Source organism: Nyctibius grandis, chromosome 13 (assembly GCF_013368605.1).
Source record: "Nyctibius grandis isolate bNycGra1 chromosome 13, bNycGra1.pri, whole genome shotgun sequence".
Classification (NCBI taxonomy): domain Eukaryota; kingdom Metazoa; phylum Chordata; class Aves; order Nyctibiiformes; family Nyctibiidae; genus Nyctibius; species Nyctibius grandis.
In genome coordinates, this window is record NC_090670.1 from 1,153,481 (window position 1) to 1,222,519 (window position 69,039).

Sequence of the window (69,039 nt, forward strand, 5' to 3'; positions counted from 1 at the left end):
TCCCTGGGGAGGAGCTGCCCTCACGCTCCCTGGCAGGGCTTTGGGGCAGTGGACCCAGCTCCCACAGCCCTTCACTGTGCTCCAGCCCCACGGAGGTGACGCCTGCCCTGTCCCCGCTGGGGCTGCGGGCATGAGGGAGGCTCTGTCACCACTGCCATCGCCACACAGGGGGACACCCAGCCTTGAGCCCTGGGGATGGGGGTAAGCCCCTGGCCCTTCACTGCTCTGCCTGCCAGCTGAACCGGGTGCTCTGGGTGGTTTTGGGGCCCCCCAGCCCTGCTGCACTCGTGCAGCCCCTGCTGTGCCCCCATGCCATGTCCCTCCCTGCTGCCCCACAGGACAGCCTTGTCTCTCGCCTTGCTCCTGGGACCATTTCCCTGGTGTCACTTGTCTTTTATTAAATGGGAGCTTAAAAAAACACACTGCAGAGCGGGGTGAACGCTCAGGCCCTCTGCGGAGCAGCCAGGGCAGAGGATGGGCAGCGGGGGGGGGGCCTGCCACCTCGGGGGAGCTCGGAGCCCTGGGAGCACGGTGAGGGGCAGTCGGGTGGGAGAGGAGCAGCGGGGACCAGCGCGGAGGTGGGAGTGAGTGCGTGGGGCAGGAGAGGGAGGGAGGGAGGGAGGGAGGGCAGCTCTGCCTGCACACGCGTGTGAGCAGCGTGCGCGGCCCTGGCACACGCGTGCCCGAGGGATGCCCACGCGTGGGCGCAGGGGGGCGCAGCGGCGGCGGCCGCCCGCGAGGGGGCAGCAGAGCGCCGGGGACGGCTCGTGCTGCCGGTACCGGCAGCGCGCGGAGGGGACCCGCTGCCCGGGGGGGGGATGCTGCGGGCAGGGCTTCCCGTGGGCAAACGCAGGACCCGGCCCGGTGGTGACACCCGCTGTCACAGCGAGCCGGTCTGTACCCGGGTCACCCCCCAGCTCGGCTCGTCCTGCTGGCACGGATGGCAACCACGCTGGCACGGACCACAAGCAGCAACACAGGGCTGGGCACTGGGGGGATAAACCCAGTGTGGCCAGAAAGGTGAGGAAAAGCGAAACTGGAGGTTGTGGGGAGGAAGGGAGGGATCTGTGACCAGAGAAGCAGCTGGTCAGAGGCTGTGGCTGCTGGGCAGGATGCTCCGATCAAGCCGGGTGTTCAGATCCTCTCTTCTTCATAAGGAACGGCTGAGGGAGCTGGGGGTGTTCAGCCTGGAGAAGAGGAGGCTCAGAGGTGACCTTAGTGCAGTCTACAACTACCTGAAGGGAGGTTGTAGCGCAGTGGGAGTCGGCCTCTTCTCCCAGGCAACCAGCGATAGGACAAGAGGACACAGCCTCAAGCTTGGCCAGGGGAGGTTCAGGTTGGACATTAGGAAGCATTTCTTCTCAGCAAGGGTCATTAGCCATTGGAAGGGGCTGCCCAGGGAGGTGGTGGAGTCCCCATCTCTGGAGGGGTTTAAGAAAAGCCTAGACATGGCACTTAGTGCCCTGGTCTAGTTGCCATGGTGGTGTCAGGGCAATGGTTGGACTCGATGATCCCTGAGGTCTCTTCCAACCTGGTTGATTCTGTGATAAGGCAGCTCAAGGACCTGCCCTTGCTAACGAGGCCTTCTTAATCTCTAACCATCAAACAAAATAGAAGGGAAATGAGTAGCCACCAGTGCCTGGAGGTACCAGCTCCCCTCCTACACCAGGGCATTAACCGTGGCTGAGGCACAGATGAGGAATCTCCCTCCAGGGCTGCAGCAGGAAGAGCCTCCTGGCCCCAGTGACTACCAGCACAGGGACACGGGTCTGTCAGCCTGGCCACGGGCTGCCTGCCGAGCCCGATACGCCTGCACGGCCTCCCCCTCGCCAGCCCCCTCTCCCACCCCCACTGTCTTCAAAGCCAGCGACCTGGCAGTGGTTCTGAAACCCGGGCAGAGCCTCCATGCCATGGCTTGGCATGCAGCTCAAAGGCTCAATTAGCAACATCTGCTTTTGTAGGCTGTAAAACCCTCTCCCTGCTCCCCTCCCTTGCTCTGAGCGCTCACAGCTGGGAGCAGCATGGGGCTGCAGCCAGCCCGGGCCGGGGGAGCTCTGCCAGGCAGCCACAGGGCCTGCCCCTGCCTGGGCAGCTGCCCTGTCGTGCTGAGCCACCTTTGCCACCGCTCTCCTGACCCCTTGGATCCAGGGCCTGACTGCAGCCGAGGTGGGGGGCAAGGGGCAGAGGGCCATGGCAGGGAGCGTGGGGTGATGGAGCCTGAAACAGAGACGTCTCACACCAGGTAAGTGCAGGAACCCTGGTGCAGTGTCTGCCAGTCTCTTCCAGGAGATGGTAAGAAACATCAGGGAAGGAATGGGGAAAGGTGGAGGTCTGCAGGGAGAGCAGAGGGTGCTGCATCCCACCCAGCCCCGCTCCCCTCTGAGGTGGGGATCCCTGGCCCATACTGGGGCACAGGGCAGCAGGACCTGCTGTGGGATGGACACAGGTTGGGGTTCACACACAGGGAGGACCCACAGGAGGCACCTACTCCAAGGACAGTAGCACCAGGATGGCAACAAGGTCTGTGCTCTCTGTCCTTCCCTACTAGTCCTCCTGGAGACAGTCTGGGGCCAGGCTGGCTGCTTCACCCCATGACACCTGGGCTAGTGGCTGGGACAGGCTGGCCAGAGAGGGCTGCCCAGTGCAGCTGGCAGAGCTGGGTCCTGGGGCTCCAGGCAGAAGGGAGAGGCACCAGGGAGTGTCAGAATGGCCTTTCTCCTGTGAATATAGGATGGAAACCAAAATTAAATCCTCCCTCATCAATAATGCAAGAAAAGGACCCAGCCAAGGGGGCAGGGAATGAGGCAGGTGATGGGGAGTTCAGCCATACCCTCCTCTCCAGCCTGGTGCACCTCTGCTCTGGCATGACACGAGTGTATGAGGTCTCAGGCAGCTGGTGAGTCCCTCTCACCGCTGGCACAGGCTCTCGTTAAGGTGCCACCATTACAGCCTCCCCTTCTGGGAGCACTGGTGGTGCTGGGAGCCCAGTGCTGTGGGCTCCTCCATGATGGGCTGCCGCAGCTGCAACCTGCACCCCGAGCTCCCCTCTTCCCCGGGGGGGAATGGGATGTGAACGTGGGGTGCGAGGCAGCTTCCTCCTGGGCTATGCACCGTGGGTCCCTGGACATGTGGCTGTGATGAGAGGTGACATGGTGACACCAGCAGTGGGACCTGATGGGAAAACCAGCCCTGCAGGCTAGCTGAGAGCCCCTGCCACCACCCATTGTTTGGGAGCTGAAGCAATAGGAGCCCTTCGGGAGCCTGGCAGGTCTGGCCAGCAGCTCGGCTCTGTGCTGAAGGCTTTCCCAGGAGGGCTGTATAGAAGCAGGGCTGGGCACTGCTGGTGACATCCTGGGTATGTCCAGAAACACGGCGCTGCGTGAGGGCCACCGACGTCGGGAGGGCACGGAGCCAGCCCGGGGATGAGGATTTGTGAATGAGAGCGGTACGGGCAGTGCTGGTGGGGTGAGACTGTGGTGTCCCCCCGGAGAGGGGCTCCCTGAGCTCCTCTCCCTGCAGGTGGCCATCTCCTGACAGCCTGGTGCCAGGCACAAGCAAGCAGGTCCCACGGGCAACGTTGGGCAGGGGGCTACGAGGTCTGACACCCAAGTGGCAAACCCTGGGCACCGAGGCAGGGCTTCCCTGCCTTTCTGCCTCATTGCAAGAAGGTCCAGGATGAATGTACACTTCTTCCCCCTCCTTCTGGCTGCTCTATCTGATCGCACTGGATTTACTTGCTGCCAGAGCACGCCAGGGTGGGATTCTGAGCCAGACACTGGCCCCTGCAGCCAGGTAAGGAGTAGAGGGAGGGGGCTGCAGAGCAGCACTGGGTAGGGAGGGGAGGGGTCTGGGCAGGAGAGCTCACACACACATGTACGAAGGTGAACGTGAGCCTGAGTCCAGCCACCCTCTGCTGAGCCCTGGCAGGGGGTGAGGGCAGAGCCCCGCCGTTTGGAGGCTTGGCCGCAGGGTGCACCAGCATGAGCACGGCCAGGGCCGCTCCTGGGTCCTGCCCCTGGGCACGACTGCCACCCCTGTGACCCCTCTGGCTGCAGGTCCTCCCTCAGCCCCACGAGGCAGGGGCTGGCGGTGACCTCCCAAACCTGGGCTTTGCTCTGGGGCCACACCAACAAGGGCTCTTGCAGGAGCCTACGATCTCCTGGTGGCTCAGGCCCTGGAGCAGCCAGCCAGGCTCTGTCTCTTCTCCAGCTAATTTTAATTGCAGAAAGTACAGGTTGCCCTGCACCCCGGGTACCCGGGGCCAGCGTGGAGTGGCCCTTCCCAAACGCTGGCTGGGCACAGAGATTGTTGCATCGCTGTGTGCACCTGCCAAAAGCCACGTGTCGGCAGGGTGACATGGTGTCTGGTGCAGCCGTCCCTCCTGCCACCCCTTCGTGTCAGCCCCTGGGGTCTCTTCAGGGTGCCTTGACTGTGCCTGGGGATATGTGTGCCCTGGTGCCTCCGATAGCTGCTTGGGGCTTGGGCCCCTCCTCCTCGTTGCTTCTTCTGGTGCCTGGGCCCACTCCTCTTGTTAATAATTTGCCTTTCCCAGCAGAGCATCAGGATCCTGTAAAAGCCCATCATGGAGAGCCCTTTGCAGAGCCCATGCCAAGCCCTGCCAGCTGCAGCCTGGTGGCCTTACGCTGGTGGCAACTCCCTCGCTGGCACATCCTCACGCAAGGGTCTGCCTGAGCAGGCAGCTGATGAGCATCAGGTAATGACAGAAACTCTCCAAACCCCCCAAGGTGGGCTCCTCATGCAGGTGGGCTCCCTGTGCCCTCCCTGCTGCCTCTCCCTCCAGCTGCCTTCAGCACACCAGTACCCACTTGCCCCGGGTACGCGGCAGGACCAGGAGTCCTCTGGCTGGGGAAGAAGCTGAAATAGGATGGGAACAGTGGGGCTTTAGGGAGAAATGCAGGGACTAAGAGAGAGCAGGCTTGAAAGGGGCTTCAAGAGCAGCTCCCTGCTGAAGACAGGAGGACGAGGAGGTCCACACTGCTGACACAAATAGAACCTAAAGTGCTGGGCTGAGTGGGAGCCAGCTAGCCTTTAGCAGGGCCACCAAACCCGCTGCTGGGAATGTGGGATGTTGTCTCCCTTCCTACCCTGAGCCTACTAGCACGCAGAGCACTAGAAGGGAAGGAGCTGCCTCCAGCAGCCGGGGCCATGGGACAGCGGGGCTGGCTGTCAGAGACATAACGGGGTATTGCAAGGGCTTGAGGGGCTCTGTTATTATCTTTTAGCTCTTTTTGGGCCTGACAACGCACTATATTGCTGGCCCCCTGCCTGCAGTGCTCTCCCTGAGACATTTGGGATTTGCACAAATAAAAATTAACCCCACCCTGGGCTGAAACAGCAGTACCTCACCATGGGGAGGTGAAAGCCCTTGGGTAACACAGCCTGTCCAGAGTGTGATGGGATGGGGTGGAAGAGCAGGAGCGAAGCTGCCCCGAGCTCTGCCCTGTGCTGCAGGAGCTGCAGGTGTCTGTGCCACGGCTCAGAGAGGCTCGCTCTCCAGCCTGGGTTGCAGTTCTCCTTATATCACTCTCAGTGATGTTCAGCATTTGTTCGTTCCGGCTGTAAAACCTTTCCTGGCTCTACACCAGGTCTCTTCTCACCTCAGTGCCTCAGCTAGAGCAGAGCTAACTGTTGGCGTATCTGCAGCTCAGACGTGTTGGCCTTCGTGATTAACACACTCTGCCCTGGGTGCGGTGCACGGCAGGGGAGGGGGGAGTTCAGCTCCAGCTGTACGGCCCCCGAGATGCCCAGCAGCCCTGCCCTTGCTGTTGCAGAGAGAGGTTGGTGGCCCATGTGCAGGGCATGCGTTCAGAGGAGGGTGGCTTTAAACAGGAGCAGTGGCCCAAGTGGTGGCCATAAAAGCAAAAATCCTGATCTGCTGGCCTGGGCGTTTGGGATCGGTAATGCGGTGGGCAGGAGGATTGCCATGTGCTGTGCTCACGTTAAAGCAGTGCTCTGGGCACCAGCTGAGCTGACAGCCCTCCCATGCGTGCACAGACACCCTGAGCTCCCCTCTCCCACGGGGCTCGCGCTTCTCACAGGTCAGGCTGACAAACAGAAGGACAAAGCCTCCAGTGCCTTTCCCCGTGCCTGCAGGATCCCCCCCGGGCCAGCCCGAGGGAGCCCAGGCAACCAGCTGCATCACCTCTGCTGCCAAAGGGCTGTCGGCACAGCTGAGTGGCACGAAGGAGCTGGTTAGCTTTGGGACAGAGCTTGATGAAAACCCCAGAAATAGGAACACTTGAACCAGTTCCCACAGCCAGGTTAGTGCCCAGGGGCGAGGATGGCTTCACGCGTGGAGAAGGAGCCGCAGAGCTCTGCCTCTGCTCTGCCTGCAGCAGGGTTTTGTGTTGCAGAGCTCTGTTTGGTTTTCACTCCCAGCAAGCTGATAGTTTCGTGTTCACTCAGCCCACGAAACCCCCGATGGGTGCCAGCAGGGTTTGGGACACGAAGCAGCGACGTTCCCTGGAAGCCGCCTTCCTCTTCGCTTCGGTGCCTGCTCAGAATTCTCTCCCCGTGACCCACCAGTTGAACTGTTGGGGGCTCTGAAGGGCGACCTGGGCTGGGGGCGAGCGGGCAGCAAGCACGGAGGGGACACCCCGCCTCTGCCTGCCCCGGGAGAGCTGCGCGGCCTCGAGGGCACCGCGCCCGGTGCTGCTGCCGGGGCGCCCCAGGGCACCGCGCCCGGTGCTGCTGCCGGGGCCCCCCGCGGCCCCTCTCCGCTCAGGATCTGCCCCTCGCGGGCAGCCCGGCTCGTCTCCGCCGCCGGGCCGTGGGCCGGGGCCGAGCCGGGCTGTCCCGCCGCCTCCTCCTCGGCGCTCTCCGGGCCGGGATGAGGACGGGGACACGCGTGGCAGCGCGCAGCGGGCCCCGCGGTGCCCCCGGGTGCGGCGGGGGCTCCCGCAGCCCGTGTGCCCCCGGCGCGGGGCGGCGCGGGCGGGCGGAGCTGTCCTTCAGCACCACGGCACCTGCCGGCGCCGGGCCGGGCGGCGGGGCCGGGCGGTGCGGGGCGGTGCGGGGAGGGGTGGTGGGGGGGGAACGGGCGCGCAGGCGCAGCGGCGCGCGGCTCCTCAAGGTGTTGGCGGCGCGGCCGAAGATGGCGACAGACTGAGGGCAATGGGGCCCGGCGGCGGCGGCGGGGCCCGCGAGCTGGCGCAGCCGACGGGCAAGCGGAAAGCCGAGTGAGCGCGGCCCGGGGCATGCCCCCGAGCGGCGGGCGGCGCGCCGGGGCCGGGGCGGGGAGCGGCAGCGGGGCCGAGCCAGCGCGGCGGCCGGCGGCGGCCTGTAGGCGGGGGCGCGGGCATGGCGGCGGCGGCGGCGGCGACGGCGCGGCGCGGCGGCCGCAGGTGACAGCGGCGGCAGCGCGGCGAGCCCCCCCGCCGCCGCCGCCGCCGCCGCCGCCGCCGCTCCCCCGGGCCGCCCCCGCAGCATGATCCGCGGCGCCTGGATGTACCCCCGCGGGGGCGCCGGCGGCGGGGCGGTGTGCTGCGCGCCGCGCCGCAGCGACAAGCCGGTGGCCGACCCCGAGCGGGCGCAGAAATGGCGCCTCTCGCTGGCCTCGCTCCTCTTCTTCACCGTCCTCCTCTCCGACCATCTGTGGCTCTGCGCCGGGGCCAAGCTGCGGGCGCGGGAGCGGAGCGGCGCCGGGAGGCCGCGGAGCCGCGGGCCGCGGGCCCTGCTGGCGGCCGAGCCGGCGGGCGGCAGCTGCGAGGCCCTGCTCGGTAACCTCAGCCGGGCCCCCGGGCCCTGCCCCGCCGCCCGTGGCGACCTGGACTCGGCCTGCGCCCGGCTGCACGCCCTGCAGCGCCCGCGGGGCTCCCCGGCCGGCGCGCCCCTCCGCTCGCCCCCCGCCGCCGCCGCCGCCGCCGCCTCCTTCTTCGCCTCTCCCTCCTCCAAGAGGACCTTCCTGCAGGCTTACTTTCGGAACTTCAACCTCTCCTTTTGTGATACTTACACGATCTGGGACCTGCTGCGGGAGATGGCCGGCCCGGACGGCCTGGACTGCAGCGTGGACAACCTCATGGTGGACTTGATGGTGGCGGCGGCCGGGGCGCTGGGCGGGGAGGCCTGTAGCAGCTGCGTCCAGGCGTACCAGCGGCTGGACCAACACGCTCAGGAAAAATACGAGGAGTTCGACCTCTTGCTGGAGAAGTACTTGCAATCGGAAGAGTACTCGGTCCGATCCTGCCTGACAGACTGCAAGGTAGGAGGGGGTGCTGCGGCGTTGCCCCCTGTGTCACCAAGTGGGCTGCCAGAGCCGCGCTCCCACGGGCTGGGGGTCTCCATCTGCCCCCTGAGCCCCAGCCTGGCAGTGCTGGCAGAACGGGTCCAGAGCCCTCGGGGTGGTGGGAGCGAGAGGGCAGAGCGTGCGTGCACTCACACATCCCTTCACACCCATCCGTGCACCCCCAGCCTCCTGACACCCCACTCCCCACCAGCCTCACCTGCACCCCTTTACGTGTACACGCGCACACGTACACCCGTGTGCACGCAGGCCGAGCCAGGGCAGGTGTGGGGCCCCTCACCGCTGCCTCTGTCCTGCTGCTGCTGCGGAGGGCTGCTGAACAGGGCTGGGGCAGCCCAGGGCTCTGCTCGGCCGCCGTCGTGCTGAGGTGTGTAGACGAGCGGTGACCTGAGATGAACCACGGTGCCGGAGCCCCTTCCCTGCACGCAGCGGCTGCTTTCCAGCCCTTCCACCCCTTGTGCCCAGGGAGATGGGCCGGGGGTGCCGGGATGTGCCTCCCCCCTTGGCGTGCCCCCAGCGTCACCGACTGTCCCCAGCCCTGGGGCACGTCTGTGTTCCAAAAGCGAATGGGTTGCCTGTCCCCAGCATCAGTCAGACCAAGCCTCAGCACGGTGCCATCTCCTCTCCAAAACGGGAGCCATGGGCACATCTCTGTCCGGAGCCTGGCACGGTTCTGCTGGGCGCTCCCCTGCTTTCTCACGAGCCCCGGCGCCGCGGCTCCTCCAGCCTGCGCCTGCTCCGACCTGCCCGGCTCACCCGTGTGTGCTCCCTCCAGATATCACCTCCGCGAAGCGTAATGGTCTCGCTAATTAAACCTGCCTTCTTGGAGTGGTGTCTTGGGAGAGAGGCAGCGGGGTGCGTTACCGCGTCACCCCCAGAGGGATGGTGGCAGAGCTTCCCCGCTGGTGACAGGACAGGGCTTGGCCACTGCTCTTCTGGGAGAGTTTTGAGGGACGCTTGTTGCTGCGGTGGTGGCGTGGGTGGCTCTCGGTGCGGCGCTTGTCCCCTGGGGAAGCGCGGGAGCAGCTGCGGGGCGCAGCGCTGGGGACACTGAGGCGGCGTCTTTCATCAAGGGCACAACGGCGAGGTCCTGGCCGCCGCTCTCCGGCCCGCGTTTCTGCAGCGCTTTTGTGAGGAGCCGGTTTTGGAAAGGAGCTGGTGCTGGCGTTCTGGGCCGGTGCCAGGCCAGGTAATTACAATCTGTTGCCCAAATTCCCCCTGCGGTTTCCAAGGTACGTAGCATTCAGCGCTGCGCCGAGTGCTTCGGTCCTGCTGCTCCGCTTCCCCGGGGAAGGAAGGGATTCAGCGCTGCTCCCGCTCCGCGGGGCCCAGCAGCAGCAGGGCCTTCCCGTGCTGTCTCCCGTAGCGTGTCCAGACGCCCTCACCTCAGGTTTAGCGTCCGTCTCTGCTGAGTCCCGCAGAGTGTCTAGAAACCTAGAGAGAGTAGCAAGGAAAGATAAGAAATAATCATTACCATTGGGTCTTGGGCAAGGAGGTGTTCCCATGGACTGTAAAGCACCTAGAAACAGCGCTGTGCTTAGATGAGTCTTCATTAAGTGTCCCTGCTCTTAACATCCTTGATGAGGAAGCAGGAAACGAGCTGGGAAGGTACAGAGCTGAAGGCAGCAGCGGCGAGGCGCGTGCCTCCTCGCTCCGTGTCGCGCTGGCGGTCGCATCCTTTGAGCATCTGCGAGCGCCGGCGTTACGAGCTCACAGGTGGCGGTTGGGAGGCGACAGGAGGCCCCGAGCAGCGGGGCCACCCGTGAGGGACCTGCTAGCATGGGTGCCCCAGTCTGCACGCACCCACCCGAGCCCTCGCGGCTCCCGCTCGTTCCAGTCTCTCGTGAAAATCAGGCCGCTTATTTGAGGTGCTTCAATACGTTTTTAGGCGCCTTTAGACTTCCACAGCCACGAGTCTCAGCCTTGCCCTCTGGGTGGCTGTTCCCTGGTTGTCAAACGAGGCTAACGTCCAACTCCTCCAGCGCGGTGGTGGCGAGTGGGTTTTGGCCTGATTTCCAGTCCCCTGGACTTCAGCAGGGGCTGCAGATACTCGTTGCGTTGAAAAAAAATCTGGCTGGCGGGTTTTTTAAAGCAGCCTGAATCTGTAAGTGCTCTCCAGATGCCAAATAATCCTGCATTTTGTGATGTGACTTGCACGCTGCTCGCGTGAATGCCCGCTCGTAAGCGACAGCAGAGAGCTACCGCTCGGTGGTGACAATACAGGAGAGCAAATGACAGCAAAATAAGAGAGGAATCGAGGAAAACATAATAGCTCAGCCAGCGTGACAGGCTCTTGGAGGATCCCGGCTGCAGAGAGCCCTGTAGCTGGGTAAACAGGATTGAAATAATATTTCTGGGGTTGGGTGAGTTACAAACTCGGGAACGGCTGAGCATGGCGGGTTGGTTCCAGGAGACACGAGTCCCGTTGTTCCCTGTTAATAACTCACCCTGATTTCGGGGTAAAGCAGGTGCTGCCGGGGGGAGCAGCACCCTGAGCACCCAAACCCTGGGTCTGTCTGTGCCCAGAGCCTCAGGGAGGCTGAGCCAAAACCTCCCCAGGAGGTAGAACTGCTGTGAGATGGTGGGGTCTCTGTGTAATTCGGCTGCTCACATTACTCACTGCTGTAATATCCTCCCAAACCTTTTTATTTTCTGCTCAGAAATCATTCCTGGGCTGATCCCGCTTCGTGTGTACATTGTTGTTGTCCCCGTGCAGCGCCGTCAGCTTCCAAATCACACTCTGGAAATGTTTTACTTACTACTCCTACAGCTAACACCAAAAATCCCCGTGGCTGAGAGACGGTGGAATGTGAAAATATATTTCTCGGGTTTCTGTTTGTTTGGCTGTGCCGTTGGATGGGGTGTCGTGGAGGCTGGCTCTGACGGCCCCGCGCGGGCAGGGTCCCCGGCACCGTGCGAACAGGGGAGGGGGAGGATGATGGGGGTCCACAAGGTCCATCCATCTTCTGAAATACATTTCACCTCTTGCAGTGAACAAGACCTGAGCGCCAGCTGCTGGGGTCGTGGTGCTGGTTAGTGGTGTTGTGTGTAAAAGAGGTGGGAAATACTTGTGTTTTTCTGCCCATGAGAGGGAAAATCCATTAAGTGAGGCAGGAGCAGCTGCCTGCCACCTCCATCTCCCCTCTTGCTGTACCCATTGTCGCTGCAAGACATGAGCCATTGTGGTGACACGTTGGTGGCACCCTTCGAAAGGGCTCGAGGAGGTCACGGCCCGGGGATGTGGACGTTGCAGCCGAGCTTCCCTCGGGAAACGCGGGGCAGCGGCAGCCCTTGCAGCATATGAGCTTTGCAGGACTTAGAGCAGGAAGGAATCCCCGTCCCTGCGCGGTGATGCCCTGCAGGATGCTCAGGGCTGGTTTGTGCCTTTTTTTCCATCTTTCTAAACAGGTGAAAAGCCGTGTTGCTCCGGCTCAGCCGCCGCCAGACGGGAGGTTTGCTCCTGCAAAGGCAGAGCTCGGTGTTTGTGCTGTCTCCCTCCCCAGCAGCCTCCTAAAAGCGCACGTTCCCACCGGTACTAGGGCAAATCAAGATCTATGGGACAAAGCCTGCTGAATTAAGGACTCATTAGGCTGCAAGAAACAAAGCTGTGGAGAGAGAAGGGCTGGACCAGAGCGCTGGTGGGAAGGCGAGGCTGGACAGGACCTGTAGCTTCTCAAATGATATTAGATTACCAGGGCTTCTCTGCGCGCGTGGGCCAGTGGCTGCTGAATCCCGCCGTGACCCTGGCCAGACCTGTTTCTGCACCTCTGTTTTCCCCGTTAGCCGCCGGAGAGCCCGTCTAGGCGAGCCTGGCAGGGCAGGATTTCACTCCCGAGGCTTTCGTGACATGCCAGTGTTTCCCTGCTGTGGGTGCGTGGGCGATGCGGTGAGAGACGGAGGCCGGTCCCTGCCGTAAGGTGCCGCAGCATCACGCCTGGGAGCTTTGGGAGGGGAACGTCCCGGGGGCACCACAGGGCTGGGGATGCCTCTGGGGGGAACCAAAGCAGCCTTTTACCTTCCCAAAAGCAGCTAGAGTTGAGTTTGTCTGGGCTGAGCTTATCCAAAACTCTGGCTCCGAGAGGCCACAGCCTCTGGCACGACAAGATTCCTGCACCTTGTGTCTGGTGCCACCTGGATGCTTGAAAACAGACATCAATAATAACAGAAGTGTGAAGGTGTCAGAAATGCTCCAGCAGTGCTCAGGATGTGCTGTAGCCGGGAGGGAAGGGGGACGCTGAGCTGGTGTTCGAACAATCCCAAGCTGTGCCTGGGGTCGAGGCATCTCCAGACGCCCGGGGGTGAGCGGTGGGCTGGGGGACGGACCCATGCGGTTGCTGTGGGGTGAAGCAGCCTGGGCTGGGGGCAGTGGTTGTGGGGTGCTCCCCCCCAGCGCTCGGGCTGGGCTGTTGGGTGGTCTTGTGAACTGGGAGGGGGGATTTACTGCTGGTTTCAGTGGTTTTTGCCTGCCTGCTTTGGGCTGGTTGGTCCTGGTTAGTCCTCACCTGTTAGCGGCTGTCGGTGGTGCTTCAGGGAAAAAAATATTTTATAAAGGCAGCGAGTCTCCGCGCAGCAACAGGCAGGTTGGCAAATGGTGCAGGGGAGAGCGCGAGGGAGGGCGAGAAATCTGTCTCCATCAAACTGTCACCGAGTAGCTACAAGTGACGCAGGCGCCAGCGCCTGTCCCTGCGCTCCCGCCGGTGCTGCTGCGTGCGAGCCCGGGTTCCTCTGCGTGTGCCCGTCCCGGGAGCACGGGGTGTGCGGGGGCTTTGCCGGCGGCGTGGGGTGAGCTCCCCGCAGGAGCAGGCTCAGCCCCGGGGGCAGAGGGACAGTGTGATACTTCAGCAGCGAACGATGCCTTTTGGGAAGCGTCTGGCGTGCCGCGGTGCTGCTGGGTGCGGGCAGCCCCTGGGAGCGCGTGAGCTCAGCATTGGGCGAGGGGATCCACGAAATGTGTGACCTGGCAAAATGACACAACCCCCCCGGTCCCCCCTTGCTGTACACATCCGTTGCCACGGGCTGCCCGGGGTGGCCCAGGCTGGGGACAGCTTGCAGTGCTGCTTTTCATAGCAGGCAGCGATACGTGCTGTCCCCATGGACAAAGGGATCTGCTGGTGTCACGCTGAGTGCCAGCTGTGCGAGCACCCCTGCGCTGCTGGGGGAGAGGAGGCAGCACCCTCCCCGCAGCCGGGCACCGAGAGGTGGAAGAGGATGCACACGGTGTCTGCCTGAGCCCAGGACATCGCTGGACCTGCCCATGCAAAGGGCTCTGTGTGGTTCCAAAGGGCTCCGTGTGGTCCCCAGCCAGGGACAGGCATCTTTGCGTCAGGAAAGGAGCCTTTTGTGCACGGCAGGGATCACGCCCAGCCTGGCCTCTCCCCGTGCAGAGACCCCAGACCCCACCGCAGGGCTCGGCACCTGGGTGCCCCAAGGACCGCACGCAGCAGCCCCAGCCCCTCCGCACCCCAGGAGGCAGCGGCATCTCGTGGAAACATCCCACGGCCCCAGGCCTGGCCCCACAGATGCCCCACGGGGCTTCTCCTCTGCTGCCCGGCCCCGGCGCTGCCTGCCGGGGCAGGAGCCAGCAGGCAGGGGCAGGAGCACAGGGTATACCTGGCTGCCGGGGGCTGTTCCCGCTGTCACCGGGCTGCCATTAGGATGCGACTCATGCCTGGCTCCTCGCAGAGATGCTCGGCTCCGCTGTCGTTTGAAGGGCAATGACTCAGGGACAGCAAATCTGTGAATGAGACACGGAGGCTGCTTGGGCGAGGAGTAGCCATCTGTCCACGCTGCCTGCAGCCCCAGCTCCCGCGGGCAGAGCCGGCAGCTGCCTGCCTGGGGACGCTCGGCCTCGCTCCTCTTCCTTGCTTGCCTTTTGCTCTTGGCTTCTCCGCGGGGCCTCTCTCCCAGCCGTGCTCCTGGGGTGTCCGAGGGAGGAGCGGGCTCCCCCAACCTCTGCTGATGTGACCTCCATCCCAGAGGCCTCCGAGGTGTCCGGGCACCCCTGCTCCCCCGGGTCCCCCCCATTGCTTGTCGGGAGCTGGCACGGGTGGGTGACAGGAGAGGTGGTGCTGGGGTGGAGAAGCACTGCGTGGTTTGCTGGCTGCCTGCGCTGTCAGGGGGTTTTGCTCCTGGACGCGGTCTCCAGATCCTTATTTGATCCCTGGGGCTCTTCAGGGCACGGCTGCTAGCAGAAACGCCGTCTGTAGAAATGCTGTTTGTTGTTTGTGTTTGGCAGAATTTTGTAACATGTCCAGTGCATCCATCATCCCCGCTCAGCCCGGCCCTGCTTCCCCAGGGACTGCTGGGGATTGGAAATCTCTGTGTCCGGGGAGCGCGTCTGCCCGCTGAGGAGGGATGCTTGTGCAGGCACGGCTTGTGCAGCATCAAAGCCCTGTGATTTTTGCTGCTCAGTTTCTAGTTGCATGGTTTGGATCTATACACCTTAAGTTATCTGGATCCTTGTGATGGCCCCAGTAACTCTGCGTGGGGCCGTTTCTCTTAAGGGGCCCTGCCCCGTGCCCTAAGGCCAGCCGTGCCCCCAGAGCAAACCTGCTCGCTGGAGTATCTGGGCTTGGAAGCACTTGGAGCGTTGCAGCCTGGTGCTGAGCTGATTTGGCAGATAGGAAAAATATCTGAGGAGATGCCTGCAAAAATCAAGGCGTATGGGGATGGGGCTTCCAGTCCCCTTGTCTCCATAGCAGAAGCTGCCAGGAGTGGTGATAAGTATCTAGGAGATCATCTTTTGCTGCATTTAAGGGACCTCTGCACACAAGTTAAGTGTAACTGGCCCTTGCAGCCACCTAAACAACCCCAGCATCGGCGTGGGGGGCTGTGCACCTCCCTCTGACCCCCAAAGGTGCCTGGGAGCCGGGCTGCTGAGGTGGGACGCTCCCGTCTCCCTGCTGTTTGCTGCAGGAGGGAGCTGGGACGGGCCAGATCCTGCTGCTCACCCCTGGTGACGTGCACCGAGGATGGCTTGAGGCAGGCCGGGTTCCTCCTGCTGCGGGGAGGTTGTAGCAGAGGTGGAGTCAACCTCTTCTCCCAGGCAACCAGTGATAGGACAAGAGGACGCAGCCTCAAGCTGCGCCAGGGGAGGTTCAGGTTGGACATTAGGAAGCATTTCTTCTCAGCAAGGGTCATTAGCCATTGGAAGGGGCTGCCCAGGGAGGTGGTGGAGTCACCATCTCTGGAGGGGTTTAAGAAAAGCCTGGACATGGCACTTAGTGCCCTGGTCTGGTTGCCATGGTGGTGTCAGGGCAATGGTTGGACTCGATCCCAGAGGTCTCTTCCAACCTGAGTGATTCTGTGGGACCCTCTGCGGTGTCGTCTTCCCGTTCAGACAGAACGGGACCTTGCAGGGTGCTGTGCACCGCGCAAGCACTTGAGCGAGAACAAGGGGCTCCTGGCAACGCGCAGGATCGGGCCCTTGCGGGTGCATTGGTTGCAAGGGCAGCCCTGTCAGGACACCCCAGTGTAGCCCTTGCTGGGCCGGGTGCTTGCACCCTCCCGAAGACAATGCTCCAGCCCAGCCGCTGCCGTGGAAGGCCGGGGCACCCGCTCGGCCGCAGAAACTTCTTCCTCGCCCCCATCAGCTGGCGGGTAATTTATGTCTCGTGGCACTGAAGTGTCTCGCCTTTATTTTTTTATATCCTATCTAATGTAACAGGATGTTCTCATTATCTGTATAAATGTTTAATCTACTTTTGAATCCTGCTAAGCTCCTGGCTGCGGCAGCATCTAATGGGAGCGAATTCCTCAAGCGATGCTAATGGATTGCAGGGACCTGACTTTCCCTCTGTCCCGACTCGATTGTCTTCATCTTCAGCGTCATAGCGCTCTTTCATTACTTTTTAACTAACTAATTGGGCTGGTAGTAAACTAGGCTGCTAACTAACCACCGGTTACCTGCAGCCTCACCGAGGTGCGTGCAGGAGAGCAGTGCCCGGGATGGGATGCTCCCCCTGCCCATCCCCACCATGGTCGTTACAGCTGCTTAAAGCAGCGCCGTGCTGGAGCGAAATGCTGCTCTCCCACCCTCTGCTTGGCTTTTTCTTGCCTTCTGCTGCTCTTCTTTCTGCTCTCTTGGTGTTAGCGTTTCGTTCGGCCCCCAGACCACGTGCTGGAGGGCTGCTGAGGAGGGGTTACTCCTGCAGCCAGCGGCTTGTGTCGCCGGAGCTGCTCGAGCCTCCCATGGCCTCGGGCTGGCTGCTCAGGGGAAAGTTCATTTCTCATCCTCGTCTTGTTACGACACTTGACCGGTCCCTAGGTGGGTAGCTGGAGTCGCTCATCCTCTATTACTGGGTTATTCAGGTTTTGTTGCTGCCTTGACCCCCCCGCCTCAGCGTCCCACGCTGCTGACCCCGCTCTGCCAGCGGCCAGCACAGGGACTCTCTGCCTCGCCTGTTTCCCCCTGGCCTTCCCATGAAAAAGGGTTGTGTCAGGAGCTTCTCTGGGAGGCCTGAGGCCGGGTCCCGGTGCAGGGGTGCAGCGTGGCCGTGAGCACAGGGCACTGGGCTCCTGTGCCCAGACATGGAAGGCGAACTCGACGCTGGAGCATCGCAGCGGCATCGCTGCCCTGCGGCAGGAGAGAGGGACGGGCTGGGGCTCCGGGGACCTGCTGAAATGCATCCCTGGCTGCACAGTAACCGGGGTGCTTTTGGGAGGGAGGACTTGGCACAACCCCAGTGAGTGATGGCTGGGTGACCAAGCTGTCCCCTCTCCCTGCTCCTCTCTGGCCAGCCCACAGGAGCGGGATGGGGATGGGTGCACCCACGCTGGGGTGGCCATGGAGTGTCCAGTCTGCTTTGGTGTGATGGGCCGGGTGATGCCGGTCTGGTTTGGTGTTTCCCACCCCTTGGCCGGGGCCGTGATGCCCGTGCTGGTGTGCTGGAGCCCTCGTTGGGGCTGTGGGGAGGGGGCTCAGTGCCTGCACGGCCTGGCCACCCCCAGCCCCGGGACACCATCCCCCTGGGGCCCCGGCCGTGCGGTGGCACAGGGGAGATGGAGGACAAAGCCCTCGGGATGCCGAGGAGCAGCTCCTCGCTCCCTGGCTGTTTGTCCCAGCCTCCCGGTGTCCGTCCCCTTCCCACGCATACCTTCACGCTCCCCTCCTGGCCTGCCCTCCCACCAAGCTGGGCTTCTCCTCTCTAAACCCCGGCCAAAACCCTTCTTGAAAGGAGAGCATGAAGCAGCGCTCGGGATTTACTGTTTCCCCTCTCACCCGGCGTGGGAGCGCCGGCCCTGGCTGCCCTCGCTGTGCTCTCGGGCTTGTGCGATCGGATGTTTCTCAGGACAGGGGCTGTCTGCTGCCGGGGCTGTGCAGCCTGTGGCACGGCGGGGTCCAGCCCTCCCTTCCAAGGCGCTTCCAGGAGGAGCAGGCTCCGGGTGCGCTTTGTTTGGGTTCAGTGTGTGTGTTCGACAGCCGCGCCTGCAGGCAGCCCACCAGGACTGGGGCCGCGTTGTCCTAGACGCTGTCCAAGCGCGGGGAGTCCCTGCCAGAGGAAGTCACAGGGCGAACAGAGGGGACAGACCCCGGGCGCGGGGGGGACTGAACATGCCACCGATGTCACGTACGCTGGAGTGAGAGCTGAGGTCTGTGGGCAGCAGTGAGCAGGGCGCTTCCACCCCATCGTCATCCTCCCTTGGACGAAGGACTCGTCTGTCCCAAGGTGGAGTTTGATAATTAAATGAAAATAATTATTTCATGGGAATTGTAATGTTTTCGAGCAGTGATACGGTATCAAAAGCCTACTGCAGCGGGCTGGGGTCTGCAGGAGCAGTGGTGCGGGGCTGGGTGGCTGGACCACGGGGGTAAGCCCTGTCCGGGTCCCGATGGCCACGGGGCCACCGTGGCCAACCCACACTGGGCAGAGTGGGAGCTGCGGTGGGAGGGAAGGGGCTCCAGGCAGTGCTGGCCCAGGGTCCCGCACCTCTTGCCCTGCACCCCGCGTCGCTGTGGCTGCAGTGCTGGCTCCTGCCCGGGGTGCTGGGACCCTGCCCTGGGTGCTGGGACCCTGCCCGGGGTGCTGGGACCCTGCACCGCAGCGAGAATCTGTCCAGGGTGTTTTGCTGGAGGCTGCCTGGGGGTGCAGGGAAAGGGGGGGACCTACGACACGCAGGCACACGGGTCGCAGCTGTGGGAGGCGAGGGGGCTTGGCAGTGGTCCTGCCTTTCCCTTCGTCTGGCTGTGACATTAATTAGCGTGCTGATAATTTTTTTCTCGCTTGCTGTGTGACAGATGGGTGCAGCCACACGGGCACGCCGGGGTGCCGCGTGCCGTGTCCCCTGCAGAGGCAGGTTGAGATGCTTGTTCTCCCGTCTTTGCCCGCTCCAGGTGTTCCCAAGGTGTGTGTGGAGCTACCCGAGAGCATGAACTTGGGTGCAGTAGGATTGTGACCTGGGCTTTGAGCGTGTAAGGTGCGTGGAGGTCGTGCTTGTGGGCTCTCTGCAAGCAGAAAGGCGTTTTCTCTTAGCTTTGCGAGATGAGAGCGTAGCGAGTTGCGTGTGTCTCAGACTTGTTTTGCGTAGCTTCTAGGGGGTTTTATTTGTGGGGCCTTTCTTTCTATACAAGAAGGGACTTTCAGGTAGTGTCTTTATTCCAAGAACTGGGGATTAAAACTAAATGCTACACACGATGAGCTGCTTCATGAAGCTGCTAAGGTCTTGTGAGCAGGTAGCTCTGACGTACCTGGCTTCAGGGCAGTCCTGAAGTGACTTCAGCAGGGAGGTCAAGGGACGTGGGTCTGGTCCTGGGACGTGGATCTGGTCCTGGGACGTGGGTCTGGTCCTGGGACGTGGATCTGGTCCCGGGACGTGGATCTGGTCCTGGGACGTGGGTCTGGTCCTGGGACGTGGGTCTGGTCCTGGGACGTGGATCTGGTCCTGGGACATGGGTCTGGTCCTGGGACGTGGATCTGGTCCTGGGACGTGGGTCTGGTCCCATGACGTGGGTGGGAAGCTGTGGATAAGGAGCACAGGGGGGTTCCCCTGTCCAGGACCATCCCCGAGGACGAGCCCGGTCGGTGCTGGACGCGGCACAGCGGTCGCAGCGCCGGGCTGACGAGCTGGGCTGCAAACTGGTGACGTGTATGGGATGGCTGGGGGAAACGAATGGGAAAAGAGCCCCTGGAGATGGGTGGGCTGCAGGGTGGCAGAGAGCTGCTGGTGGGCAGCAGGCAGGACGTGTTTCCAGCGATGTCTGAGGAGCACCGGCGCTGGCCGGCGGCCGGGGTTCCCACCGGTGCCGTGCCCCGCAGCCTGCGTGCGGCCCCGTTCCCACCGAGCACCCGGCCCCGTCCCACGCCGTTCCTGCTGGCAGCCTCCTCCGCGGTGCCCGGAGCCGCAGACGCTGACTCCCCTCCGTGCCCTACGGTGCCGGGGTATAATGGGCAGAGGCGCCCCGGCCCTCGCCTCCCCCGGTTGTGAAACGGAGGATCCGCGGCTCCAGCGCTGTCATCGCCAGGCACAAGTCAACATTATATAAAAAAAAAAAAAGTAAAAACAATACAAAAAAAAAAATATCTCACACAGTTGTTGGGTTTTGGGGTTGGGTTGTTTTTTTTCTCTCTCCCCCCCCAACCCCTAAACCAGAGCATGTGACTGTGGCGAGGCGGGGATAACGCAGCTATCAAAGAAGTTACCGAAAAACCAGCTGTTGCAGATATGATGTTAGAACAGCCTATAGCAAGGGTGATTAAAAAAAAAAAAAAAGCGGTTTAAAAAGCTCAACATTGTTAATGTCAGAATTGCAGGCGGCAGTAATTGAATACAGCGGTAATTGGGCATTGCAGCTTGTGTTTGTGACTCCTGGACGTTAGTGTTCCCTTAATCCTCTGCCATCCAAGGGGGCTCTTCTCTCCCCCCGGCCCCTCCTGCTTCCCGCGCTGCATCCTGATGTGCCCGAGCTTGGAGAGGTGCCCGAGCTTGGAGAGGTGCCCGAGCGGCTCATTAGCAGTACTCATTTCCCTGTGTCCAAGATTAATGAGGCGCAGCCACTCCAGATGCTCATCTTGGGCCATGATGGAAATGTTGAGTCCCAGGAACCGCTGCAGGAGGGGAGGGGGCAGCTCTGGGCTGGGGGTCTGGCAGGGATTGCTCCTGGGCCCCCCTGGAAGCTGATGGCTGTGCCCCGATGAGCAGGACGTAGCGAGGTCCCTGCGGGTGCAGGTGAAGGGGGCGGTTTGGGGAGGAGGGTTTTGGGCAGGTTCCCTGATGGGGTCTGGTCCGAGGGGCAGCGAGCCCGGCGGGGCTGGCAGGGGCTTGCGGGGTGCTCGTGCACCAGCCCAGCCCAGGCAGCTGCCGCCGGGTCCAGCACTCGTGGCCTCAGCCATTGGAAGGGGCTGCCCAGGGAGGTGGGGGAGTCACCATCTCTGGAGGGGTTTAAGAAAAGCCTGGACGTGGCACTTAGTGCCCTGGTCTAGTTGCCATGGTGGTGTCAGGGCAATGGTTGGACTCGATAAGCCCAGAGGGCTCTTCCGACCTGAGTGATTCTGATTCTGATCCTGATTGAAATCCCGGTGCCTGGTCGCCGTTTCTGGGTGAGAGCCCCTCCTCTGCCCTCTCTGGTGGCTGGGGCATCACCAGCTCTTTGCACTCGGTATTTTCATTAAATTCATGCGAACATCCTGGTCTGAGACCCCCGACCTTCGGCCAAACTTCCCTGGTAGGAGTCAACAGAAACGTTTTAGGGGGAAAACGTGCAGATCCGTGCGGAGTCTGCTTGTGCAAGGAGAGCAGGGTGAGCCCGAGCTCCTTCCCACCGAGCTCCGTCTGCCCCTTCTGCCCCCGGGGCCAAACCGCAGGTTGCTGGAGCTGGGACAGTGCAGGTGACAGCCACGGTCCCCTGCCAGGGGACCCGGAGTAGCGTCCCCCCTCCCCGGGCTGCACGTGTGCCCAGGTGGGAGCCGTGAAGGCGAGCTGGGAAGCGCCGCGGGGGAGAGTCGGCGATGATTCAGGGGCTGGGAGGGAGACTCGCAGGGGATGTGAGGGAGTAAATCAGCCGAGTTTGCCTAAGTTGTGACTAAACGGGGAGCGTGATACGTCTGCAAGTATTAGAAATGTGTAAACACGGAGGAGGGAGAGGGATGGTTTGTGGAATGATTGAAGGGAGTGAACTTCTGGATGGAAAAATGTAGGTCAAGTACGAAGGAAGGCTTGTAGGCAGGGAGAGGAGTGCGTTCAGCGGTGAAACCTCCTCGGGAAAGGCAGGGAAGTCCCGTTGGTGGAGCTGCGCTGGGCTGCGGGGGGTCCCGGGGGCTGCGGTGTCCTGTCCTTGGGGAGCAGCTGCCCTACAGGCATCGCTGTTCTCCTGGGGGGGTCCCACCTTGATCCCTGTGACCCGTCTGCGGGTGGGTGCTGGGTCTGCTGTCGCGTGTGCTGTCACTTGGCGTTTGCGGCAGGGTTTTTGTGAGCAGATGTAACACTGCGAGCCGTGTATGAACGATGCGCTTCACCTGTTTGCTGTTTATTGTTCATTACCGTGGAGCCCTGAAGGGGGGTGTGAGAGAGAGACTTCAGTGGCAGGACACTGCTGGTGCCCTGTGACCGGCAGACTTCTTGCATAGAAAACCCCTGAATGATTAATCACAAAAAGTGAGTGATTAATCTCTTTTTCTGGTACATATCTTAATGTCGGCCTCTTCTTCCAGGCAACCAGCGCTAGGACAAGAGGACACAGCCTCAAGCTTGGCCAGGGGAGGTTCAGGTTGGACATTAGGAAGCATTTCTTCTCAGCAAGGGTCATTAGGCGTTGGAAGGGGCTGCCCAGGGAGGTGGTGGAGTCACCACCTCTGGAGGGGTTTAGGAAAAGCCTGGACATGGCACTTAGTGCCCTGGTCTAGTTGCCATGGTGGTGTCAGGGCAATGGTTGGACTCAATGATCCCAGAGGGCTCTTCCAAGCTGAGTGATTCTGTGATTCTGTCTGTGTGCTCGGGGTGCTCCAGAGGGATGTGTTGTCCTCAGGGTGCCCTCTCTCTGTTGCCTATAAAGGCAGCCCAAATAACTAACTTGGATAATTACTGATAATTAAAGTAATTATAAAGCTGGGGTTGTGGCATCGCTGGAGCACAGGCTGTGCTCGCCCTGCCCGTCTCCCCTCCTCCTCCTCGGCCCCGGGGGAATCAGCTCGGGCAGATGCAGACCTGGAAGCTCTCCCTCCCGGCTGTGTCCTCGCAGCCTGATCGCAGGGTCAGTCCCTCCTCTGGAGCCGTTCCACTCTGTGTAAGGGATTCACATCCAAGGGGCCGGGGAGAAAAAGCAGGACGGCAGCTGCATTTCCCCCATCCCAGCTGCAAGCCCTGGCCACGGGGCTAGTGACTGCTCTGAAACGCTCCGTATGTTGTGTCCTGGTCCCCATTAAAATTTTTGTGATGAAAGTTTCACCAAAACTAACATGTTTCCATGAAAATTCTGGTTTTCATGATTTGGCATTTTCCAGGAAAAACAAAAAAAAAAAAAAAGAAACTAAAATAACTTGCCAAGAATTTCCCAACCAGCTTTAATCCTGAGACACTACCATGGTCCAAACAAACGATGATAAGGATCTATGGAAACATGGGGAAACAAAGCAGCGATGTTTCTAAAGCCTCCAGAAAATAAAAATGCAGCTGGAAGGAGGAGCACGGGGTTTTCTCTGAGCACGCCGAGGAGGGAAACTCATTCCCTTTGAATCACGGGGAGTCCTTTCTAGTTGGTTTCAAAGGAAGTTGGATGTGGTCGTTAACATGACCTTAGCTCTGTCGCTAGCGCCGAGATATATTCGTAGATGAGCTGGAAGCGCCGCGGAGGGTGCAGCTCTTCCCAGCGGGGTCGTGGCTTTCTTGCAGCCCGAGGAATGAGTGCTGACCATGAGAAACAAGAGCTCGCCCTCCCCGCTGCAGCGAAGACAAACAATTTCCACCCGTGCCTGATGCTCGGGAGATAAAGGGGGATGCGGGAGATACGGTCTTAACCGAAGCCATCTGGGCTGTGCCCGGCCGGCTGCCATGGGCACGTAGGCACGGAGGGTGGAAGGGAAGGGCTGGGTTTGCTGGGGCACACTTTTGCTCGTGGAAACGTCGCCGAGCAGAGCTCTAACCGGTGGGAGGGCGAGCGGAGCGCACAGGGGCATCTCTGCTGCTCTTTGGTACCTTCACGTGTCAAAATGTGCCTGGGAAACAAGCGGGTTCCCCCCAGGGTCTGCCTGTTTGAGCCAAGAGAAGCGGCACAGCAAAAAGTGCCAGGTTCCTGGGCACGGGGGAGTCTCCCCCAGAACCAGGCAGGTGGGTGGGGAGGGTGGTACCTGGTGGCAGAGGGACGAGGCTGAGGCAGCAGCAGCCACGGGTGCTGCATCCCAGCAGTGTCCACCTGCTCCTGGCCAGCGGCTCTTCCAGCTGCCAGAGACCTTTGGGAATGGCCAAAACAGAGCAGCCCACGGTCTGGTTTGCTGTCCCACGTCCCCTGGTCAGAGCTGATGGGGACCAACGTGCTTTAGAGGAGACGTAAATCCCTACCCTGCCCTGGAGGAGCGGCGGGGCGGCTTGGTGGGGAGGAAGATGCTCTGGGACAGGCGATAAGCTGTGCTTGAATTTTTCATGTGATGGACCAAGCTCTCGGGCCGCCGGCCTTGGCAGAGTCACCGCGGTCGGTCGCAGTGCCTGTCTCTAGGGGACGTTAGTCCGTGTGGTTAATTAGCTTTATTTTTGAGGTGGGTTTAGTTTTTCAGGTGAGTTCCACAGCCCCAACACTTCAGCAGTTTGTTTTAATCGATGGGTGGGTGTGATAAGCCCCCCCGATGTACCAACAGACATTGCTGACGTGAGCTGAGGGCTCTCCCTTCCCCTTTTAACCCCTGTCTCTGCGATGCTTCGGCTACCCCAGCGACTGCGGAGGTGACGTGTCCCTCTCGGTGGCTTCCCCTAGGCTGTCTACAAGGCCTGGCTGTGCTCCGAGTATTTCAACGTGACCCAACAACAGTGCCGACACCGGATCCCATGCAAGCAATACTGCCTGGAGGTGCAGACCAGGTGCCCGTTCGTGTTACCGGACAATGACGAGCTGATCTATGGAGGTTTGCCTGGCTTCATCTGTACGGGTAAGGAGGTCCGGGGAGCGGGGCCAGCGTCCCGCACACCCCAGTGGGCGCGGGGGGACGGGGCAGGGGTGGGTGCTGATGAGCACCGTCACGCTTTGCAAGCCATCTGCCAGATTTTGGAGGCTTTTTGGGGTGGAGGGGTGGAGGTACAGCGTGGAAACACATCCAGAACTGCCTGACCGCCAACACGCGGCCGTCCGGGGTGAGGGGTAAGGGGTTGATGGAGCCACGGCGACAGCCCACAGCTCAGCACAGGAAATTTCCTCTCATTGAAAGCTGAAGGGAGCATGGAAGGGGCTGAGGGGGACGGATTAAAGCCGGGCCAGGACATTTAACTGCTACAAGCAGCATTTGGGGTGTCCTGAACATGTCCCCAGGCTGCGGTCTCTGCCTGCACACTGGTCCACGTGGGCTTGTGGCCCCGCTGGGGCCGGTCCCGGGGGTCTCTGGGTGTCCTGGTTCTTGGGCTCTGCCCGTCCCGCTGCACGGGGCTGGCGGGCACCGCGGCTCGCCCCCTCCACGGCTCCGTCGCAGTCTCCTGCTGACCCCCTCCTCTTCCTCCGCTTCCTTCCCGCAGGGCTGCTGGAGAACCAGCTGCCCGACGAGGAGGCCAAGTGCTGCGAGGTGCAATGGGACTCCTGCGACCACCCCCCAGACAGCAACGACCACACATCCCCCAAATCCACGGCGTCCGAGTCACTCCATTTCCACCACCACGACCCCCACGTCCATCACCAGCGGCAGAACCACTACCACCTCTACCACCACTACCACCAGTACCACCAGCCCCACTCCCCATCCTTGCTGCCGGTCTCCGCAGGGTCTCGCCTCGGCAGCAGCAGGATCAGACTCTGCGTGCTGGTCCTCGTGCTTCTCCACACCATGGTGTCCTTCTCGAGCGTGCACGGCGGCGGCGGGCTCAGCCTGGAGGCCCTGCCAGCGCGGGAGGAGAGCGTGGCGCGGGACGAGTGACGCGGAGGGGAGAGCCGACCTCCAAGAAGAACGCCAGATCTTTTTCCACTAAGGGGGGCACATGCTATTCCTCCAATGGGAGGCACGGGATTGGGGGTGACGCACACACACACCCCCCCGCACATACCCCCAAGAGCTGCTCGCCGCGGGGCATCCCCGTGATGAAGAGTCTCTAACGCGCACAGGGCTGCGGGACTCGGCTTTGAGAAGGGTTCGGTCAGTAGCAGCCGGGCAGCGCGGCGTGCCCGGCCCCGCCGAGGCGCCGGCGCAGGAAGGTACGGCACGGGGCTGGGGGGAGCGGAGGGGAGGGGAGGGGGTCCCTTCGGAAGGGGTGTACCCCCGGGACTGCCATGAGTGCCTTGGGCGCCCGCACCTCACCCGCCAGCGACGTGCCGAGGGTCTGACAGTCAGCCTGGCCCCTGTTTCTTTTCTTCCTCAGTCCATAAATCTCGACGGGGCAGGCGGGCAGGGAGGCAGCACCTCCTGGCACAGCCTTGCCCCCTGCTCCCGTCCCAGGGGAAAACCCACCAACTCGAGGCAGAGCCATCCTCGTGGGGTGCAGTGTCCTCAGCGCGGTGTTCCCCTGCGCACGGCCCGGGCTCGTCCCCTCGCCGATGGGATTTGGGGGACAGGAGTATCATGCTACACTGTGGTACTACTCGGGGTTCGTCTCGTTACGCCCCTGACCTGCTCCTCCAGCCTTGCCTCTCCTGCTCCTCTGTGCCAGGAGGCAGAGAGGCAGGGAGGAGGCAGGGGGCAGGGGGGACATCCCCGGCATTGCCACGTCCCACTTTGCCGAGCGTCCTGATGATTTGGTTTGACTTTTTTTGCTTTCTTTCCTGACTGAGCGGCTGGTGTCTGAGAGGAGCTGGGGAGATGGGGCTAAGCGAGGGGCTGGGCTCGCGCGTGGTGACGGTTGGATGCTGGGTTTCCAAAGGCATCCTTCCATGCTGCCCGGCTACAAATCAGCGGCTGGATGGCAGAAGGACTGGGCAAAAGGGCTGGGGAAATCTGGCTGGTAGGGAGAGTCTCCCACACAGAGAAGAGGCGCTAATAAAGCCCAGCTGGGGAAGAGAGTTTGTGTGAATGCTTTCTATCCATGGATGCTCCCCAGATCAGAAGATTTCCCGGAGCCCAGCTGGGACAGCTGGACTCGGCCGGGCAAGGTGCTGGCTGGTGCAGCCTCATTCGCCTCACTTGGGTTTGTTTTTTTTTAACCTGAGCTCAGCGTAGCCAGGGCTCCAGCCCCAAACAGGCATCAGATCCTGCTTTCCTAGGAGGCTCCCAAATTCCCACCCACCCACCAGGAACTGCTCCCAGCACGGATACTGCACGGTGGTGCACAGGGGACGGGCTGCACCTCAGGGCCAGGTACCAGCGACAGGGAGGTTCGTTCTGGGTGCGGGCGAGGGGAAGGAGGAGGGTGCGTTTTAGCACGAGCCAGCTGCAAAACGTCCTGGTGGTGATGGGGATGTGAACCTGCTCGTTGCCTATGGAGGACGTGTGATGGTCCCTCTGTTCCTAGGCTGTCTTGTGACAGGGAGCCTACAGCAGAGCTCAGGGCGATGGCTGCGGCGCTGCTGGGAGGCAGGGGTGGGCAGGAGGAATGTCCTGCTGCATCTCAAACCCATCCCAGGTCCCTGCGAGGGTCCAAGAAGTTGCAGAGTTGAGGACCGTAAGAGTTTTGTGGTTTCTGGTCTGTTGAGGTGAAGCAAAACCAAGCAGAGCCCCATGAGCAAAGCTACTTCCTACGTGGCTGGAAGAAGGAAGTACCAGGCGTCTCGGGGGAAGGACAGGGTTCCCGACACTTCCAGCCCATTTCCAGACCAAAGAGGCTCTGAGAAGCAGCTGAATGTTTGATTCCTGCTTTGAGTTGAATCTCAGAGCTTTGGGGTGATGTTTACACGTTATCAGTTGCCTGTTACCAAAGTCCAGCAGACACACAGCCTGCGAACCCGCTGTCCCTTGGTGGCTGGGCTGGGAGAGCTGGTGCTCACGGAAGATGCAGAGAGCGTTTCCCCAGCAGATTTCCTTGCCCAGACCAGGTAGGACCATCCTCGCTTGACCGTTCCTCACAGCATCCGTATATTTTCAGTCTAGTTTACACCACTTGGACGTGCAACAGCTCAGCAAACAGGGATCTGGCGAGTTGTGTAGCTCAAGTGTGTAGCTGCTTTGGTGGCCAGCGAAAGCCCACGGCCAGGAGGAGGGAGCACGGTGCTGCGCCTGCCTCGAGACAGCCCCATCCAGTTCCTCCTTAAGGAAATTAGATTTTTCATGTACAGCCAAGAGTTAAGCTAATTCCAGGCGCCTCTCTCAGAGATAGGCTGCGTCCAATCTTTGAACGACTCATCTAGAGAGAGAAGAATAGCCCAGTGTGGTGCGTCAGCGAGTGGCCCTGAGTCACTGGCCCTATTCATTGTCTGCTGGGGAGATGCTGAGCAGCGCCCGAGCCTGGGCACTTGCAGCTGGCGTGGTGGTGCGGGTGTGCAGGCAGGCAGAGAGCGTGGAGGGGGGGTGCGTGCCCTCCTGCCCGCGAGCAGAGCGAGGGACCCACGCCTCGGCGTCGGTCCGGGCTCGGGGTGGCACCGAGCACGGAGGTGTTGTGGGGGGTGATTTGCAGAGAGCTGCGGGATGAGGTTGAATAGCCCAGGTTATCGTCAGGGACTCGGGCTGATATTTGCTGGAATAACCTGGGAGCTGTGAGAAATGCCTTCACCTGAGTCGTCCCAAAACCGGGGTCTTGAGCGTGGGGGTGCGGGGCCAGCGGGCGCAGGGCTGGGCTTTTACCTAGTGTGACTGGGAGGAAAGTGCTGAGTCTTCACAGACTGAGGCTTTTGGAAGGAGTTCTTTTATTTAGCGAGTCTGGGCTGCTGTCAATAAGTTCTGTGGCTTTAGGGCACCATATGCTGTATTCAACACTTTGCCAATCTCGTTAAGTGAATCCAGAGCCGGCTGTTCACAGAGCGGGCCGGAGCAGCTGGGAGCGGTGTATGTCGCAGTCCATCATTATAAGGCCGTCGGATAAAAATCTTCTCTTTGGTCTGACATTACAACCTTCATAATCCTCCGTCCGTATGAGCTTTCCCTTTGCTGTACAAGAGAAAAGTCCAGAAAAGAGACGTTAACGTTGTCTCACTTAATACCACTGATGTGATTTTTATTAAAACATGGAGTGAACGTGCCTGGGATGAGGAGGGAGAGGGTCTCTTTGCCCCGTGCGTGCAGGTACGCTCCAGCCCCAGCCCCTCCTGTGCCCCACACAGCCCCGGGACCAGGAGCCCTTAGCAGAGCTGTGCTGGACCTTGGAAAACACCCAGCTTTATCCTGCCGGGAATTTAAAACCAAGATGCTTTCTCCTTTTCAGTTCTATTTCTTCTCCCCCAAAAGAATCACAGAATCAATCACAGAATCAATCAGACCTCTGGGCTCATCGAGTCCAACCATTGCCCTGACACCACCATGGCAACTAGACCAGGGCACTAAGTGCCATGTCCAGGCTTTTCTTAAACCCCTCCAGAGATGGTGACTCCCCCACCTCCCTGGGCAGCCCCTTCCAATGGCTAATGACCCTTGCTGAGAAGAAATGCTTCCTCATGTCCAACCTGAACCACTGCTGGCTCGTGTCATGGCTCATATCAGGGCAGGAGCAGATGGGGAGGAAAGGTAGCGGGGTCCTGCCCGGCTGGAGCGTTACTCCTGGGTTTTGCACTTTAATGTAACTGCCAGTTGTACAAATTAATTAAAAATAACTGAAGAAAAATCCCAAAGAAAGGCCCTGCTTCCTCTGGTGAAGATTAATCATTAGCTGAGCATTTTTCTTATGAAAATACAGATCCATGGTAGCCCCAGGCAAAAGATTCCCAGGGAGAGCCCTCACCATTCGTGCTCTGAGTTAGGGAAATCGCTTTGAAAGCATCTGACAACTAAAGCAGAACATGTTGAGTAACTTGGCAACACTCAGAAAACATCTTGAAATGGTTTTTGTTCAACACATTTTGCTTTGCTTCAATAGGAGATGTCAGGGCAGTTCATTCACTGCCGCTCAGGACTGCGGGCGATGCTGGGAGACGGCTCCTCTGCCCGCGTTTCAGAGGTGATCCCCGCTATCTGCCGGGGCAGGACCCTCCTCGCCGGTGCCACGGAGCTCCGCGGGTCCCTCCGGGGTGCCGAGGTGCCCCCGTGCCGCGGTGGGTGATTTACAGCCGGAGCGGGGCCGGGGCCGGTGGGGAGGGCACTGCTGCGCCCACCCCCGGGGTGGAAGGCTCTGCCCTCGGAAAGTTATATTTAAATTATAACGTGATACCTTGCTGCTGCCGCGGGAAGGAATGCCTATAGAAACTGGGAGAGACAAAACCAGGGCAGAAACGTCCTTGGCGTCTGCGAAAATCCCTGTTAAAGTCCATGCGATGTGCCAATTCTGTTTACAGACTTTTCGAGCTGCCCTGTGGATGTAAATCTCTCCCAAATCATCCTTCGGAGGTTGGCAGGGGCAGTGCCTGGCGTGTAGGCAGGACATCAGCAACGATCCACTTCAGCCCATCAAACCGAGTCACTTCTTGGGCATCCCGGGGGGTGACGGAGGCACCTGTGTTACGCAGCCCCACAATCACCCCTTCTCCCCCCGACGGAGCCTGTCTGGGGCTCCTGCATCACGGCAGCTCTCGGGGCTGCGTAGGCCCGAGCATCCTTTAGCTTTATTTCAGGAGCGGAGCTTTTCAGCAGCTCTTTTTTGGGCGTTCTTGGTCCGCGTGGCTGCGTGGGTGAGTGCTGCCAGCCCTGCGCGTCGCTGCGGGCGGGCAGGGGATGGGGAAGGCGGCTCTGCTCGGCCGTGGGTCCTGATTTTATCAAAGCCCTCAGCCCCTGCTTGCAGGACTTGTCGGTGTTGGCAGGCAGGAGATGGGCCACGTCCCCAAACACCGTTCCTCCGCGTCCCTTCGTACGCTGCGTGTCTCGTACTTCTGTTCAAGACAAGCTCAGGGGTGGTTTCCAGGCTCGTTAGTATGTTCTGATGATCCTTTTTCAGCCCAGGCAGTCGACGACTTCGCTCGTTGTAAGCTGAAACTCCAAAAAAAAAATAGAAAAAAAATTAGGTTTGGCTTAAATTTGGGGTTGGTTTTACCATTTTTAAACGTATTTGGGAACCGTACGTGCTCGAGTTGCAAAACAAAAAGACATTTCAAGCCAGACAGTTATTTTATTTCATTTTGAAACTTGTCAAAACAAGCCGTATTGATAATTATGACCAATTTCTTTCAAATTGAGAAATGGATCAAGAACAGCCCTTTCCCACAAAACCTTTCATTTTCAAAAAAAAAATACAACAAAAAAAAAAAATCAATCACACTTTTTCTGCTCGCACAGTTGGAACTGGTGGCGGCGGATTCGGAGAGAATAGCAATTTGTAAGGAATTCCAACCAGCTCTACTTAAAATAGCACCCAGCCAGTTTCTCGGGGGCAGCAGGCTGAGCGGCTCCGCGGTGAAAGCAGCCTGGAGAGCTGCCTGGGTCTTGCCAGGACGGTTTCAGTCCGGGGTGACACACCTTGGGAGCCGCTCGGGCACGCTGCCCTCGGGGATGCGCCGCCGAGGGCTGGGGGGACGCGTCCCTCCTCGCCCAGCTCCTCCAGCCATCCCTCTAACCCAGCTCTCTTTTCTTTTCCAAACCCGAACGAATCCAGCTCCTTCTGGCCTTCGGCACGTTCAGACGTGGCGCTTGCGGGATGCCTTCGGACCCAGAGGTGCTTCCGCGTGCTCGTGGGAGTTGAGCTTTGGAGGAGCTTCCAGGCGCTGGCCCGGCGGGGATGCCGCGAGGCGAGGAGCGTTTTCAGGGAGAGCACCGAGGAGAGCCCCAAAGAAACCCCCCCTCGCCCTTCGCCGCTCGCAGCGTGGGAGATGCTGGCGAGGTCCCCCTGCCCCTCTGGCGAGGGCCGGGCTGGGGGGTCCCGGCACGAGGGGCTGGGGGGGGACCCGAGCACCCCGCCGGGACGGCTCTGCCTGTGTGTGTGTGTGACCAGGCTGCTGGTGACCGAACCCTTCTCAAGTGCTGGTGAAATGTCGGTGGTTACAGAGCTCAGACCTACGACTAAAGGTCCTTTTACAGTACGTGGTGGCGAGGTGAAAAAAACAAACCAACCATACTGCTGAAGTCAAAATATTCTTTCTAATCCCCCTGCCCGGTTTCTCTTTCTTTCCAGCTTTCTTCCTCTGCCTCCCGGACCCTCCCTCTCTGTTCCCACCCCCCTTCTGTTTCTCTTTCTCCCCTCTGTCATAAGAAAGTGACTGTGTCCTCGAGGGGACAGTTTTCTTATGCCATTTTATACACTGTGCTTCATGTTTAGAACTTTTTTGCACTAGTTCCTATTACATTTATTTTCCAAACTGGTTTGACAAAAAACAAACAAAAAAAACCCAACAAAAACACAAACCCATGCTATAATTCAGTTGTATTAAAAATATTATCCTACTACTCTCTGTGTTCAATAGTCTCTGTACCTGTAATGCTTTCAGTTCTGTTGTATTTTGGGGCAGAGGTTTTCTCCGCTCCTTGTTTAACCCAGTAAAGAAATAAAATGTTAAGAATTGATGATAACTTCCTCCTCCCTTTCTCTGCGGTTTCATTTGGGCCGCGTAGGTCCCCCGCTCCCCCCCACAACCTGCCCTGCAAACCGGGTCGCTCCGTCTGTCCTACGGGTGGGTTTTATTTTCCCTGCAAAATGCAATCTCAAATGGAGGACAGAAGAGGCGGAATGGAGGGACAATAACCCTGCCTCGCTGAATCTGATTTCGTAACCTTTCTTTATATTCTTTTGTTTCTTGCCTTCACATTTCTTGCCATGGGGCTCACCTCAGAACAATAGGGGCAAAGACTGTCACCAAGAGATTCATCAGAGAATAATGACTAAACCAGGGTATCCAAATTTTGCCCAGCTGAAGTCCACACCCACATATAATCTGGAATTAATTCATCTGGACAACAGATCTCGGCATGCAACAGCGCTAGGACACTCCGCTCCAAATTGAATGCTGCATGCCAGGCTGCGGAAGGCCGGGTAATAAAACTCTGAAGTTACACTTTGGCCATTCCTACCCCGAGCTGAAAATTCTCCCTTTGGAAAGAAGATGAGGAAAAGAGAGCGAAAAAAGGAATGAAATTGGATGGAGATGATAGAAAGAACTTTTTAAGCAGCAGATGGGTAGAGAAGAGCCCTGCGAGGGGGAGGGAGGCACCGGCTGCTGTAAAACCAGGGCAGAGGAGAAGCGGGTGCAGGAGGGGAGATGGGGAGCACGGATGGGGAGTGGGTGGGTGGTGTGTGACCGTACGAGGGGCTGGGTGAGGGAACGATTAGCGGGGTGTATCGCGGGTAGAACTGGAGGCGTCGTTTTCTGGCCTCTCACAAGGGTCTCGTTCCTCTCTGCCCAAACCAACTCGTCTACAGGAGACAGGTTTCCTTTGTTGGGAGGGTCACGGGGCTACTCCCAGTTTAGGCAACTAGAGATCACCATTATCCAGCCCGTTTTTAACTGAAACCGTGCTGTTCACTTGTTTCTTAAGTCACATTAAGTCATCTACAACCTCTCACAGCAGCAATAACCGTGTGAATTCCCATCAAATTTCTCAGGAAACCTCGCCAGTGTTGGCAGGGAAGCGAGGGGACGGTGTCGATGCCGCACAGAGGCATTGCCGTTGCAAACCAGGGATCATAGAATCATAGAATGGTTTGGGTTGGAAGGGACCTTAAAACCCATCTAGTTCCAACCCCCTGCCAGGGCAGGGACACCTTCCACCAGCCCAGGTTGCTCCAAGCCCCATCCAACCTGGCCTTGGACACTCCCAGGGAGGGGTCTTTTGTTCTAAAATCCTTTTGTCCTGCTCTGCCCCAGCCTATTGTGTTGATTTTCAGGGAGTACCATGTTCTGGTGCTGGTGAAGTGTAAAGGCAAAGTCAAGATGGTTTCCAGGCCTCATTATTTGCACAGAGGGGATCATGCTCAGCCCCACAGACAAACAGAAAAGCATGTATCAGAGCAGCACTCAGGTGCCTCGGGTTAGCACCTATCCTGCTGAAGGCACTTAAATCCCACTCAGCTGTTCCCTGATGTCTGCAGGCCCCTCCACGTGCTTTCTAAGGTACTTTCAATGGTGGTTCCTCATGGGTGTGTCCTGAGCTGCCCTGATTTGAGGAGCTCTGGGCCTCAGCTGGGCTCTAGAAACTGCCTATGAGAGTCCTGCAAAGGGCTTGAGCTGTTAAATAGTCTGAGGATGCAGCACCAGCCTTCTCAGAAAGTGTGTTGGGGATTGCTTTTTCCTTCAGGAGCACTCCTGGCAGGATGGGTCCCAAGCCAGGTACCATCATTCATCCTTCCAACCTCCCACTGCAGCGATGAGGGCTTGTGTCTCCACCACACTGGGTAGGTGGGGGTGATGCCTACGGAGCCTTTCAAACAGACCTTGCTGGGGATGGAAAGCTCGAGTGCCTGGTCTGGGAGGGAGGACAGAGCCAGAGGGTGGGAGATGCAGCTTGTGGAGCCTGTAGGAAATGATAACCCCAGGCTGGGCTGGGCTCGGGGTGTGGGTGTGCTGCTGTGGCAGAGGCTGGGGGAAGCTGCGTACGAGCAGGGCAAGCACGGTCCTGAAATAACCCTGCGTTGATGTGCAATTGATGGGATTTCTGAGCCAAACACGAGGGATTTCCTGGTATCTCTTTATGTAACAGCTCTGGACTGATGCTTATCTGCTGAATTTGTGTAGCTGCGTTCTTGGATCCAGCTGCTCCCCTGGTATCCCCCCTCCTGCAGCAGTGACTGCCAGAGTGCTTGAGAAGGTGTTTGTTCTTGGCAGCTCCTTGTGATGCCCTTGTGCCTTGTCCTCTGAGACACCGCAGCCCTCCCCCATGCTATTCTGGTTTAACAGACCCCAAGCATCTCCTCCTTGGTCGCTGCTCCTGGCACAGTGGTACCACGAGCGTGCCCTGTCTCCTGCCTCCAGGACGCCCTGAAAGAGGCACGTGTTGGGGCTTGGCCACTGTGTAAAAAGACCTCAAAATTTATGAGCCTGGAGAAGGAGGGCAAGAAGACACCCACCTGCCCAGCCTGGGGGATAGCAATGCTGTTCCTGAGCAGCGGGCAAAGCGCAGGGAAGGGTCTCAGTGGCCACGTGGTGCCTGAACCAACGCAGCAGCCAAAAATCTGCCCAGGAATGTGCCGCTTCCCAGGGATTTCATTTGCAGCCGTTTAAAGTGGATCCGAGTTAAGTGGATATAAATTTTTGTGCCTATAGGCCAGCAGACCTCAAAGCGTGGAGCGAGAGAGAAGTTTCTCAGCTGTAAACTTGCCTCGTGACTCCATAAAAGCTGAAATGGGCAGCGTGAAAATATTTCTGCTGGGAAAAGCATGGGAAATGCTGCACCCCTGAGAGAGCAAAAAGTGCTGCAGACCCAAACCAAGCTCCAGGCTTGGAAATGCTTTGGGGTGTAAGATGGGACTGAAATCATGGGTTGGGTCTGGATTTCCACCATCGTCTCTCCTGGATGTAGAATCATAGAATGGTTTGGGTTGGAAGGGACCTTAAAGATCATCTAGTTCCAACCCTGGATGTGAACTAGGATTTCCCTTCGTTTCTATATTTATTTATACAGCTCAACAGATGACACACAAGGTTCTGCCTTCTGGCTTATAAAAAAAGTATGGTTTTCAAGCATGTGCATCCAGAAATCATGCTAACTGTGTAACTATATTCCTGAATGATTTCAGAGCTCCTGAAGCTTCTCAGTCTTCCCTGGGCACAGGAGTACTCAGGACTCATGAAAATCAGGCAACTTTTTACCACGGATCTAAAAATGTGTGTGAGCGCCTCATTTTTCACACCAACATTTGAACACATGAGACTAAGAATTGTGAAGACAAACTGTTTTATTGCCCTTCTCGCTGTAAGAAGGCAGTTTCAGGGTGTTTCCCACCTACCAGGAAGCTCAGGGATGTTTCCAGGACTTCCAGAGTCCGTTGGCTCTGGGTACATTCTCGCTGGAGAGCCCTGATGTTGGTGGGGAGTTCTTCATTTACTTTTACGTGATCAAACAGGTATTTTTCTTTGTGGGTTTATGGATTTTGTGACTGGAAAGTTAGTGTGATGCCGCCCCAGAAAACTGATGAAAATCTTGTAGTTAAGAATTGTAGAAATTATTAATGATCATAATTTTCCACATTTTTTGCCTGAAGGACTCCTTTGTTCTCTTCTTTTTGTCTAAAATTTGTGTTAAGTAAGAGCTGACAATTATTTTTCATTAGCAACCCCCTCGCCATAGCAGAGCGGGAGTTGCCTGGATGGAGGGGAGAAGGTGGGTTTAGATGGTTTTATTTGGTAGGTGCTATGAGCCAGATGGGTTTTGCTGGGTGACTTCTTTCCCTCTCGCTCTGTTTCTCCTGGTCTCCCCTTTGCCCCCTCTAGGTCATGGCCTTAGTGCTGCACGATGGTCCATGTCTCTCTTAGATCTGTTTTGGTAACTGAGGAAGATGAAGGTTATACTGATGTGTTTCCTCCACTAAAAACATCAGTGTTTTTATTAATTCAGCTTTAATTGTGTTGAACTGAAGCCCCTTGATGAGAAAGGGTTGGAGGGTGTTTTCTGCCGTCACATGAAGGCAGCAGAAGTGCTTTTCCTTTCTTTCATCTGTGTTCAGAGACGCGTGTTTCAAGGAGAGGGTCAGGCACAGAAGGAGAAGGTGTTGCTGGTGCCATGTGGGACTTTGATCATCCTCTCTCATGAGCTTGCCCTGAGCCAGGAGGTTACCCAAAAACCCTGTTAATTAAACCACACCAGGTGAAAATGTAGGTCCCAGTATTCTGAAAAAATAAAAGTTCAAAAGCCTGAGAGTGAAGCCCTGGAAGCAGGATGACCTTGGTCATTGTGTTCCTGCAGTCTACAGAAGGGGAGATCCCCAGCTGCTGAGAAGATTTGGTGTTGGTCAGCAGGAATGTGCTAGTCCCACCCTGGGGACTTCTCTTTAAGTAGTGGCAGAGGAGATGAGGTGAGGTCAGGCTGGATGGTGTCAGCTGAGTTTGGGAAGGACTGGACACCGTCCTCCTGTTGCCCTAATGAACAAATAGATGTGGGAATTGGGATGTGCTCAGTTATGAGTTATTTCCAGTCCAGCTGTATTATCCAAAAAAGTCCACTGTTTGTTATTCCCTGCCAAGCCTGCAGCTCTTCTGGGGTCCCAAGGAGTCTTCCCACTTGTTTCCTCGTTGCAGCCACGACCCCTCAGATCAGTGTCCTGCTTCTCTCCTCCTCCATCTCATCCCTGTTATGAAGTTGGTTGTACGTTGAGAAAACTCGCTCCTGGTGAGAGCAAACGAGAGCCTTCAGCTGGTGAAGGTGAGGGTTCACAGAAGGAGCTTCTGGATGTGAATGTGGTGGTGTGTTAGGGAGCAACCCAGACATGGCACATCCATGTGTACTCATCTAGTGCCAGCCAAGAGCGATCCATCCCTTGCACTGCCCTTTGGGCAGCCTCCTGTGAGAAGTGTGCAGGATCTGGATCTCCTTTGAAGAGGGAAACTTACGTGCAAGCAAAGATCAGAGCTGATAAATCCGAGGGATGACAAATGACATTGAACTTCCTCGTCTTAATGTGGAAACATCAAGACAAGCCCTGAACCAAGGACCAGGAACTGCTCTGTGCAATGCCACACTAGGGAGAGGTTCTCTGTGTCCCCCGTGGCCCATCACCTCGTTCACACCCCTCTTTCCTTTTCCCTACCAGTCCCCTTCATATTTTTAGTATGAAATGAGTCCCACGGATGTGATAATAGGATTATAGCCTCTGCTGCCCAGGCTTCCTAGCTGCCCTTTGCATTTTATCTGCCACCTTTTGCCAAGCTTGGCTCTAGCAAGTTCTCGCACCCTTCTGCCTCCAGCCTTTCTCAGCCTCTTCCCACCACCCTCTCTGTCCCTCAGCCTTCTCACCTTGGTTTTGATCTTTGCTCCAGAACTCATCGGGCTGTACCTTGTCTATGCAGCTCCTGGGGATCACTCAACTTCTACCCCAGCATTTATTCCTTGCAAATTCAGTTACAACTCTCTTTCCCCAAAACCTGTCTCACATCACTTGGTGCTAAGCCCAGCTTACAGTAAAATAGGCTTTACCCAGCCTACAGTAAAGCCACAGGTAAGCCTGCGACCAGCTCGGAGGAAAGCCTTGCTGTCAGAAGATCCCTCGACGTGTTTGTATTCACAAGCTTGTCAGTATTTGGCTTTTTTTTTTCCTCTCTTGGAGAAAATTGCTACTGTTTCTCGCACCACTTCAGATCCTCCGAGCCTAGTTGTGAACAAGTCCAGCATCAGTGTGAAAACGCCAGACGCCGTGGAGACCCGTTCCGAGTCTGCACCAGAAACTGTCACTACGCTGGCATCGGGGATGGTGGAGCTGTTAGGAAGCCAAAGAGAGAACCTCTTTTATATAAACTGTAAGTTTTTCATGAAAGCCTTTCTAATTTGTACCAAAGAGACTCTAGCACACCCTGGGGACTGGTAAAAATAATAATAGCTTAAGTGGTAGAAGACTGTGAATTTGAAACAGAAGGTTATGAGATTCAGAAGTATTACAAAACGTCAACATTGTATATCAATAAATGTAATTTAGATATACGAAGGAGATAGCAAAGACTTCAACAAAGAACTGTCAAGTCTTACCTCTTCATGTCTCTTTGAAAGAAAGCAGATGTCTTCATCCAATTGATCCAGAGAAACTGGCCTTCGCATACAAAAGTATGTTAGTTCAAATCACAAATGAATCACTCCTTTCAGAAATTACATGGCTTGCTATTTTTCAATCTTTTTTTCTTTATTCTAAGATGAAACACACATGTTTGTATTGGCTGGTTCAGCCTAGAAGCGCAGCGTTCCCCAAACCAGCAACCCAGAGCTCTACTGGCCCCGTAATGAAGGAGATGATGAAGGCCAATGGCACTCATTAGAGCTGCATCTGTTGAAATACGCCTTTGTAATAAGCAATTTAATCTTTACTATTCCATACCATAACAAACGTCTGCTGCCCCTTTCCAAATCCTCTACCCGATGCTCAGATGATGTGCTTCATCGAGCCTTGATCCGACAGGCTCCGCGGAGGAAATTGCTGGTTTAGGGCTGTGTTACTATAGGATATTACCTCTGAGCCTTGTGATCTTTCTCCTCGCTTAAATCTGCGACTGCTGGGATGCATCTAAGAACAAACCCTCGGGTTTTCCTTCCCCTGGTTATTGCTGTCATGTAATATTAACGGTCCCGAGGTTGCAAATCACTGAAATCCCAGGTCACCTGGAAGCTAAGTCCCTTATGTGGAGGTCCCGGAGCTGGATCAGGGCCTTGGGTGTGCAGTTTCCAATAACTTAAGTGAGCAGAAAAAGATAGTTCCATATGTCCTCCTTATGACCGATCCTGCTTTGATATAAATTCCTTGGATTTATCCTTTTCAAAGCCAGGGCTTCAATTCTTTACCCTGGACTCACTCTACCTTAGTGGAGATGCTTAAAAAATTCAAGTGTAGCCCAAAACTACATGGGAAGACTCTGGTCCCTGGCTCCCAACAGCTCCTGACCTCCCCTCCCCGCTGGCACCTTTGCAGGCACAGCTTTGGGGACAGAGAGAAACACTCGACCTTCAGGAACGTTGGAGCCAGCGGGTAAGGGGGCTTCGTGCCATCTCCCTCCAGCCCTGCAGCTTGATTTGGAGGGCAGAGGGAGGCTGGGCAAGGGCTGAGCTGGGACCCTCCACAGCTGGCACCGCACTTTGTGTTGGCCATCGAGGAGACGCCACGGGGAGTCAGCAAATTCACGTGGACCTAACTGCGGGCTCTTTAAGGCTAAACATGAGCCAGCAGTGTGCCCAGGTGGCCAAGAAGGCCAATGGCATCCTGGCCTCTATTAGGAATAGTGTAGCCAGCCGGTCTGGGGAAGGGATCATCCCTCTGTACTCGGCACTGGTGAGGCCGCACCTTGAATCCTGTGTCCAGTTCTGGGCCCCGCACTTCAAGAGAGATGTTGAGGTGTTGGAGCGAGTCCAGAGGAGGGCGACCAAGCTGGTGAAGGGTCTGGAGGGTCTGACCTGCGAGGAACGGCTGAGGGAGCTGGCGGTGTTTAGCCTGGAGAAGAGGAGGCTCAGAGGTGACCTTAGTGCAGTCTACAACTACCTGAAGGGAGGTTGTAGCGCAGTGGGAGTCGGCCTCTTCTCCCAGGCAACCAGCGATAGGACAAGAGGACACAGCCTCAAGCTTCGCCAGGGGAGGTTCGGGTTGGACATTAGGAAGCATTTCTTCTCAGCAAGGGTCATTAGCCATTGGAAGGGGCTGCCCAGGGAGGTGGTGGAGTCACCATCTCTGGAGGGGTTTAAGAAAAGCCTGGCCATGGCACTTAGTGCCCTGGTCTGGTTGCCATGGTGGTGTCAGGGCAATGGTTGGACTCGATGATCCCAGAGGGCTCTGCCAACCTGGCTGATTCTGTGATTCTGTGTGATAATTAGCAGCATTAGTCTCTATAGGTAGTGTGTCAGAGATGTGGGAGCTGCAGGTGAGGCGTGCCCGAGGATGAGCGCTCCTTGCAGGGACCTGGGGCTGGCAGCTCCCAGGTGGCTCTGGAGGGCAATGGGCTCATGTGACAACCCACCGGTGACAAAGGACAGATGCTGTTTCCCTCGTACCAAGCGATGGTGCTTCCCGTGCTGACTGCACACAACCCCACGGCCGTCGGTCCTGCGAGTCCTTGCTCTGTGAAGGGGTTAGCGAGGGGGAGATGGGACATTGGTCACCCCTTGGGACAGCCCAGAGCCACGGCGCTCCCGCAGCAAAGCTTGGTAAGAGCCGTGCCAGAGCCGCTGTCCTGATGGACATCAAGGAATACCCTGAGGAACCACAGCGGTGCAAGAAAAGTCGGGGGCTTTCCTTCAAGGCTCAGAAGGTGTGTGGGTTTAGTCTGGTGAGTCCCAAACCTTCAGGTATGTTGAGCTGTAGGTCTGGACTGTCAGGCCAGGACAATGCCGTGCTGTACAGCTGGGTCACAGAAGCACAGACTGGTTGGGGTTGGAAGGGACCTCTGGAGATCATCTAGTCCAAGCTTCTGCCAAAGCAGGTTCCCCTAGAGCACGTTGCACAGGGTCATACTTGAGCTCATGTGCTTCTCAGAAATCCCAGAATCAATGAGGTTGGAAGAGCCCTCTGGGATCATCGAGTCCAACCATTGCCCTGACACCACCATGGCAACTAGACCAGGGCACTAAGTGCCATGTCCAGGCTTTTCTTAAACCCCTCCAGAGATGGTGACTCCACCACCTCCCTGGGCAGCCCCTTCCAATGGCTGATGACCCTTTCTGAGAAGAAATGCTTCCTCATGTCCAACCTGACCCTCCCCTGGCGAAGCTTGAGGCTGTGTCCTCTTGTCCTTCTTCCTTGTCGAGCTTATATAATTTAGAATTAACTCCACCGACACAGTACTGTATTTTGTGCATGGACTTAGCCCTGCAGAGCGAGTTGTAACCCCAGTTTCATGACCATAATGTCCCCTCCAGCCAGAGAGAAACCTGATGGAGATGCCCTGGAAGCCTCCCTGCCTCAGGTTCTTGGCGTGTGTGGGCGTATTTCAGCCTCTTCAGCTTCTCTTGCTCTAAAGATTTAAATCCTGTGGATAATAATTTAATCAGGATTGCTTCTCCAAAGAGGTCATTTGTGCTGCGCGTTAACAAATATCAAATGACCAAAATCACTTGCAGATGGAGCGGGGCCGCAGTGCGAGCGCGGTCAGAGCGCAGGGTGCTGCACGATGATGCTCTGCGGCATTATCTGAGTGTTATCAACACAAGCAAGGGGCAGCCCAGGCTGTGGGCTTCCTGAAAGGGTGTCTTTCATCCATCACGTATATTCCTTAAGGCAAAGACCGCATCCTCTTTCATTGGCACCCTGAAACCGGCACCCCAGGACTATAACTTGGAGGGCTCCTCCGCTGCCCACTCGCTGAGCGATCTGGGACGTGGGGAGAAGGAGGGTCGGGGGCAATGAGGCAGCGAGGAGCGGGGAGGTTGTATAACGTGGTGTGGAATATCATTGTTCCAGCCAGGATGAGTAAGAGCACAGCTGAGGCTGGTCACCGGCTGCACTTCCATGTGGCCGAGGGAGGGGGAGGCTCAGGGACGGCTGCACAGTTGAAAAATAAAGACAATAAGTCTATAAAAGTTTAAGAACTGAATAGATTCCTAACATTTGTTTTCCATTATCACCAAATAACGTATAAATAAACATACAACAGAACCATCCTAGTTACCCTCTCTAGAAGAAGCTGTGTTTAGGCTTAGCTTAGCCTTCCTGGGCCAAACCTCCTCCTTGTTTGCTCCGTAATGAAGTGAAACAGCAAAGCTGGCTGAGCAACGGGGCCCCCACCTTCCTTTAGAACAGAAAGCAAAGGCTTGTCCGTGCAGGAAAGCTGGACACCAACGTGCTGCTGATTCTTAGTGTCAGTAGTCCAGGGGGGAGGATGTGTGAAAATAAGCACAGTGAGACTCTGTAGGCGGCTTTTTGTTTTCCTCTCTGCAAAAAAAGGACACAAGGACATGTGGCTCTTCGTTATTATTATTGCTTGTTGGTAGTTATTAGTGCACCTCAAAGAAAAAATGTCTGTCAATACCTAATGGTAAGTTTTGCTTTTCCTTTTTTCATGTTTAATGATGTAGAACGGCCCCTCGAGCGACTGCCTACGAGAAAAAAAATAATTCAGACTTAAAATGTGGTGGCTGTTTTAGCTGACACTGAGATATCGAGTGTTTTCTGATCACCCTCTGTCTTGCACATCTCGTTGAAGCCTGTTACGGTGACTGCCAGCCAGGTGGGGGAATGGGATGATCCTGGTGCAGGGAGGTTTGAGGAGAGGGATGAGCAGCTCGTTAGGTGTCATTTTAAATGAGTTATAAGGTGGGAGGGACGGAGGAGTGATCAGAGATGGGCAGTGATGGCCTGAGAGAGGGAAAATCCCAGAAGCCAGGGAAGGGGCATCCCACGAATGCAATTGCTTAGTGCGTGTTGTTCAACCCGTGCCCCTGCGGGAGCAGTCGGACACAAATAACCACCTTTACTGCACAGGCAGAGCTCAGAGTTATTGAAAAGACAATCTGAAGTAAACCAGATTGTACAAAACACCTCGGCTCTCAAATAATTGTAATCGCAGTGATGTGTGGAGGCTTTATGAAAGTCAGGATCCTTTGTCCTGAGGGCTTATAACCCATCCAAGGACACGCTGTCGGCGTGCTGTGACTTCAGGTTCCAGGAGGCTTTATTGCATTAACGTTGTTGCTAACATCACCGAGAGAGTAAGAGATGGCTTTCCTGCAACCTAGCGGAGCTTTCCTCAAAGGAAAGTCATGAATTCCAAAGCTTTTAGGTCACACATTAAAATCTACTCTAGCGCTGCTGCAAATATTACAGCTGTTGCCAAAATGTAAATGGGAAATGGGCTAAAATCTTCCTTACAACATCCTTCTGAGAGGTTCCCTGACCTGTTAAACACGTGTAGCAACTGGCACTTGGACCCGCCGTGAAGTGCCCTGTGTTATGCTGATGGAGTTTTACCCACGCCAAAAGAAAGGGAGATCTGTTGAACCAACCAGGCTGCTGCCGCAGGTCCTCCTCCCACCTTTGCTCAAATCCTGCTCCGTCACACCATGATGCTGGAAAAAAACAGCGAGTTTAGGAATCAGAAGTCCCCTGGCATTGGAGATGCTGCCTCAGTGCGTTCTTCTCCTCTCCAGCCTCTGCCCACCCTCCAGAGGACTCTGTCCCTCATCGCACTCCCATGGAGGGAACAATGCCTTTATTTTTGGAATGTTTCCTTTTTTCCTAGATTTCTCCCCATTGTTCACGGAAGAAAAAAAAAAAGCAGGGGCAGCTGGACCCAATAAAGTCTAGCAGATATAAAGAGGGGAAATTTGGGTGGGGGGACCTCTTCCTTGTGAAAGAAGTGATGTTATTTTTCTGATTAAGAAGAACTGTTCTTTATTTGCCTATTGTGGACCCTGCCTTTGATCAGCCCATCCAAAGCATTACAAATCCGTGTCAGTTCTGCAGCCGTGAGGCTTTTCTGTCCGCTGGCTCCTGCCTCTCCTGGACTGGACTCCTGGGAGCCATGAAGCTGGGCTGCAGAAGACAACCCAAACCTCTGAGGTTCTTCATGCATATAACGAAGCTTATCAGGGATGGCACAGTAAAACGGGGTGAAACCTGGCAGAGAAAGGGCACTGGTTGCATTCAGCAGAGAAAGACCTGTGGTTCAGAAAGGAAACATCTGTGGCTCCCCACCTGAGGGTTTGGCAAGTGCCCTGATGAGATCCAAGCAGAGATGGTGAACTCACTTCTTCTGACCCAGCTACGCAGCTTGGACTTAAGACATTCGCAATACAGACCTGTCTTTAAGACCCTACATGGTACAAAGGATTTTAGGGACTTCTGGTCTTGCTTGACCTCTAAAATTCATCTTAGAAGTAACACAAATTACTCCTGAAAATGGAACTTGGCTATTGCAAGTCTGAGTAGGTCGATGTATGGTTGGTTTTAAATAATTTGGATCTCAGTCTTGAAAAACAGTAACAACCCTAAGCATTCAAATAGCTCTAAAATGTCCTGAAATAATGACAGAATTTGGTACAGAGGGTTCATTTGCTTTTATTTGCTTTTTGCTCTTGAGTTGTTAGGGTTGGCAGTGGTTAATGCTTCCAGTTTTTTCTTCACAAATATTAGGGAAACATTTCTTTCTTAAATGAAAACAGAGCCTCTCATATAATTTCATGACTATTACACAGAACTTAAAGAAAAAAAAAAAAAAAACCCTATTGCAGAAAAATAAGCTAGGAAGGACAACAAAGAGGTCATCTAGTTCATCCTCCTCCCCAAAGGCAGGATAAACAGCAACTATAGTGTTCCTTATAGCTGTAAGCTATGAAATACTGAGTGATGAAGACCCCACAACTTCTCAGACAATCTGTTCCAGGACTTGGAAGGCTTTCTCCTGGAAAGGACGGCCTCGTGTAAAACTCACCCTGCCCACGGGATGACGGAGCATGGGGACACAGACCCGCAAGGGACCACCCAGCCCGCTGAGTCCAGCCCTGGGAGCCGTGCGGCAGAAGGTGCCTCCAGGTGGGCTCCCAGGGCACGTCCCTGGCCATCACTGGCCACGCAGGACCTGCCCGCAGCACGACCAGCACCTCTGATGTCCCAGGGGAGCTTTGCCAGCACTGGTCACCCAGCACCCCTGAGCCTAGGGGATTTGCTAGGTGATCGTCCTTGGTGCGGCCACCCTTCCTATAGCCCTGATGACGATGATGATGTTCCCTCTTGGTGTTCCCTGCCCAGCCCTGACGATCTGCTCTGTGTTACGGATGCCCCAAAGCAGCTGCGAGTGTAACAATTTCCCAACATTTTTTCATCCTCTCCCAGTCTTTTAGGCTCTCCCTGACCCCACAAATCCCCAGTGCTAACCCCTAACGATTTGGCTAAACATCATCTTCATTAGGCCCAGCTATTTCTAGCGATAGGACAAGAGGACACAGCCTCAAGCTTGGCCAGGGGGGGGTCAGGTTGGACATGAGGAAGCATTTCTTCTCAGCAAGGGTCATTAGCCATTGGAAGGGGCTGCCCAGGGAGGTGGTGGCGTCACCATCTCTGGAGGGGTTTAAGAGAAGGCTGGACATGGCACTTAGTGCCCTGGTCTAGTTGCCATGGTGGTGTCAGGGCAATGGTTGGACTCGATGATCCCAGAGGGCTTTTCCAGCCTGATTGATTCTGTGATTTCCAAAAATCCTGATGTTTCTGTACCTACTCCTTCCCTTTCCCATCCTTACCTGTCGCTGGAGTTAGCCGGTGCCCGACTGAAACTTAATTTTTTTTTAATATAATTTCTCACTAAAATAGTCCCAACCCTTCTGTTGGCTTCCATTTCAGCTGTACCTGTTCCTCCTCGCTGAGAAGACCCACCTGGTTTTTCTCTCCTTGTTTACTGACATAACATTGATGTTTCCGTGTCGCCCACTGTCCTCGCACCCCCCGCACGCGGAGCCTTGCTCCCCCCAGCTCTGTCCCCACACGCTCACCCTATTCTTTTACACTCGGTATTAGGGACTGGTCTGATTTATACTTTGTGTGCGTGTTCCTTATTGTGTTCGAGATGACCAAGCTGATCTCATGCTATTCTTTCTATCTCGCTTCTGCATTGGGATGGTCTGCAGATGTGCCATTAACTTTAATTCCAGTAAGAAACCGGCAACTCCCTGCACGTCTTCCCCCACCCCTTGTTTTCTGAGGGATAGATACCCACACTCATGGTTTATTCAAGCCTGCTTTCTTGAAGCTCACAGCCTTCCCTCTCATCAACCCACACTTCTTCCTAGTTAACTTTTGCCCAAGCTGCTTTACACCTTCAATTTGTTTCTAGCAGTCAGAAACCTTCAAAAAGCTGGATGATGCCCCAAAACATTCAAAAAACCTTCTGGGTGCCCAGTGCCCAGCTGCGTTCACCTTCCAAGCGATGCTTAAGGAATCAAAGTCTGCCTGCTGAGCCCAGGGCTTCGGATGGCTTTGTTATCTGCTCTCAAAAACCTGCCTCTGGTTTTGCACTGCGGAGGAAACTTCACACGTGCAGCGAAACTCATTTTGAGAGATGCTTTGCCTAACGCAGCCACAGCCCCTCAGGTGTTCGCAGTCCCAAGGGGGCTGCAGCAAACTGCCCTTCCTACGAGACCAGCTCGTGGTTTCCACCCCTGTCTAGCTTGCTTCCAACTCTAGCGATGTATAACCTGTGCTGAGCAACCGCCCGGCCTGCCGAGGGTTTTCAGCTTCAGCCTGACACTCTTTGCTCTATTTGCTTAAAGAAAAGAACTAAGACGGGGCTGGAAGAGCCAGGTGTGCTGGGCAGAGCAGGGGTAGGGCTAACTGAGCGCTTGCTGCGGGCTGGCGAAGGGTGCCCGGCAGTGGGACTGGGAGATGTGGTGTATAGAATCACAGACTGGTTGGGGTCGGAAGGGGCCTCTGGAGATCATCTAGTCCAACCCCTGCCAAAGCAGGGTCACCCAGAGCACGTTGCACGGGGTCATGTCCAGGCGGGTTTTGAATATCTCCAGAGAAGGAGACTCCCCCCCTCCCTGGGCAGCCTGTTCGGTGCTCTGCCACCCTCAGAGAAGTTTTTTCTCATATTTAGATGGAAATTCCCATGTTTCAGTTTGTGCCTGTGTCACTGGGCACCACTGAGAAGAGTCTGGCCCCATCCCCTTGACACCCCCCTGAGGTATCTGTGAGCCTTGATAAGATCCCCCCTCAGTCTGCTCTTCTCCAGCTGAACAGCCCCAGCTCCCTCAGCCTCTCCTCGTGAGATGCTCCAGCCCTCGGACCATCTTTGTAGCCCTCCGCTGGACTCTCTCCAGTAGCTCCTGGTCTGTCTTGAACTGGGGGGCCCAGAACTGGGCACAGTTACTCCAGCTGCGGCCATGACACCCCTCGGCCCGGCCCGGCCCGGCCCCGCTCCGCTCCCCCCGCGGGCCCGCAGCCGGCAGCCGGGCCCGCCCGCCCCGGCCCTGCCCGCCCCGCGCTGGCCCCGCCCGGGCTCCGCCCCTCGCGGAGCCCCGCCCGCTGGCGGGGCGCTGGGGCGGCCCCGGCCGCGCAGCCCCGCGGCGGCCCGGCACGGCGCGGCGCGGCACGGCCGAGCATGGAGCAGTAGCGGCTCGGCGCCTGGCCGCTCCGTACCGCCGGCCATGGGTGCGGAGCGCAGGGGGGAGGCGGCGGCGCCCCGCGGTGGCTGCGCCTGCGGCGGCGGAGGCGGCAGCTGGCGGCTCTTCCTCGGCTTCTTCGCGCTGTCGCTGGCGCTGCACGTCCTGACGCTCGGCTGCTACCTGGAGCTGCGCTCCGAGCTCCGCCGCGACCGCGGCCCGCAGCCCGCCGCCCCGCCGCGCCGGGACGGGACGGCGGCAGCGCCGGGCTCCCCCGCCGCCGGCCGCCCGCAGCGGCCCGCCGAGGGCGCGGAGCGGCGCCAGCAGGTGGGTGCGGGCCGGGGCGTGCGGGCGGGGGGTCGCGGCCGGGCGGGACCGCACTTGTCGCCGAGCCCCGCGCACCCCACCCCGGCGGTGCTGGCTCCATCCCTCCGCCCGCGGGCGCGGTTTCGGGCCGTCCCACTCCTGGAGGCGCTTAAAAAAAAAACAAACCTCCCCTGGGTGGTGTTTATTCAGCCGAGAGCCCCAAGGTCGGGCTGGCGGGAGCTGAAGGTGGAGAGAACTCGGTGTCCTTCGCCGCGGCTGAGAGGCGGGGAGGCGCAGCCGGTGCCCCGGGGGTCTCCGAGGGGCTGCGGGGCCGCCCGCGCTCCACCTGCTGCCGCCCTTCTCCTGTCGCTCCGTCGCGACATCCCCGCGGTGTCGGCCCCGCTCGCGGTGCTTGTGCGGGGCGGCTGAGGGCAGCGCCTGTGCTCGGGGGGGGGGGGCCCGGGCGCCCCTCAGCCCTCGGCGGGGGTCTGCGCCCCGGGCGGGCCGCAGGGCTCTGCTTTACCTCCCCTCCTCCTGCCCACCTCGTTTTACGGTGGAAATCCTCTTCCCTGCGCACCCCCCGCTTGCCTCTCTCCTCCTGGGGTGGTTTTGATTATGTGGATTTTTCCCCCCTCCCTGCCCCGCACCCGAGATGCGGCGGCCTTGGGGGTGATGGCTCGGCGGCCCCCCCAGCAGCCTGCAAGCCTGAGCTGTGCAGGAGACGTTGGTTTCTGCCCCCAGTTTTCCTCGCTGGTGGATGGAGCCCCCCGGAGCGGTGGTGCCCGGGGGGGCTCGCCTGTCCCGAGAGCCTCTGGGAGAGCAGGAGCGGAGCCGGGGCCTCCGCTCGCAAACTTAGCTCATTTTTTCCAGGCACAAAACCTCGCTGCGAGCAGGATAAGCTGGAGGAAGGAGTTTCCTCCCTTTCGAGCCCCGCGAGCCGATGGCCCGCTCCCCGAAGGAACCGGGGGGTCCCGGGGGGAGCGGGGACGCAAAGCCCCGCCGCAGCGCCCCGGCAGTCCTCGCCTTGCTGGGTATCAATGCATGGGGCGGGGGGGGGCAGGACAAAAATAGCTTTGATAAAGCTGCGAGTTTGGAAACTCTTCCTCCTACTTGGCAGCGGGCAGCTCTTCCGCTGCGCCGGCCTCGGCTGCTCCCGGGAAAGCCGGGCTCGCGCCTTCCAGTGAGCGTTTGGATTCTGCAGCTTCCGTTAATAAAACCGAAGTAATTGCTGAACCAGAGAGAGCCCGTGCTCCCGGGTCGCTGCTTTTTTATTTTCCTTCCCTTTGGTACTTCAGCGGTGTCGACATAAAGTGAGTCGGAGCGGCTTGATGTCACGTTGGAATTCTTAGGTTGCCTTGTAATAGCATGCGGCTGAAGTTCCTGTCGTGTTATCGTGCTGGATCTGTTTAGTCTTTAGAGCTCTTCTTTCCAGCGAATGTATAATGAAATACCAGGGTAAATAGTTGAGGCGTTCATAAATTACAGCGTTAGATAATGTGTCTCTGGATGCGTACGAAGATCCAAGCGTCGCTCGCTGCAGCTGACATACTCCAGATAAGGTAACGCTAATTATTTATTTCTTTATTTTACATCTGGCCTGTTGGGCTTAAGACGAAAAATTCTTTTGGACATATTGAAGCAGTTGGTTGTGAGAGAAAGCTTCCTGGTCGTCAGGGCATGCGGAACGCTGCGCTTAATGGGCAGCGTACAGCTCGCAGCCCAACTGCTGGCACCGAGGACGCTCTGTTTGGTGCCGTGACGACGTGTAATGAGTATTGTTTGTAGTAGTGCTGCTCTCCTGGTTCTCACTCTCCTGCCTCACTGTTTGCGGCTGAGAACAGCCGCCTTCTGTGGCTTGGGGTGCTGTGAATATCCCCCAGCTGTGATTTAAAGCGATGAAACGAGGTGTTTGCAAACAGCCTTATTTAAAAAGTTATCACCAGCAATGTTAAAAACATCGGGGTGTGTATGGGGTTCCTCGCTGCTTTCCACCCTGTAGCAGCCAAGCTCTGCTGCTGGTAGATCCAAAGTGGGGTCCCGTGCACGTGTATCGGGATGCTTACATAAATTAAGCAGAAATTACTAAATTATTTCAAGAGATCTGATCGATGGCATCTCTCTCCCAGGGACCTGTGGGGGAGTGGGCAGAGCTGGGGTGCGTCGGGGGGATCCAGCATCCCAATAAACGCGGTGCTGTGAGCCCTCAAACAGGCCTGTCGCTGTGTCAGTGTGCAAAGTGTTTTCAGTCAAGAGGCCGAGTAATTACCGCACGTATTGCGATTGTACAAGCTGATTTAAAACCAAAAAATACTCCCCTCCCTGACCCTTTTTGCTTTTTTTTTCCCTTTCCTGACCTGAGGCAGGAGGGAGAGGAGCGGGGGAAGGATGGGGAGCGATGGTCAGCACCGAGATTTTGGCAGAAACCTCGCCTGGCCACGGGCCAGAAATGACCTCATGACAGGAGTGAGATTTGGCAGCTCGATTACGCCCCGCTTCCCCATCTTACAGGGTATTCCAATATGTAACTCGTTTCAGAGACAAGGGCAGTTTTTCGTGGCGAAGGTTGAGGCAGTGTAGTTCCCATCTTTGTCCCAGAAGTGGGGTGTTGCATCACCGCTTTGGCGTCGAGATGAAACGTTTATTAACGCCGCTTTAATTCCTCGGCTCTTTGATCGCTGTCCCTCTGAGATGCGATAGCGGCTTTGAGGAGCCGGGGGTACATGGGCCTTGACTGGTGTTATAAAACCTAAATAATCCCTTCGGATGGATGTGCTGGGCGATACAGAAGTGATTCTGTCCATGTGTTCGTTAGCGGTTGGCAGGCGCTTCGCTAAGGGCTCCGCTGGTGGAGGACAGGCAGCGGGGTACTGCGTACGGCTCATTAAAATCTGTTGTGCCTGAACTAGATCGTGGTGTGGTGTCAAAAAAATCATCCCTGTGCTGTTTGAGCCTCGCGGTGCGTCGTTTCCGTGCTTTGTCTCTGAGCAAGCCCGTGTTGTGCCACGTTTCTGCAAAAACTTGTGCTGAGCAGGGACTGGGTTACCAGCACTTACCTCCATCAGCAGCGCAGGTGTCCTCTCTGGGTCTCCGTTTAACCAGGGACGTACCCGCTTTCCAGTAGCACTTACGTTGCCGTTCCTGACAGTATCGTTGCTTTCACAGAACCACAGAATCACTGAGGTTGGCAGAGCCCTCTGGGATCATCGAGTCCAACCATTGCCCTGACACCACCATGGCAACCAGACCAGGGCACTAAGTGCCATGTCCAGGCTTTTCTTAAACCCCTCCAGAGATGGTGACTCCCCCACCTCCCTGGGCAGCCCCTTCCAATGGCTAATGACCCTTGCTGAGAAGAATGCTTCCTAATGTCCAACCTGACCCTCCCCTGGCGAACCTTGAGGCTGTGTCCTCTTGTCCTATCGCTGGTTGCCCGGGAGAAGAGGCCGACTCGCACTCCACTACAACCTCCCTTCAGGTAGTTGTAGACTGCACTAAGGTCACCTCTGAGCCTCCTCTTCTCCAGGCTAAACTCCCCCAGCTCCCTCAGCCGTTCCTCATAGGTCAGACCCTCCAGACCCTTCCCCAGCTTGGTCGCCCTCCTCTGACTCGCTCCAACAGCTATATTTCCTGCAGGTATTTTTAATTCCACCAAAGCAACACGTATAAACCCCCTTGTTGTTTACTTGTTTTTCTTCCCTTTCCCACCTTCATCCCTCCATCCCCTGAAGCAGCAGTCAGGGTCCTCCTGCTCCAGCAGTCGTTAGGTGGTACATGACCCCGTTAATTTATATCTGCCTTCCAAAAGCCTGCTTGCTCATTCAGTATGGAAATTGTGGCAATAAAGCTTTCGAGGCAAAGTAGTGTTTTATTTATAGTTGTGGATAAAGAAATATAGCAAGAGTGCACAGCTCGGTCTGTGCACGCTGCTTTTTGGTATATTTAGTAAAAATGACTGACTGGCTTTACTTGAGGGGGAGCTAGGAAAATATTTAGGGAGTAAGATGTAGTTTTTCTCTGTTTCTGGTCAGGATGCTGTGGCAGGGTAATTCTTGGTGTATTACTTGGGCGGTTTCACCTGGAGAAGGGTTGTGGCACGTCGGCCTCTGGAACCGAGCATACCTCGAGCTCATCCATGCACGTTCATCCCCGGCTCTGGTTCTGTGTCCCGAGCCAGGAGGCTGCACCGGCGCCCGATGGATCTGGGATGAGCTGAAAGCCGACGGCGCGCTGAGAGCCGTGGGGAGGGTGTCTTGTGGGAAACGCTTCTGCAGGGTCAGCCCCCTCGGAAGCAGCCTCTGCGCCGTGCCCTGTGGGGCCCAGACCTTTAAATACCCGCTCAGGGCTCGTGCGTTGGGGTTTCGTGACGTCTGATCTCCGGGTCCGCGCAGGCGTGCCGCGGGGCAGGACGATGGTGTTTAGGGAGGTGTTTCATGATGGGTTTTCCCTCTAAAGACACTTCTGGTGGTCTTGGTTGTAGCTCTTACAGGGCAATAAAGGGAGACCGCAGCGCATCGGGGCTCTGCTAACCTTCATTCACGTTTAATGGTGCCCGTCCCTCGACAAGAGAGGATCGCATTCCTGAGGCTGCGTGAGGTTTGGGGTCTGTGCCGGGGAGAGGGGGCTGCCTGACGTCAAATAGAAAACATATTTCTGCTACTATGCCTATGAATATTGTGTGCAAGGTCTGGCACGGATCCATCAACTCCTCCTTTTGAAAAGAAAATGGTACAGCGTGTCGGGAGAGCGGCAGTGGCTGCCGGGTGTGCCGTGTTAATTGGAAAATTAAGCGTGGTGGCGTGTGCTTTGCCCTGAGGGCTGAGGTGCATCCGTGGGCCGTGGGTTTAACTTGGTGTGCGGAGGAACGGTCTCCCTTGGCTGCACGAGGACAGCCCGGCATGCTGCTGCCGAGGCACCTCCTGCTTATTTACAGGGATTCGTGGTGCTGGTCGGGTGCGTTTTGTGCGGCCTCCTGACACCGAGCAGGTGAGACATCAGCCGTTGGAAGGGGCTGCCCAGGGAGGTGGTGGAGTCACCATCTCTGGAGGGGTTTAAGAAAAGCCTGGACATGGCACTTAGTGCCCTGGTCTAGTTGCCATGGTGGTGTCAGGGCAATGGTTGGACTCGGTGATCCCAGAGGGCTCTTCCAACCTGATTGATTCTGTGGGACGGACGCCGTGTCGTACGCGGTGGGATGTCGGCACTCCTGAGCCGCGAGGAATTCCCCTTTGGAAAGGGGGAGATGGGCAGCGAGAGGGGAAAAAAAAATAGCTGCATCTGTGGGGGCATCTCGCTGGGAAACCCTCAGAGTGCTGGGGACACTGGTGAGGATAGGGAAGAGGTAAAAAAAGAAATAACTCACATCTAGGAGAGAAGAAGCGGTTGGAAAATATGAAATATGAAATACATTGTGTCAACATCAGGTGGTTTATCCAGCCGGGGAGAGTGTGGGCAGCCTCGCTCCGTGGCTGGTGGGGTCAAGCATGAAATGAATCCAGCGATGGCCAGGAAGGAGAGGAGGGCAGGCTTGGGCTCACGGAGGAACACGTGGGTGCTGATACCTTGCTGGAAACAGAAAAATGTGGATAACGGAGGAATCGTGTGGGAATAATGCGTCAGGGCTGAGGGAAGGGCGCAGCAGTGCAGCTTTGTGCAAGGACTGGGGCTTTTTATCAGCATTTATCGAATTCCTTGATGGAGGAGGTGGTTGTTGCCAAAGTACGTGTTTGACTGACACGTGACCAAAGTTGCAGGGTTTTTCCACGGTTTTTAGATGAGCGAACTGGCAAACGCTCAAACCCGTGTTTTTAAGAACGCTCCGTGGCATTCCAGAGTTATCTCTCACTTAACCTCACAGTACACAGTGCTTTATCAAACCGATATTATTCTAACCTTTTAACATTATTTTTCTTACCGCATAATACTATAAATCTTCTCTGCCCTTCCATACACATGTAGTATCTTGTAATGCTAATTAAACTGCACACTGTCCTAATTTTGCTCTCATACTAATCCAATATATTTTTCTTGACTGGAAGCCAAACCCTGAGAGCTTCAGAGCATGCGAAGCTCTCATTCCAGTCTTATTATATGTTAATGGCTTTATATTTTAATGTCTTTCAACACTTTTAAGAGGATGTTATTTTTAGAGGTATCTGGCTGCGAAAGGTAACCCATATGTGAGGATTTTTTGTGAGTGTAAAGCACTGAGTAAACTCCGCGCAATGAGTAAGTGGTAAGCGTGTCTCTGAAGATGTGTGATCTGTCAGAATTCATTGTGCACAAGCACAAAATTAGAGTGAGATTTGGATGCAATTTTAAAACAGTTAACTGTCTTTATAGCAGAGGAAAATAAACCCCTCGCCTAGGCTTTTACACGTCGCAGTTGTAAGCGCTCTCTTGTTAAGCTCCTGGGGAAACACGCTGGGTTTTGTGTGCTAATGGTGCTGATGCCAGTTGGGCCTGAACGCTACTATAACCGAAATAATTACTCCCAGATGGGGGCATATTAAAATGAGCTCTTTCCATAAGCCCAAATAAAATTCCGTTGTAAGTGCAAAGTACTAAATATGCAAGACCCTATTGATGGGATGCCAGCGCCGTAATGCGTTCCAAATGGCGAGTGCCAGCGTCCTCCTGCCGGAGCCGCACCTCAGCTGCAGCGTGTTGTTCTCCCCGTGTATCTGCGCTGCCTCGGAGCGGCTCTCGCAGCGGGAGACACGGGGCAGCAACTCGAAATGATACGGGAACCGGCAAGCGATGCAGCTCCGCGCTGTGCCTCCTGCCTGCGCGGGGAGGGAGCAGCGCCGCGCAGAGCTGAGCCCCGGCCGCCAGCGCTTGCTGCTTGGTCGGGTTTGTTCAGGAGAGCAGAATGAGTTGGGAAAGCGTGGGACCTGGTCAGGGGGCACGGCGGCGGCGGGCGTCACGGTGCGTGGCTTTGGAGCTGTGGGTGTTGAGTGGCATGATGATGTGGTGGGCATTGTGATACGTGACTTTGCAGCAGCGGGTGTTGGATGGCGTGGGGTTGTGGTGGGCATTGCGTTGTGTGGCTTTGCAGCGACGGGCATTGCGTGGTGTGAGGTTGTGGTGGGCATTGCGTTGCGTGGCTTTGCAGCAGTGGGTGTTGGATGGCATGGAGTTGTGGTGGACATTGTATTGCATGGCTTTGCAGCAGTGGGCATTGGGTGGCATGGGGTTGTGGTGGGCATTGCGTTGTGTGGCTTTGCAGTGGTGGCCATTGCGTGGCATGATGATGTGGTGGGCATTGCGTTGCGTGGCTTTGCAGCAGTGGGTGTTGGATGGCATGGAGTTGTGGTGGACATTGCATTGCATGGCTTTGCAGCAGTGGGCATTGGGTGGCATGGGGTTGTGGTGGACATTGCGTTGTGTGGCTTTGCAGTGGTGGCCATTGCGTGGCATGATGATGTGGTGGGCATTGCGTTGCGTGGCTTTGCAGCAGTGGGTGTTGGATGGCATGGAGTTGTGGTTTGCAGCAGTGGGTGTTGGATGGCATGGAGTTGTGGTGGACATTGCATTGCATGGCTTTGCAGCAGTGGGCATTGCGTGGCATGATGATGTGGTGGACATTGCGTTGCGTGGCTTTGCAGCAATGGGCATTGTGTGGCATGGGGCTGTGGTGGGCATTGTGTTGCGTGGCGTTGGGTTGTGGTGGGCATTGCATTGAGTGGCTTTGCAGCAGTGGGCATGGAATGGCATGGAGTTGTGGTGGGCATTGCGTTGCACGGCTTTGCAGCAGTGCATGTTAAGCACCATGGCGTTGTGTGGCTTTGCAGTGGCGGGTGCTGCGTGGCACGGTGTGGCTTTGCAGCATCGTGGCGTTGCGTTGTGTGGCTTTGCCATGGTGGGCATTGCTCGACGTGGTGTTGGAGCAGGCCTTGCATCACGTGGCGAGGTGTTGTGCTGTGTGGGACTGTGGGCATGGCAGGGCTGGCGTGGCAGGGCACAGGACCGTGCTGCAGTGGCTGGCAAAGTGATGGCTGGTGGCCGCTGGCTGGGCGGTGGTGAGGAGGAGGAGGAGAGGCCTGGGGAAGGCTTGTCCTCCCGGCCCATCCTGGCAGAGCTGCCCCTGGTTTGGCCCAGCCATGGGCGAGGTTTGGGCCAGCACAGAGCTGCCAGCCAGGCACAGACATGATGGCTAACGTGGCTTTGCAGGATCGGGCCCTCCCCGTCTGCTGTTTTTACCTCCCTTACAATAGACTCGATGTCCCAAAGCCCCAGCAGCCCCTCGGTGACAAAGCGGGGTTAAGTACCTGATCCCCTGGGGCCATGCAGGGCTTGGGCGGCCCTGCCCCTGGCCCACAGCCTTTGTCTGGCTGCCTTTAATCCCTCTTTGCAATTCCTTTTGCCTCTGTGTTTTAAATCTCTCTTGAGGCACAGGAGGAGGTGGAAGGGGGAAGGTAGTGAGGAAGTTTTTTAAGCCAGCACTTGAAGGAAAATCCACCTCGGAGCACATCACAGCTCTGTAGTTGTAAATTATATACGGGTGGAAGAGTTGGGGAGCTGCTGTGTCGGGGTTGTGGTCTCTGCCAAGCTCCATGGTGGCTCCAGCTCTGTGCTGGGACCAGCCCTGCTGCTGCTGGCCTTGCTCTGGGAGGTCTGGTGGCTTCTCTGGGTGCCCCATGATGGCTAAGCTGGGTGCTGCTGCTCCTGCCTGGCTGAACCTCATCACACTTCTTAATCAACTTCTTGGTGTCTTGTCCCTTCTCCGTTTTCCATTTCTTGTTTTAAGTGACGTTAATGTTGGTGTTTCTTCCACCCTCTGCTCCCTCGCAGCCCCCTGCCACTGCCCCGGCTGGGGGGCTGGGGGTGGCTGGGGGCTCCCGTAGCAGGAGACCCTCTGTCATCAGCGTGGTCCCCACGAATAAGACTTTCCAGGGGGAGCCCCACTGAGGAGGGGGCTGCTTAGGGACGATAAAATAACATTTTATTTATTTAAATAAATAAATAAAATTTATTTTATTTATTATGCGCGGGGGGCGCAGAGACGTAAATGCAGCGTACCTTGTCCAGCAGAAAAAAAAAATTAAATATCTTTGAATTCTTCCTTTTATTTTCCCACCCATGAAGCGGCAGCAGCTTTTCCCAGGGTTCCCGGGGCAGCGTGGGGCAGGCACTAATGGCCTAAACAGACTTTGCCTGCTCCTCCCCATCTTCTTGGTGTGCTGGGCGCAGTGAAATTAATCCAGGAAATAATTTGGGAGCAATTATTTCCTTCAACCTTGCAGATAAGTTGCTGAGCTAACCTTAACCAGTGCTTTTTTTTTTTTTTATTTTCCCATGGGAGAGGAAAATAGGATAAATCACTTAAAGGTGATAGCTGGAGCTGGTGCTGACCTGCCGTGCCACTGAGAGGACTGAACAGTTCAGACTCAAAAATGAGGTTTTTATGTCTCTTTTTCACAGCAGTTGCAGGGTGCTGCCGCTCTGCCTGTTGGTGCTTCGGGCGCTGGGAGTCCTGGGGCTGCAGGAGCGAGGAGGGGCGGCGTTGCTGCCTGCAAAGCTTTAATTCTCCTGCTTTCCCATAAAACATGCCCCGTGGTGGAAAAATCAGATCAAAATGGGACCTGCTGGACGTGCAGCTGATGAGGTGGATCTAGAGAGCGTGTAGAGAAAATAGTTGGGTTTTAACTGCAGCTGTTACTGTCTTTTTAGTGATAATGAATGAAATTAGTACGTTGGCTGCCTCTGAGCTATGGGTGGGCTTGTTGGTGCTTGCTGGGTTGGCGGCGTTAACTCTTGCTGCGAAGCGGGTGAGCCTGGGCGAGGGCAAGCCCTGAATTACCTCGGTGAGTTACCTGGAGAAGGGGAGGCTCAGAGGTGACCTTAGTGCAGTCTACAACTACCTGAAGGGAGGTTGTAGCGCAGTGGGAGTCGGCCTCTTCTCCCAGGCAACCAGCGATGGGACAAGAGGACACAGCCTCAAGCTTGGCCAGGGGAGGGTCAGGTTGGACAGTGGAAGGTGTCCCTGCCCGTGGCAGGGGGTTGGAACTGGATGGGCTTTAAGGTCCCTTCCAACCCAAACCAGTCTGTGATTCTATGAGATGGAGAGAGCCTCTATGCTCAGTGCTCGTACAGATGCTGGTGGGTTTCATCCCTAGAGACCCCGTATGGAGTCGAGCACCTCCAAGCTCTGGGCTCTGCCCCACACATCGCCTGTGCGTGCCCCCGGGGGGGTATTTCTCACTCCAGGCTCGGCAGCGGGCGGGGGGAAGCCCTGTACCACTGGGCTGGGATCCGTGGCTGCCCCCTGCTCCCTTGGCATCACCCCGCGCTGCGAATGTCCCAGCTGGCGGCGGAGTCCCGGCGCGAGGAGCAGCAGCCGGTGCAGCTCCGAGGAGGAAAGCAGCACGCCCCTAATAAAGGGGGATCCGACTTCAAACGCGTGTGCGCCGCGCAGTTGTTGTTAGCACTCCGACGTGCGGCTGCGAGGCTTGGACAATTTATAGGCGCTGCTGCATCAGGCGCCTCAGGCGGTTCCATATGTGCCGTCTTCGTGCGCTGGCTGGTGTGAGATGGTGGGGTGAGCTCTCGGAAGTTGAGGTCTTCAAGTGTTAAATACAAAGCGTCGCTCCTGCAGGCTCAGCTCCGCCGATCCAGGCGTCTGGTGCACATCGCTAACACCAGGCTGGGTTTGCCAAAGAAAATTACGCCAGATACAGCAAAGAGCTGTCAACTCTTTCCTCCCTAGGCTGCCAGCCTGCTTTTCTCTCACTTCTCAGAATAGCTGGGCTGTGTAGAAGCGGTGCAGAGTTGGGGGTCTTGGTGCCTAGTGATGCTTCCCCTCACTCAGCAAAGCCCCGTCCCCTTCCCTCTGTCCTTGCAGCCCCTCCCAGACAGCAGCACCCCGTGCGTTGGGTCCCTCTGCAAACCCGTTGCAGAGGTGAGGGCTGAGGGTCGTGTCAAGCTCAGCAAAACAACCGGTCTTCTCCTCTGGTACCTAAATATTGGAGCAAAGTATTCAAGGGGGGACTTTGGCTGAAATATTAACCAGCTCATTCCCATTTAATGAAGACTTTTGGGCTTCTGAGCCTGGTTGCATGCAGGTGGCTGCAGATGGGCTCAGAAGAAAACCTCCAGAGACAGCCAGGTTGGTGTCCCCCACCTTGTGGACCATGAGCTTCTCTGCTGTTGGTCCCTCCTGACACAAAACCGTTTCTTCTTCCCATGTCTGAAGGTGCAGGAAAACCAATTTTAGAAATGGTAGTTCTGATAACGACAGTTGATGGGGGCAGTTGGGGAAGGTAAACTTTGGGTCAGGTCCCAGTGAAGGTCCTGCGTGGCTTCAAGCGACTCCTCTGGATCAGGTACTCAAGCAGTTAAACCCTCCCGCTGCTGGTGTACGAAAGCAGCGCCAGGTATCTTCCAGGGGATCCAAGTTTGCTATCTGAAATCTGGCAAATAGCAGAAATTTTTATGTCGTGAACAGAAATCACACCCCAAGGCTATGGCTGACAGGGAAGGTCTCGCTGACATATTTACCCAGCAATCTTGTTCTCGTGCAGTACGCTTTCTCACAAAGCCCAAACCCCGAGAACAATAGCAGCAAAAAACCACTGTGGGTTTGTGAGCAGATGCAGCTTCGAGATAACAAATGGGTTTTGCTCTTTGTTTGACTCCTTGGCATTTAGTGGTTAACGAGAGTGAGGCCAAGCATAGTTACATAGTTCATAGAAGTGTTAAAAACACTGGAATTGAAAGTTTTTGCGTTATGGTTTTTAACGTCGGTCCGTGAGGCAGTTAGAGATAAGCAAAGCCAGGGTTTAGAGACAATTAAAAGTAAACATTTGCTTTGGAGAGTAGAAGATTGAGTTTGGAAAGGGCAGGAGGGCGGAGGGGAACAGCTTTCGCACCCCATCCGTCCTGGTCCTTCTGAATGAAGCAAAGCTGAATTTGTAAGAAATCACAGAATCAATGAGGTTGGAAGAGCCCTCTAGGATCATCGAGTCCAACCACTGCCCTGACACCACCATGGCAACTAGACCAGGGCACTAAGTGCCATGTCCAGGCTTTTCTTAAACCCCTCCAGAGATGGTGACTCCACCACCTCTCTGGGCAGCCCCTTCCAATGCCTAATGACCCTTGCTGAGAAGAAATGCTTCCTAATGTCCAACCTGAACCACTGCTGGCTCATGACGTGGCTCATGTCAGGGCACCCTGCGTGAAAAATCAATAATAGTTCAGGTTTTAAAGGGTTAACGTTACTTCTGATCCAGCTGTCCCCCTTCCTTTCGATATTTTATATGATACAGAAAGGCACTGACATGACATTGGTCCCAAGGCCGTCTAGGATGCTCTGTGTATCGTTGGCGTGCATAATACCGAGTAATAAAGCATTGTCTGTGAGCGTGGGCTGAGGGGGTTATTGGGCAAAGAAGAGCATAAGAAACATGACACTGAAATTGTGATTCCTGGCAGAACTGCTTTGCAATGGGGACATTTCAGTTGGGTGAGGGTTGCTTACACGCCTTTCTTCTAGCTGAAGGGCAAACGACACTGCGAGCATTAAATGTTAGGAGCTGACATCTGAGCGTGAAATATGCCTTATGTCTCCCAAACTGAGCTGGAGTCGCTGCTGTTCCAGAAATTCTTCTTCCCTCATCTTTATTTTCAGTCTTGCCCCCGAAATGGACCCAAATTCAATGTTCATGCTAGTAAAGAGCTCGGTTGTGAGGGAGAAACACGGATTAATTGTGCTTTGGGGAAAGGTCTGACAAAGAGCAAGTGAAGACGTGGGGTGAGCTGGACAGCCCCGTGGTTCGCTTGGTGGGTTCCCCCGCGGGCTCTCGTGTCGGTACGTGTCAGGCTGATGGGTGCCTGCGATGTAACAAAACCCAGGGCAATTTCTTGGCGCTTTTTTCCTGGCTTTTAGGGGTTTTTTTTTTAAGGCAAATACTCTGGATTTGAATATCTTGGACTCTTGTGGGGAAATTTTGTGGCAGCAGTTTAGAGATTGAAGAGACTGTCCATCTTGTAAGTGATGCCCTGTTGGTCCTGCATCCCTGGCAGCTGCTCTTGCGGTGGCTCTTGGTTGGTTGATGTAGCTGGGCTTGGTGTACTCATGGCTTGCACACCTTAAGATGAGTGATTTGGGAACAGCTGGTTTGGAAGGTGCGTTGATCAATACAGGAAGCTGGATTGATGTAGGTTGACTGAAAGGTAGTGAAGATGTGTGTTTGACAGCTTGGGTTGCAGGAAGGATGGACAGGCTTGCATAGCACTGAGTTTTAGCTGTAGGTACAATGAATTGTGATGCTCGTTTCTGAGATAATGAGCTGGTGGTTGGTTTGGGCTGACTTTGGGCTCTTCGTCTACAAACCTTTTTTTCCAGCGTGATCTGCCAAGGTTGTTGTCCACAGGGAAAAGAGAGGTGTCGATCTGTTTAGGAAGTGCCGATGGCTGCGTCTGCAGAAGATCAGCACAGTTGGGCTTTGCTCGTAAGGAGGCTTCAGTGACACGTTGGATTTCACTGCACCTTCCAGCACCTCATCAAAGAATGTCAAGAAGCAATGGATTGAGTGTTGAGTGGGAATGATGGCAGTGTTGCAGGTTGGGTTGTCATCTCCACCTCCAAGACTGGAGAGGGGTCCAGCAGTGTCCTCATGGAAGGGTTCACGTTCTGTGGTGGCCTGAGGGGTAATTCTGAGGGGGGCTACAGTAGCCCATGCTGAGCCTTGATGCAGACTGTGGGTTTGAGTTCCCTAGGCTGGTGGCTCTTACCTCTTTGAGAGAACCTCTGAGCAAAATGAGTGTTTGAAAAAGGAAAGGAAGACAAGGTGGCTTCTTGGTGGAGCTGTTAAATCTTTTGGACACTGTCTTTTTAGCAACAGTATGGTCCTACCTGCTGCTCTTCTGGCCAGCCTGGCTCTGGTTTGCAGCCAGTAACTAGTCTTTTGAAAGTTCTTGAACTTTGGCACGCCTTCGAAACCGTGTTTGTTCTGTTGAGGCAGCGGAGCGTGTTCTCTGGCGGGGTGGGTGTTTTTTCCAGGCAGCTCTATACATTTTCAGTTGATTATCTCAGCGAAGCATGTTGACAGCTCTGTGTACCGTTCGGCATCCAGGGCTCGTGTCTGGACTGCGCGGGCGGTGTCGCGCTGTTGACTCCCCGCACAAAATCGCTTTCAGGCCCGTAAAGCTGTCACTCCATGGGTGATGGCTGCGCCGGGGAGAAACAACTCCTGCTTTAATTGTTGGATAAAAGCAAGTGAGTGCATGTGCAGATTGTATGGCTGTGGCAGGATTTCCCTTGTGCTATTCTTCTGGTGTCTGCTTTCTCCGAGACCCCGATGAAATGACTTTCAGTGGGAGCCGGTTGGTTTGCCCTCAGGCTACATCCACCCCCCGAAAAATCAGACTTTTTCTGTTAGTGCAGCAGGGCTTTGGGGAAGTTTTTCCTTTTCTTTGCAGAAAATCCAAAGCAGTGTTGGTGAGGACCAAAAGCCCTGTACCTGAGGTGAGGTGGAGCCGAGGGGAATGAAAGCTTTTCTTTGCAAACTTGTTGAGGGGGAGGTTGGGTCGTGGGTCTTGGAGGAGCGCAGAGGCAAGCCTTGGTTCACTCTCAGGCCTCTCAAGTGTTACTTTGATAATACCAAGCCTCAGATGTTGTTAAAAATTTGCTTTAGGTTAAAATCGGATTAAGTTTTACATTTTCGTGCTACCCCACGTTGGAAACATGTCACTAGGTATGTTTTCCACTTTGAAGATCCCTTTGGTGAATAAAAATATTTTGCTTTTTCCCAGTCTCATGCTAAGAATGAAGATTATTCTCAGGTTTCTGCTATCGTTGCACAATGCTGACATTTTCAGATTGAAAAGACTTGGGTTATTTCTTACAGGATCCTCGTTTTCTTTTTTCCCTTGTAGTATGTACGTAACGTAACTGTTTGCACACAAATGAGGCAGAGTTCTTTGGCCAGCTCTTGTGCACACCTGTGTACTCACATGTTCTGCCAATAAATCGCTACAGTTAAGTGTTGCTCCTAAAATATTTGCTGAGGAACGATTTTGGAAATCTAAATATGATTTTTCTAAGACTTGGACTTCTTATATGATCATTTGTGGATCAAGGCTATGTGAAAATAGGTTATTGTTTAAGCAAATGAACTGTTCTTTAGAGTAGTCCGTTGGGTCTTTTGGAGCAGCAGCCAAGTCCCGTTTCTTCAATTCAAGGATAAGTTGGGAGGTGTCCTCAGCACCACATCTCCCTTCTGCTGCTGCCAAGGTGGACTTTCTCCTTCTGGAGCTTCAGCCGTTGGGAGGGACTCTCTGTTCATTGGTGGTGGTTATAACCACCCTGATGTTGGTGAGCATCTTGAAGACTCCCCCTAAGGCACTTCCCACCGGTACTGCCATAAGGCATCGTGCTGCTTCTGACCCCGGCTGGGGTGGAACAAGCTCAGTCCAGGTTTCATCCCAAGTGCTCGTTTTCAGGTGACCTGTTCCCCTACAGCCCAGCTGGCGCAGAAGACCTACCAGCAGGTCTTCTCTCAGCACATCATTGCTGGCATCGTTACCTGCTTGAGGACCCACCAGCAGACCTGCAGGCAAGGTGTTAACCAACAGGCCTGGAGGGAAAAATGGAATAAGGCAAATGGGGAGAACTGCAACCAAGTTTGGAGTGCTTGGTAAAGCAGCGTGTGGGGCTGGAGCTGTGGGGCTGGCTAGGGATGCAACTGGTCCATGCAGTTGGTGTGATGGAGCTGGGACCAGCGAGTGTGGGGAGAGCTGCAAAGAGAATTGGCTGGTTGTGAAATAATTTGGCTTTTGGTAAGCTTCTCCTTCCCAGGATGTCTCCTGGGTGGTGAGGAGTGAGTGCTTCTGCCACTTTCTAATTTTGTGCCATTTCTTATTACTTTGCTCATTCTTGTTTTGAGTATTTCCTGTAATTATTTGAGGCTCTTGACTGCGGTGATACCTGACAGCAAAGAATTCCCTAGACTCAACTTTTAAAATAAATAAAATCCCAGGATACTTAATCTTGTGGCTAATGATTATTATCAGGATGGGTTTTTGGTCTTACGTGAAGGCTGAATGCGTTGGGTTTTCCTGTCATTCCCTGCTTTTATTTCAAGCTGTTTCAGAGTTGGCAGGTATCTGGACTGGCCATAGAGGTCTGAGAACACTAATTATCATTCTGCTTACGAGGAGTTACCACAAGGGTGATTTTTTGCTGGAAAGGTGACCATACATCTGCTCTTATTAATGTTAACCCATAAAGTTCCTCAGTGAGCTGGTTGTGCAAGAAAGCTGCTTGTCGTTATGTTAATGAAATATCACAGCACCAAGCTTTTCTTTCGAGTTCTGGCATCACAGCCGTGCACCTTGGGATAAAAGGGGTGTTTGTGGCTCCGTATCCATCACCTCCAGCCTGAGAGGTCGCCCATACACCGTGGCCTTTCCCAGGGCTCCCCATCCTGGCGTCTGACCCGCGCTGGTGCAATAAAGCGATGAAAAACGCTGGGCTCCAGGGACTCCTCCTCTGGACTCCAAGCGAGACCAGAGGAGGGCGACCAAGCTGGTGAAGGGTCTGGAGGGTCTGACCTACGAGGAACGGCTGAGGGAGCTGGGGGTGTTTAGCCTGGAGAAGAGGAGGCTCAGAGGTGACCTTAGTGCAGTCTACAACTACCTGAAGGGAGGTTGTAGCGCAGTGGGAGTCGGCCTCTTCTCCCAGGCAACCAGCGACAGGACAAGAGGACACAGCCTCAAGCTTGGCCAGGGGAGGGTCAGGTTGGACATTAGGAAGCATTTCTTCTCAGCAAGGGCCATTAGCCATTGGAAGGGGCTGCCCAGGGAGGTGGTGGGGTCACCATCTCTGGAGGGGTTTAAGAAAAGCCTGGACATGGCACTTAGTGCCCTGGTCTAGTTGCCATGGTGGTGTCAGGGCAATGGTTGGACTCAATGAGCCCAGAGGGCTCTTCCAACCCGATTGATTCTGTGACTCTGGTGAATGTGTATAGGATTATTTCATTTTTTTGTTTTAAAAGTGCTCTCTTTGTAATCGGTGGCTGAGGTCAGCCAAGGTGGAGGGTGCTGAGGTGGCGCAGTGAGCCCCTGCGCTGCAGAGATAGGGTTTACAGTAGGAGGATGCCCTCCAAAGAGCGTGTGTTTGTGCCCACAGCCATTAAGCTCAATAATCTCGCTGTCTGTATCGACTTACAAATGAAAGCTTGCAGTAATTTGGAGCAGCATTTGAATTGCGAGTGGTAGTGATGATGCTGAGCTTGTCTTTTAATGCTGAGTTGAGAGTCTTTGAGGTTTGGATTAAAAAAAACTTCAATGAAACCACAAAAAAGACATTGGAAGCATAACTGAACAGGTGGAACAAATTTGTTAAATCTGTTATTGGGAAAACAGCAACTTGCTTTTAAGAAATAAATCAATCTGCAGCTCAGTGTTTCATAATGAGGAGTGGGATAGGAAAATCTAAAAATATCTGCGAATGGGAGCTAACGCTCTGAAGGAACAGATCCAAACTAGAATATAATATTGCCCATTGTGGTGACAATAAGTATTTTAAAGTTCATTGAGAGCCTTGCTGTGATGCAGATGGGACTTTAAGAGCCAGCATATTTCACTTGGCTGAGCCCAGTTTTTATTTGCATAATAACTTATTATATGTATTGCCAGTAGCTCGCAGAGCCCCTGGTCAGGGTTGGGAAACCACGATGAGTTCATACTCCTCTGCCTGGTGAGACAATATATTCAGCGAGGAGCTGGGAGGGAGGCGTCTCTAGCAACTAACGCGAGTGGTTCTGTGCCTGAAACGGCAGGAGAAGACGCGGCGTTTAACCCCCGCGCTGGGCTGGGGTGGCCCGTGTGGGTCTCACCAAGCGCCGTTTCAGGGGTCTGTGTCCTCCAGCCGCGTTTGTCCCCTGTCCCCAGCCTACATGAGCTCTAGCAGCTTATTTTAATAAAGGAGAGGAGCTCGTGTGGGTGATGGGGGACGTGTCCACCAGCACCTGGGCTGTCAGGAGATGGGTGTCACTGCCGTGGTCGGCATCTTAATTCCCCCTTCACTGGGCTGCAGAGCCAACTCTTCTATATCTCTTGGAAAGCCAAGAGCTTCCATATCTCTTGGAAAGCTCTTCCATAGCCTCGTCCCTCTCGGCAGGGTCTTCCTGAGCTTCCATATCTCTTGGAAAGCTCTTCCATAGCCTCGTCCCTCTTGGCAGGGTCTTCCTAGCGTTATTCCAGAGCCGTCCTTGCCCAGCTGAGCCCAGAATCACAGAATCAACCATGTTGGAAGAGCCCTCTGGGATCATCGAGTCCAACCGTTGCCCTGACACCACCCTGTCAACTAGACCAGGGCACTGAGTGCCACGTCCAGTCTTGTCTTAAAGAAAAGGGCGAGCCTTGGCCATCGCCGTTGGCTTTCGTGATCTGTCGTATCTGTGTGCGCGCTTTGATATTTGCCGAGGGCTTCTCTGCGCAGGGGGTTTCTCGTGAGCGCCGCTGCGGAGTAGCTGCTCCGAAATAACTGAATCCACATGGACAGCTGTTGCTCAGAGGGGAGTAGGTAAGTGCATCCATAAAGCTCGGGGTTTCTGCTGGAGGGAGCGTGGTGCAGCTGGTGCATGTGGCCCGTCTGCGGAGCCCTGTGCGCTGGGGAGCTTTTCTTTATGGTGCTTGAAATGAAGGGGGGAAGAAGAACCCTCTCCAGCTTCCAAACTGTGGCTGGTGGGGAGAACTGGGGGGTTCTGGAGCTGTAAATGAGCCAGGGCATTTTTCACAGACTGGTATTACCATGCGCTGGGATGGCGGTGATTGCTCAGGGACTGACCCTTGCACGTGCTGTGAGCTGACCTGGGGACACAGCAGCGTCCCACCAGTGATGGGATGGCTTGCACAGAATCACAAACTGGTTGGGGTTGGAAGGGACCTCTGGAGATCATCTAGTCCAACCTCCCTGCCAGAGCAGGTTCACCTACAGCACGTTGTACAGGGTCGTGTCCAGGCGGGTTTGAATATCTCCAGAGAAGGAGACTCCCCACCCTCCCTGGGCAGCCTTTGCCAGGGCTGTTACCTTTCGCAGTGCGGCTTCTTGGGTTTGGGGTCGGAGAAGGTTTAGCTGAAACTAGTTTTGGTGCACCCAGGGCGGGTGGCAGTGGCAGTTGGGTGGCAAGCGCCGCCGTCATCTTCTGCGGCAGGTGGAGATGCCATGAGGGTGCTGGAGCGTGGGGCCGTGGCTGCCCTCCAATGGAGGGCTACCAGGATGATGAAGGGACTGGAACACCTGCCTGAGGAGGAAAGGTTGGGAGACCTGGGGCTTTTTAGTCTGGAGAAGAGAAGACTGAGAGGGGATCTGGTTGATGGGTATGAATATATGAGGGCTGGGTGTCAAGAGGAAAGGGGCAACCTCTTTTCACTTGTGCCCTGCGATAGGACAAGGGGCAATGGATGCAAGCTGGAGGACAGGAAGGTCAACCTCAACATGAGGAAGAACTTCTTTACTGTGAGGGTTACAGAGCCCTGGAACAGGCTGCCCAGAGAGGTTGTGGAGTCTCCTTCTCCGGAGACTTTCAAGCCCCATCTGGATGCGTTCCTGTGTGACCTGCCCTAGGCTGGTCCTGCTCTGGCAGGGGTTTGGACTTGATGATCTCCAGAGGTCCCTTCCAACCCCTGACATCTATGATTCTAAGGGATGCTGTTGCACGGCTGGGATTCCCTAAGCGCATTGCAACACGGCTCTTTGCCCCAAACCTCGTTGCAAACTTGAAGGACTCTATTTTTTTCTCAACTAGCTGGGCTTTGGGAAGCCAACTGGTGACCGTCATCAGCCCGGTTATTAATGTGCTGGGCTCTGGAAGGATCCGTGGTTTTTAGAAACCCCGCCTGTCGCTTTAATGGAGAGCGGGGCTCCGCTTTCGGGGCTCGTGTGGCAACTGCGCCGGCTCCTCCTCGTGCTGCTGGAAGCCCCGCTCGCCTTCTGCTTCCGTGGTTTGCGAGCGCTTTGATGCCATGCTGGGGCCATGGGAGAGCAGCTCCGCTCCAGCCACGACGAGCCGCACAATGGCGATGGGCTGCAGGCAGGGGCGGGGGGACCCGCTGGCCAGCGGCCACCGAGGCTATAGAGCCACCACCGAGGGGCAGGGAGCTGGCACCCGTGGGTGCTGGTGGAGGTGCGGGGGGTACCGGGGGGTCCCCCCGGCCACGCCGTCAGCGGTTTTTCAAGGCCAAGGGGTTCGTGGAGGCTTTGTGTTCCCGCTTTGAAGCTGGGGTCTGAAAGTGTTGTAATGAGATTTTATTATGTATTCTGGCAAGGTCCTGTTATTCTGTGTGTGGATTTATTGTATAATGAATTGAGTGATTTTGAAATGTTTTGTGCAACCATTTTTTGGAAAGGACATTGTATTTTGTTTATGGGATGTGTGAGTTTTTATGAAACTTTATTTAGCTTTTAGCAAGAATAATCTTTATTCAACAAAATAGTGCAAATAAATCTTTAATTGAACAAATATGTGCCAACTTTCAAACACAGCAACAAACAATGACATGAAACAGGGAAACTTTGGAACAATATACAACTTTAAACATAGTATTAAAAAAGAAAAAAACCAACCCAAAACCCCTAACCAAGCAGGATTGGGGCTGTAGAGCAGCAGCTCGGCGCACGTACGCGTGGGACCTGCCGGGCTGGAGGGAGCTGGGTGCCCGGCGGGTCGGGGGGCTGCGGGTGCCCCCCCAAGCCGGGGTCCGGAGGCTGCTGCCAGCTCGCACCGGGCTGCCAGACGTGACTGGGCTGCGTGAGCGCTCGTAGCTGTGGGGCGATGTGGAAACGTGGTCCCCAGCGAAGCCGCCTGGCTCCGTCGCCGCGCCGGGAAACGCTTCCTATATGTCCCCGTCCTTTCTCAGCCGCCTTCCCCGGGCGGCCGATGCTCCCCACCGCCTCGGGGGGCATCTCCAGCCCCTCGGCCTCCCCGAGGAGGGGTGGCAGGGTGCGCCAGGGTTGAGGGCTGCATCGTCCAGGCTTTGCATCTTCCAGCCCGGTGTTATTTTCGGGCTCTTCGCAGGAAGCGTTGCTGCATCTCGTGTTCCCGAGCCTTGTGGTAGCTGCAAACTGGTGCAGGCCATTGCTCAACCTGGGAATGATGTTGGCATCCCCTTACTGCTCTGTTTCATCTTTTATCGCCCACGTTGCCATTAAAGTTCATCTTTCACTCCTATCTGAGCCCACTGCTAGGAGCGGAGCTCCGGGGAGGACCGAGCTGCGGGCAGTGGTGAGGAGCGGGCAGTGGCGTGGGGGAGATGGGCAGGCGTGTGCCCGGGCTTGGCTGCTGCAGCCTGGGCTGGAAACGGAGCTTTGCATCCCCTGCACTGCGAGAGGTGGTGAGAGCCTTGCCCGGGACGGGGTGCCCTGTTGCGAGTCCAGAGGAGGGCGACCAAGCTGGGGAAGGGTCTGACCTCCGAGGAACAGCTGAGGGAGCTGGGGGTGTTTAGCCTGGAGAAGAGGAGGCTCAGAGGTGACCTTAGTGCAGTCTACAACTACCTGAAGGGAGGTTGTAGCAGAGTGGGAGTCGGCCTCTTCTCCCAGGCAACCAGCGATAGGACAAGAGGACACAGCCTCAAGCTGCGCCAGGGGAGGTTCAGGTTGGCCATCAGGAAGCATTTCTTCTCAGCAAGGGTCATTAGGCATTGGAAGGGGCTGCCCAGGGAGGTGGTGGAGTCACCATCTCTGGAGGGGTTTAAGAA

At 56.2% G+C, this 69,039-nt stretch overlaps 2 protein-coding genes across 3 annotated transcripts in view; both read left to right on the plus strand.

Moving 5' to 3' along the window:
• Window positions 1-7,447: 7,447 nt before the first annotated feature.
• On the plus strand, window positions 7,448-31,896 carry NALF2 (NALCN channel auxiliary factor 2). The gene is made up of 4 exons (XM_068412099.1): window positions 7,448-8,221; window positions 24,162-24,333; window positions 24,911-25,580; window positions 30,986-31,896. Exons 1-3 carry the CDS (start codon window positions 7,448-7,450, stop codon window positions 25,303-25,305), a joined length of 1,341 nt encoding a protein of 446 aa, XP_068268200.1. The 3' UTR covers window positions 25,306-25,580; window positions 30,986-31,896.
• Window positions 31,897-47,021: 15,125 nt separating this feature from the next.
• Window positions 47,022-69,039, plus strand: part of EDA (ectodysplasin A) — a 77,843-nt gene continuing 55,825 nt past the window's right edge. For both annotated transcript variants that reach the window (XM_068411724.1, XM_068411725.1), the window contains exon 1: window positions 47,022-47,358. In XM_068411724.1, the coding sequence (XP_068267825.1) occupies window positions 47,077-47,358 (282 nt within the window). In that variant the 5' untranslated portion in view covers window positions 47,022-47,076. The remainder of the gene's footprint in view (window positions 47,359-69,039) is intronic.

Excerpts from the sequence above, each read along its gene's own strand:
- NALF2 (XM_068412099.1), top strand. The coding sequence starts at position 7,448 with ATGATCCGCGGCGCCTGGATGTACCCCCGCGGGGGCGCCGGCGGCGGG. Across the intron at positions 8,222-24,161 it reads CCTGCCTGACAGACTGCAAG|GCTGTCTACAAGGCCTGGCT; the intron begins GTAGGAGGGGGT and ends GGCTTCCCCTAG. Across the intron at positions 24,334-24,910 it reads GCCTGGCTTCATCTGTACGG|GGCTGCTGGAGAACCAGCTG; the intron begins GTAAGGAGGTCC and ends TCCTTCCCGCAG.